The sequence below is a fragment of the Lampetra planeri genome, chromosome 27 (genome assembly GCF_965212315.1).
Source record: "Lampetra planeri chromosome 27, kcLamPlan1.2.h2, whole genome shotgun sequence".
In the NCBI taxonomy this organism is placed as follows: domain Eukaryota; kingdom Metazoa; phylum Chordata; class Hyperoartia; order Petromyzontiformes; family Petromyzontidae; genus Lampetra; species Lampetra planeri.
Genome location: NC_136133.1, coordinates 9,628,195 through 9,700,283, shown reverse-complemented (window position 1 = coordinate 9,700,283; position 72,089 = coordinate 9,628,195). Strand labels below are relative to the sequence as shown.

Below are 72,089 nucleotides of genomic sequence, written 5' to 3'. Positions count from 1 at the left end.
TGTATATACGTTGCTTTTACGGAATTCGTATTTATTCGGGGGGGGTGCGTCGGGTTATTTTCCCTTCGGGGTTTTCTGGTTCTTGTTGTTGTTCTCTTCGCGTTATGGTTGAAAAAATTGAGGCACACGCGGGGCTCAAGGGGTAAATAAACCTTTATTGGAATTGTTGCAGCCGGGACGGCTGCGAGCTGTGCAGGGGGGGGGTGATGTAGGGCTGTTGCGGAGGGGCTGTATGTGTAGGGCTGTATGCATAGGATCACACGGGAAACAAGCACAGTGGGCGGGGCTCCGTGAGTGCACGGGGAGGTGCACGCAACGACGTCCGCACCGGGCAGCCTGGGGGGGTTGCCCGGAGTTGTGATCCTCCGGGGGGTATAAATGGGGATGAGCCGGAGAGCTCGGGGCTCAGTATTAGCTAAGGAGGGAAGACCGAAGATCGTTTAGCTAGAGCCCTGGACTCCCCTGGGACGCCGTCCTTGTCAGGGCCGCGCAGGACCGAGCCAGCGGCGTGGTCCCGTGAACCAGAGATAGTACTCTGGGACTCCGGGTACCGTAGCCCGACTGACCAGTGTCGGGCCAGACAGCCTCCCCTAGCCCGTTAGTGGAGGACTAGGAGGTAGGTCAGGGGTAGCTAGCAGAGTATCCCCAGCTATCCGGGTGAGGGGGCCGATACCCCCTCTAGTATTGTATGTCCACAGTTGTGACTACTTGTACGGAATAAATACGTGTGCCTCACCAACGGTGTCCAAGAGTCATCAACGGTACTTCACCATTAATATAGATGTATAAAGTAACTCTAGCTATTTTATACATCATTCGAAGAAGCAGTAGTGCATTTATATGCAAAATAATACGCAATAATCATTGTGTAATGAATATCAATTATTTAAACTATTGTATAACACATATACACTTAGTGCTACTGACAGCAATGACTTATACAGTCGCTATCCATCTTTGAGGACTGGAGTTCAGTCTTACAGAAACCCCAAGAGATGTATTCCTCGCACTCACACTGATCTAGAATGCGGCTGTATAGAGAAATGTCTCTCATCATCGTCGTCATCATCAGCTTCATCATCATCAAGTATTTCGGCCATCATATTCATCTTTTCAATGAAAAACACTCTGAGAGGATCGGTCCTGGTTCATAATCTCCAAATTCAAAAGCACATTCCTGCTGATGCGAGCCTTGCGACGTTTTGCTCAGTGCTCTTTAATGAGTTCCTTGCTCACGTGTTCGAGAAGGAACACGAGTTCTCTGTGTGACTGCGCGGGTCCCAGTGAACCCAGAGAGAGGCTCGAGTGAAAATGGCATTCAGCTGCTTGCTGTGGAGAACAAAACCGATCCGTTGCGTCAGTTTGTCAAACACTTGCTCAAAGTCTGCAGCTGGTTTCTCTCAAAAGCCAGAATCGTCAGCTGGGCCAGGCTGTCAAACAGCCAAGCAGGTAGAGCTGTCAGCTGGTTGCTGTACAAACGCAAATCTTTCAGATTCACCGGGTGGTTAATCACCCCTTGGTTAAAGATGCCTTAGATGATGCGATAACTCAACGTAACCACGTTCGCTCGACGGTATCATTGTTTATGCTGTATGTGAGATCTGTGCTCTACTCTGCTTCTCCGCTCGTACAACCAAGAGCTGTAACGTGAGTTCGAACAAATACCATGGGGAGATGATTCAAGACTCATTTCAAAAGAGGCCCTGCCCTGACATGTTTGGATACATTTTCTAAGGATAGGTTTATGTTATTTGTGTCTGTTTTGTCTGTGTGCCCTCTCCGCGCCCCCATGAATTTGTGGAATTTAGTCCTGGAATATCCTACCAAATATAATTACACTGTGTGATTATTATTGTGCGTTATTATAATTATCCTCATGAGCCATGGTCTATCCACTGCTGAATTGAGGCTTCCCTACGCCAGCTTCACTTCTGGCCCTGCGTTGCCAAAGTCCATCTCGCTACGGCACACGAGCTCCTCTCTTCGCTCCATCTACACGGCGCTTCCTCTGCTTTGGCTGCAGAGTAAGCAGAAATAACAAATGTGGTTGAAAGATGGCGGAGTCAGCGCGCTGAACGTCTGATGCTGTAATTATATCTGTGCTGCTTGGACAAAAACAAGGAGTCCGGTTTTTAATTCAGCAGCAAAACCCCGCACGCTGCCTCGATCAGCAGCACTGCCTCGTGCGCGCCCTACACAGCGATTGTTGATCTGGTGATGACTGGTCACCGCGAGAGAGTTTGGCTCAGAGAGCTGGACAATCAGCAGCCACGCTCAAGGATTTTCCCTTCCACTCCCCAACGTGAGGACACTGAGCTAGAGCGCGACCCAATGGAGGAATGTCTCTCATCAGCACAATCAACAGCAGCGTCATCATCGTAAATAGGAGCAGCATCATGGTATTATGCATCAACACAATCAATATTTCGATTTAAAGCTTTCGTGACTGCAGGGATTCATCTTCTTGGTTCTTTCGGTAAAGTCACGTAGAAGGGAAGTAATAAAATAATAAAAATAAAACATAATAAAACAATTCTCACGACGTTTCGGCCACAACGCAAGCAGCCGTCCTCAGGCGAAGAATGAAACACCACCAAGCTTGGAGCGTATATTTAAGCTGGGTTAGAGGGGGGGAGGTGGGAAGAAGAGCGCCTAGACAAAATAATTTGCATATCAAGAGGAATTCAGCATATGGAAAATGCGTAGGAGGTGGGCTGGGGGGGTTCCAAATCAATACTATGCCCGTGCATTATGCAGGATTAGCAGCATCAAAGGGGGGGGGGGGAGGGGGGTAGCATTAACAAAGGAAAGGAATGTTAATAGTATGTAGCTGCAGTTACTAAACAACCACGTAAAAAACTAAAGTATAAACTGCATAACAAACTAAAGTATAAACTACATAGCATCATCAGTATACTTACTATATTCTACAATAAGCTGAGTTACTAACAGTAAGTAATACATACAAAATTCTACGTTGTAAAAAATTATATAATATGCTTCCATCTAAACTTTATTCTTTTACATCACACGCGTCTATACCGTACTATCTACTGCCATAGACAAACCCAACATTAAATTACATACTGTATTGCTATAAACTATGTATTATTCTACCCACCCTAATGTGTATCGAAATGGTTTATTACGTCCTTCCAGTGATTGCTAAGCCAGAATCCATCTTCTCGGTTAAAATTGTCTCTGTGTTTGTATATGTGGATCGCCTCATGAACGAATCTCTCATGATAGCCAGATGGCTTGCAGAGAACCTCTGTCTTGGAGAAGTCAATGTCATGTGAGCCCACTGAGTTGTAACAGTGATCTGCCACGGCTGAGGTGTATGTCCTACCGTGTTTCAGGTCAGCTTTATGTTCACGGATGCGGTCCGAGACATGTCGTTTGGTTTCCCCAATGTAACTGCTACCACAGAGGCAACTTAGTTTGTAGACACCAGGGTACTGTATGTCTGGAACCACATCTTTTACAGACGGTACCAGATCACGGATTTTATGTACTGTGTTGAATCGGACCTGGATCTTGTGTTTAATCAGGATTTTGGAGATCTTTTTTGTGACCCCAGCAATGTAGGGTAAGGTGATGGTCTTGAAAGGCTCCTCAACAGGATCCTTCTTGATGGTTGGAGTGATGGCTTTGCGGATTGTGTAGTCGGAGTAACCATTAGCCTTAAGAGCTTGGCGTACGTGTTTGAGTTCACTGGAAATGTGTTCATGGTCGGAGATGCATTGGGCTCTATGATATAGAGTCTTGATGAGGGAATTCTTCTGGGATGGATGGTGGTGGGAATCCGGTTTTAGATAAGCATCCGTATGGGTGGTTTTCCTGTAGACAGAGTGGCTCATTGAACCATCATGTCTCCTTTTGATTAGGACATCCAAAAAGGGTAGCTTGCCATCATTTTCGACTTCCATGGTGAATCTGATGGCTGGGTGGATGGAATTGATGTGGTCGAGAAATTGGTCTAGAGCAGGCCGGCCATGTGGCCAGATGACAAAAGTGTCGTCTACGTACCTCTTCCATAAGGTCGGGCGTAGAGTGGCAGTCTGGATGGCGCCCGTCTCAAATTTCTCCATGAAGATGTTGGCTACAACCGGAGATAGGGGGGAGCCCATTGGGGTGCCCTCAATTTGCTTGTAGAAGGTTCCATTCCAGGTGAAGTATGTATTGGTTAAGCAGTGTCTCACCAGGGGGGGTATCCCATCATTCAGTCCTTGATGAACCAAGTCTGCAATGATTGCGATGGTGTCAGGCACAGGCACCTTGGTGAACAAGGAAACCACATCAAAACTGACAAGCAGGTCGTCTGGGAACAGGGACTGAATGATGGGATACCCCCCCTGGTGAGACACTGCTTAACCAATACATACTTCACCTGGAATGGAACCTTCTACAAGCAAATTGAGGGCACCCCAATGGGCACCCCCCTATCTCCGGTTGTAGCCAACATCTTCATGGAGAAATTTGAGACGGACGCCATCCAGACTGCCACTCTACGCCCGACCTTATGGAAGAGGTACGTAGACGACACTTTTGTCATCTGGCCACATGGCCGGCCTGCTCTAGACCAATTTCTCGACCACATCAATTCCATCCACCCAGCCATCAGATTCACCATGGAAGTCGAAAATGATGGCAAGCTACCCTTTTTGGATGTCCTAATCAAAAGGAGACATGATGGTTCAATGAGCCACGCTGTCTACAGGAAAACCACCCATACGGATGCTTATCTAAAACCGGATTCCCACCACCATCCATCCCAGAAGAATTCCCTCATCAAGACTCTATATCATAGAGCCCAATGCATCTCCGACCATGAACACATTTCCAGTGAACTCAAACACGTACGCCAAGCTCTTAAGGCTAATGGTTACTCCGACTACACAATCCGCAAAGCCATCACTCCAACCATCAAGAAGGATCCTGTTGAGGAGCTTTTCAAGACCATCACCTTACCCTACATTTCTGGGGTCACAAAAAAGATCTCCAAAATCCTGATTAAACACAAGATCCAGGTCCGATTCAACACAGTACATAAAATCCTTGATCTGGTACCGTCTGTAAAAGATGTGGTTCCAGACATACAGTACCCTGGTGTCTACAAACTAAGTTGCCTCTGTGGTAGCAGTTACATTGGGGAAACCAAACGACATGTCTCGGACCGCATCCGTGAACATAAAGCTGACCTGAAACACGGTAGGACAAACACCTCAGCCGTGGCAGATCACTGTTACAACTCAGTGGGCTCACATGACATTGACTTCTCCAAGACAGAGGTTCTCTGCAAGCCATCTGGCTATCATGAGAGATTCGTTCATGAGGCGATCCACATATACAAACACAGAGACAATTTTAACCGAGAAGATGGATTCTGGCTTAGCAATCACTGGAAGGACGTAATAAACCATTTCGATACACATTAGGGTGGGTAGAATAATACATAGTGTTATATTAAAATGTATAAGGTATAGGGTGGTTTATAGCAATACAGTATGTAATTTAATGTTGGGTTTGTCTATGGCAGTATATAGTACGGTATAGACGCGTGTGATGTAAGAGAATAAAGTTTAGATGGAAGCATATTATATAATTTTTTACAACGTAGAATTTTGTATGTATTACTTACTGTTAGTAACTCAGCTTATTGTAGAATATAGTAAGTATACTGATGATGCTATGTAGTTTATACTTTAGTTTGTTATGCAGTTTATACTTTAGTTTTTTACGTGGTTGTTTAGTAACTGCAGCTACATACTATTAACATTCCTTTCCTTTGTTAATGCTACCCCCCTCCCCCCCCCCTTTGATGCTGCTAATCCTGCATAATGCACGGGCATAGTATTGATTTGGAACCCCCCCAGCCCACCTCCTACGCATTTTCCATATGCTGAATTCCTCTTGATATGCAAATTATTTTGTCTAGGCGCTCTTCTTCCCACCTCCCCCCCTCTAACCCAGCTTAAATATACGCTCAAAGCTTGGTGGTGTTTCATTCTTCGCCTGAGGACGGCTGCTTGCGTTGTGGCCGAAACGTCGTGAGAATTGTTTTATTATGTTTTATTTTTATTATTTTATTACTTCCCTCCTACGTGACTTTACCGAAAGAACCAAGAAGATGAATCCCTGCAGTCACGAAAGCTTTAAATCGAAATTTAACCGCCTCTACGGGGAGGGTTTCCACATAACTTTGAGATCCTTCAACAAGCTCCGTGATAAGAAGGCTCAGCTAATCGAGTCTCTCACCTTTCTGAAGAGATGCCGCGACTCTAAGGTAATACCAAACGCATTTACACTAACATCTGCTGCTGTAACTTCTTCTAATGCGAAACGAATTCTGTCTAGAACTAGCTTAGCTCTTATCTCAGAGAAAATCAGACTTACGCGCACCGAACTAGATCAGTTAGACAAGACACTCTACAAATTACACTTATCTTTGAGTGCAACAATGTCCACATCGGATTGGGAACATGTGGAAAAAATGACTGCCTCTTCAGCTGCCGCTATGTTGACTAAATGTAAGGACAACTTGATTTCCAAATTCAACCGCCTCTCAAACAAGAAACCGGACCCACACATGGAAAAGCTAGATGTTAACAAAGTCGTAATTAATCGCAGTATCAGTCCTATTTCTGAAGGTCTGAAATCCGTTTTAGCTAAAGGACTAAACTTTGCAGTCACACCTAGACACATACCAGTTAATGATATAATTGCTCGAGTAGATGTAGCTCTCAAGGGCTTGAGTCACATCGCTGCAGACGTAGCAAGATCTGAAATCTCTGCAACCCTCAAAAACGCTAAGATGCCAGCTAGCAACATCAGCAAAGATGAGCGTTTTGAATTAGCTCAATTAAAAAAGAGGGATGACATTGTCATCCTCTCAGCCGACAAAGGCAATGCCACTGTCATCATGGACAAAATAGAATACAACAACAAAATTCAAGAACTACTCAACGATGGCAGCTATACAAAAATAAAAAGAGACCCCACCAACAGCCTCGTCTCCAAAACCAACAACATCATTTTTGCTTCAACCGCATTAATTGATCAGACCAAACAGTTCTCGTTGAAACCTTCTGCAGCCAGGCCACCAAGATTGTACGGCTTGCCAAAGATACATAAAGAAGATACACCTCTTCGTCCCATTGTCTCTACTATCAACTCCCCCACTTACAAACTGGCTCGTTTTTTGTCCGAAATCCTACGGCCTTTCACTGGAAAAACCACCTCTGCAGTACTAAACTCTACTGACCTGGTAGCGACAATCAAGGGGATTGCCCTGTCCCCAGACGACCTGCTTGTCAGTTTTGATGTGGTTTCCTTGTTCACCAAGGTGCCTGTGCCTGACACCATCGCAATCATTGAAGACTTGGTTCATCAAGGACTGAATAATGGGATACCCCCCCTGGTGAGACACTGCTTAACCAATACATACTTCACCTGGAATGGAACCTTCTACAAGCAAATTGAGGGCACCCCAATGGGCTCCCCCCTATCTCCGGTTGTAGCCAACATCTTCATGGAGAAAGTTGAGACGGACGCCATCCAGACTGCCACTCTACGCCCGACCTTATGGAAGAGGTACGTAGACGACACTTTTGTCATCTGGCCACATGGCCGGCCTGCTCTAGACCAATTTCTCGACCACATCAATTCCATCCACCCAGCCATCAGATTCACCATGGAAGTCGAAAATGATGGCAAGCTACCCTTTTTGGATGTCCTAATCAAAAGGAGACCTGATGGTTCAATGAGCCACTCTGTCTACAGGAAAACCACCCATACGGATGCTTATCTAAAACCGGATTCCCACCACCATCCATCCCAGAAGAATTCCCTCATCAAGACTCTATATCATAGAGCCCAATGCATCTTCGACCATGAACACATTTCCAGTGAACTCAAACACGTACGCCAAGCTCTTAAGGCTAATGGTTACTCCGACTACACAATCCGCAAAGCCATCACTCCAACCATCAAGAAGGATCCTGTTGAGGAGCCTTTCAAGACCATCACCTTACCCTACATTGCTGGGGTCACAAAAAAGATCTCCAAAATCCTGATTAAACACAAGATCCAGGTCCGATTCAACACAGTACATAAAATCCGTGATCTGGTACCGTCTGTAAAAGATGTGGTTCCAGACATACAGTACCCTGGTGTCTACAAACTAAGTTGCCTCTGTGGTAGCAGTTACATTGGGGAAACCAAACGACATGTCTCGGACCGCATCCGTGAACATAAAGCTGACCTGAAACACGGTAGGACAAACACCTCAGCCGTGGCAGATCACTGTTACAACTCAGTGGGCTCACATGACATTGACTTCTCCAAGACAGAGGTTCTCTGCAAGCCATCTGGCTATCATGAGAGATTCGTTAATGAGGCGATCCACATATACAAACACAGAGACAATTTTAACCGAGAAGATGGATTCTGGCTTAGCAATCACTGGAAGGACGTAATAAACCATTTCGATACACATTAGGGTGGGTAGAATAATACATAGTGGTATATTAAAATGTATAAGGTATAGGGTGGTTTATAACAATACAGTATGTAATTTAATGTTGGGTTTGTCTATGGCAGTATATAGTACGGTATAGACGCGTGTGATGTAAGAGAATAAAGTTTAGATGGAAGCATATTATATAATTTTTTACAACGTAGAATTTTGTATGTATTACTTACTGTTAGTAACTCAGCTTATTGTAGAATATAGTAAGTATACTGATGATGCTATGTAGTTTATACTTTAGTTTGTTATGCAGTTTTTTACGTGGTTGTTTAGTAACTGCAGCTACATACTATTAACATTCCTTTCCTTTGTTAATGCTACCCTCTCCCCCCCCCCCCTTTGATGCTGCTAATCCTGCATAATGCACGGGCATAGTATTGATTTGGAACCCCCCCAGCCCACCTCCTACGCATTTTCCATATGCTGAATTCCTCATGATATGCAAATTATTTTGTCTAGGCGCTCTTCTTCCCACCTCCCCCCCTCTAACCCAGCTTAAATATATGCTCCAAGCTTGGTGGTGTTTCATTCTTCGCCTGAGGACGGCTGCTTGCGTTGTGGCCGAAACGTCGTGAGAATTGTTTTATTATGTTTTATTTTTATTATTTTATTACTTCCCTTCTACGTGACTTTACCGAAAGAACCAAGAAGACAATCAATATTGTGAATCACCAATCATCATTCCACCACTCATCATCCTCATAAACATCATCATCGCTGCATGAAGTTGCAAGCGGAGAAAAGCACACAAGCCTCACACAATGGCACTTCCCAGTGTACGTGGTTACGTTAAGTTAATTTCCCGGGTCACTTAACAAAACCTTCAAGCAGGAGGTGTTTTGACCGCCTGATGAATCTGAAGGAGATGCATTTGTACAGCAACCAGTTGACAGCTCTACCCGCTGGGCTGTTTGACAGCGTCACCCAGCTGACTCGTCTTGGATCTGGAAACGAACTAGATGGAGAGCATTCCCACGCGTTCTGCTCTCTGGTTTCATGTGACACGAGCACTGCGAGTGCGATGCAGAGACCACATACACGTGTGTAAAGGGGAGCCGACACGAGATTGCAGGGGTCTCGTCCTTTATTCCTTTTCTTCCATTCACACCTGTCCCCAGCCGTCCCAATCTCGTTCCCGCCAAAGGCCCCTTCTTCCCGCCCGTTCTCTCCTTATATCTCCTCGATCACCCCTCCCACTAACCCATCTATTGGTGGGAATCCTTCCCCTGACACCCCTACATCACCCCCCCCCCCCCCCGGAAAAAAAAAATAACCGTCCTCGGTTCTGCCTCCCCCATGGACCATTTAAGTCTCCCCATGCCTCCCACCACTGACAGTGACGACAGCCCTTACCCCCCCCACAACCATACAATGCAATATAACACAACGAATCAATTGCGCGGCCTGCCCAGGTCTCCAGCCAGCATCCCGTAACAGCCCGGACATCCACAGGCAGCAGATGACCGTGGCGGCCCCCTCCTTCGAAGGCCCTTTCGTCGCGGTCCCTGGTTCGGTGGTGCCGGTGTCGCCTTGCCTGGCGCCGCTGTCTCTCCGGCCCCCGCTCGTGCCGCCGCTCCGTCAGGCCTCACATGGGGTGCTGTAGGTGACAAGGGAACACAGGGCACCGAACCCCCTGCCGGTCGGCGCGTGGTGGTCGGCGACCTTGGCCTGGGTAGGGATGATGATGATGTTGGCAGTGATGTTGGTGGTGATGTTGGTGAAGATGACGGTGGAGAGATGTATGGCTTAAGGCGGGTGGGGTGTACAAACCATCGTCGCTTACCCAGTTGGACCTGGACGCACTGTGGTCGGAGTGCTTTAATGACCTCGACCGGCCCTTTCCAGGGTCGGTGCAGCTTTGGTGAGAGGCCAACCGGCACCTGAGGACAGTGTAGCCATGCCTGGTCCCCGACTTTAAAGGGCTTGGCTGTCACTGTCCTCTCCCGTATCCGTACATTACTCTCTTGGCTCGTGGCCGATGCGGCCTCGGCTGCTTGGCGGGCCTCTCTCAAATAAATGAGGGAGGTCTTTAGTGCCTTCGGCCATGCGTCGGCTCTTGCAGGAATGTCCGTCAGCTGCACCTCAATAGGCGGAACGGGATCCTGTCCGTACATCAGGAAAAACGGCGAGAACCCGTCGCCGCGTGTGGGGCCACCCTGTACGCCACTAAGACCGATGGAATGTGGAGGTCCCAGTCGGAATGGTTTTCGTCCACCACTTGGGACAGCATGGCCGCTATGGTGCGGTTAAGCCGCTCTACCATCCCATCGGTCTGGGGATGATATGGAGATGTTCGGACCTTTTTAGTGCCCAGGATAGAGCAGACGTCCTTCAATAGCTGTGAGGAGAAATTCCTGCCCTGATCCGTGAGCAACCGCTCCGGTGCCCCCTTATCAAGGACATAGCCTCCCACGAAGGCATCGGCGATGGTCTGTGCCGTTTGGTCCGGGAGGGCCCACGCCATCGGCCACCTCGTGCAGTACTCGACTCCGACCAACAGGTATTTATTTCCCCGTGGCGTGACCGGCAGCGGTCCCAGGATGTCCAACGCAACCAATTCGTTGACCCTGGTCACCGTGATGGGCTGTAGGGGCGCCCGGCTTACCCGGGGTGGTGGCTTTCGCCGCGCACATTCGACGCAGGTAGCGACCCATCGATGCACGTCAGCGGTCATACATGGCCAAAAGTACCGACCCTGTAATGTGTACAGTGTCTTCCGCCCCGCCAGGTGCAGCAGCTGGCGGCCGTGTACGTCCATAACCAATTGTTGACGCAGCGACTCCGGAACTACCAGGCATCGCCGGCGCCCTGTCGGGTCCCATCGCATGAGGAGATCCTCCCATACGATGTACTCCTCCCCCCCTGCCTCTGCTGAGGTGCGTAGTGTTCGCAGTGGGGCTTCCTCCAGCTGTAGCTGTCTCCAATCGTCCAAGGTCAGCCCCAGGTCGTGGTCGGTCAGCTGGACCTCACCCTGTGCGCCCTCCGCCGTGCGTACGGGAGCGATGACCGTCCCCTCCGGCCTCGCCTCCTTGCAGCGTGCCCCGCCTGTGGTGCATGCACAAGGGCCCTGGGGCGCCAGTCGGGACAATGCGTCTGCGTTGGCATGTCTGGTCCCTTTGCGATGCACTACTTGGTACCTGTACTCCTGCAGGCGCTCTATCCATCTGGCCAGCTGGCCCGAAGGCTGGTCGATGCGGAGCGAATACTGCAAGGCCGCGTGGTCAGTGCGGACCGTAAATTTGCGACCATACAGGTAGGGTCAGAATTGCTGCACAAAGTGAACGACTGCCAGGAGTTCCCTACGTGTGACACAGTAGCGCTGCTCCGCTGATGAAAGCACGCGACTACCATAGGCGATAACCACCTCCCGACCCTGCTGGACTTGCGACAAAACACTGCCGATGCCCACGTCGCTGGCGTCCGTGTCCAGGATAAAGGGGAGGCCAAAATCCGGAAAGGCCAATGGTGGTGCATCTGTCAGACGTGAGCGCAGCTGCTGGAATGCCTCTTCCTCCAGAGGGCCCCAATAAAACCTCTGGTTTTTCGCCGTCAACACGTGCAAGGGCTTGGCAATGGTTGCGAAGTTGGGCACAAACCGGCGGTAGTAAGAAACGAAACCCACAAACCGGCGTACCTCCGGAACCGTTGTGGGAACAGCCCAGGCCCTCACGCAGGCCGTCTTTTCCGGGTCTGTAGCCACTCCAGACTCACTGATGACGTGTCCCAAGTAGCGTACCGACGACTGCTTAAGGTGGCACTTCGACGGCTTGAGCTTCAAGTTCACATTCCGGAACCGCAGGAACACCTGACGTAATCGGTCAATGTGTTCCTGGAATGATCGGCTGAAAACAATGACGTCATCCAGGTAGATGAGGCACGTTTCCCATTGGAGGCCTGCTAAGGCCAACTCCATTATGCGTTGGAACGTTGCCGGCGCAGTCTGGAGGCCCATAGGCAGGCAGTTGAACTCGAACAGGCCCTGTGGTGTCCGGAACGCTGTTTTAGGCCGGGAGTCCGCGTCTAGTGGGACCTGCCAGAACCCGGACAATAAATCCAGCGTACTGAAAAATGTTGCTCCCGCCAGTGCATCCAATGAGTCGTCGATACGTGGTAGGGGATATGCGTCGGCCAGCGTGACGGCATTGAGGCGTCGGAAGTCCACACAGAATCTCAGTGACCCATCTGACTTCTTGACTAGGACCACCGGTGCCCCCCAGGGACTCGAGGATGGAGAAATTATGTCGGCCCGCAGCATCTCCTGCACCGCTTGTTGAATGTGCCCTTTTTCCATTGGGCTCATTCTATATGTGTTTTGGCGCAGGGGTGCGGCATCACCCGTGTTGATGTGGTGCTGTGACAGATTTGTGCGCCCTAGGTCGAACGGTCCCCGGCTGAACACGTTCGGAGAACTCCTGCAATAACGAGTGCAGCTGCTGTTTCTGGTCGGGCGGCAATCCCGGCTCAGGCCCCGCCAGCTGGTCCATCCTCGATTTGGCCCCCCTGTCCTCGGACTGGCTGATGCTGCCTACAAGCTCGGGCTCTGTCCCTGGGGCTCCTAGTGACAAGGGACTAACGTGGGCCAGAACTGTTCCCTCCTGCACCGTCGCTGTTCTATTGGAGGTGTTCAGCACCTGAATGAACAGATGCTGGTTCCTCTGTACAATAGTTTCGGCTCCCACCAGCGCATGGCGATCCATGGCCGCTGACGCCGGAGACACCAAGATGGGTGAGTCTGGTCGGGCTGTCACGAGGGGGGACCGATATTGCAGCGGAACCAGCATCTGGGCTGCCGGGGGAATGGAGACAGACTTACTGACCAGAGCCTGCACGTAGGGTACACCCCGGCTGGCCCCCTCCGCCTTTAGGAAATGGAGATGCGTTCCCTGGACTTCCACCCACCCATTGGCCAGATCGATTTTCATTGGCATCCACCTCAGAAAGTCCGTCCCCAACAGGCAGGGTACGGGCAACGTTGCGGAGACAAGGATGGGTCCTGCTACCGAAAGCTGCCCCATCTGTATCGGGGCTTCAACCTGGCCCAGGAAGCCCATGCTGCCTCCATTTGCTGCAATGAACGTTGTCTTGACGGGGACTAAAGGTCGGATTTTATCCGGCAGCATCTCATGCATGGTGCTCGAGATGATCGTGGCTGATGCCCCCGTATCCACCAAGATACGTGCCGACACTCCCGCGATTTCACCGACCAGGACCGAGGTTCCTGACGTGGCCGCTACCACCCGCCTTGCCAGCTTCCTCCATTGTGTGGCTGAGTCCGGCCACTGACCAGGCGGCGTCTCGTTATCCTGTGGTGCATGGTGAAATGATGGGGGATGGATGTGGATGGACTGAAGATGGGGTTCCTCCCTTTGGAGTGCGTCGCAGCAGGGTGAACGCGCCCTTGTTACATAGTGTGGGCTTACCCCTGGGTTGCGGACTGGGCTCTCTATGTGGTGAAAATTGCCCCCCCTTGGTGACGTAGGATGGGCCCCCCTTGTGGTGTGGGGGGGCCCCCCATTGTAGGGGGCGGTGGGGACTGGGGGGTGGGCCTTCCCGTGAGCCCCTCCCTTCTCCCCTCCCTTTCCTTTGTCACGGGGGCGTGGTCCCCCTGGTTCCGTCTCGCTCTGCCGCAAAGCGGTGGCGAGGCGGGCCATGGAACTGCTCCAGGGCGCAATGTCAATCGTGTGGGCTGCCCCCGCCCCCGGGCCGTTGCCCCTGGAAACTCGCCGGCGTCGCTGGTAACCGGTGACGTCACGCCCGCCGACGACGTCACGCCCGCCGGCGACGTCACGCCCGCCCGCGAACCCACGCCCGCCCGCGACGTCACGCCCGCCCTCGAAACCCCGCCCGCCCGCGACGTCACGCCCGCCCGCGAAACCCCGCCCGCCCGCGACATCACGCCCGCCCGCGACGCCACGCCCGGCATCGACGTGACTTCCGCCCGCGACGTCACCTCCGCCCGCGACGTCATGTCCGCCCGCGACGTCACTTCCGCCCGCGACGTCACCTCCGCCCGCGACGTCACCTCCTCCCGCGACGTCACCTCCGCCCGCGACGTCCCTCCCGGCCTCGGCGCGATCCCCGACTCGGTCCCCGGCCCCGGCGCGATTCCCGGCGCGGTCCACGGCCCCGGCGCAATTCCCGGCGCGATCCGCGACACCACTTTCGGCTGCGGCGTCACTTCCGGATGCAACGTCACGTCCGTTCGCGACGCCACTCCGGGTCGCGACGCCACTTCTGGTCGCGATGCAATCACAGGCCCCGGCGCTATCCCCTTCCCCCGACCAGGACAGTGGGGACCGGGAAACGACACCACCGGCGCCCACCCCGAGGAGACTCCAGGTGAGTTCGCGGCGTCGGAATTGTAATTACTCGGCCCGACCAAGAGGCCGGGTGGGACGGCGTCACTCGCCTGGATCCTGTCGGCGTTCGGCCCCGGCGGGTTCCAGGTGACGTTGGCGGCCTCCGGCTCCGTGCGGCACCCCCTCGCCACATGCCCCTCTCGACCACAACGGTGGCAGACCCACGGGGCGTTCCGTCGGGGGGGCTCGGCGCGATGTTGTAGAGGCGGCTGCCAGCGACGCGGCGGCTGGTCGCGTCCCTGGTCCCTCTGCTCCGCCAGTCCCCGGATCGCCGCATACACCTCCCGCAGCGATGGCTCCATCTCAGACGTCGGCGGTCCGTTCCCAGCTGCCCCACAGGCAGCCTGTGGCGACGGTGCAGGTTCGGCGGTTAGTGTCGCTGGACCCAGTAGCGCCGCGGCAACGGCTCGGCTGTTCCCCCCCGCCGCGCCAGCCACCGGGCCCACGGGTGGCGCCCGGCCCATGACCTGCTCGTGGGCTTGGATGGTCCGGGCAGCCCACAGCGAGGTGCGTTCCTCCGGCGTTACCACGGGCATTACAACGCCGGCGCGGCAAGCGTAGGCGATGAGGTGCTCGACCACGAGGTCCTCGAGCGCTTCTTCAGCCAGGCGAGGGAAAGCTCTCCTCGCCAACACGAGCAGCGCACCCCTGTAGGCTAAAGGGGATTCTTTAGCCCCTCGCTGGCGATCCTGGAACCGTTTAAAGGCTCCTTCTGCCGGGCAATAGATCTCCCCCAAAGCCTCGTAGGCCGCCTGTAGCATGGACTTGCTGTGCGAGGGAAGGGAGGTGTAAGAGGAGAGTGCTTCTTTGCCCAGAACGGATGGCAGCGCTCGTAGTGCCTCTTCGTCTGTCCACTCGAGAGCGTGGAAGGCAGCCTCGAATCGGCGGACAAACCCCTCCCAATCTTCTTCCTCAGCCACAAATTTGTCGACGGGCCCCAGCCGACGCGGCCGTCCGGCCACCTGCTCTCCGTGTTGGGTGTTTAGCCCTGGGGGTTTTGGCGGGAGCGGCGGCGGCTGGCGTGACGAGGTTGGTTGCGGCTCCTGCCCGGCCGGCTGGTCGGCCTCCGGGTCCCGTGGCCTCTCCTCCTGTAGTACGCGTGGGGGTGGGGGTCCAGGTGCCGGCGGGCCCCCCATAGGGAGCCTTTGCAATAGCTCCTGGAGCGCCCTCTCCACGCGGGCCATGCGGTCCTCCATGCGATCCTCCAGGCGATCCGGGCCCCCTTCTGCTGCTTCTGACAGCAGGCCCCCTTGTTGCCCAGGATGGGAAGGATCCCCGGCCCCTGCTTCCTCCTCCCTCGGCTCCCTCCCGCGAGGATTCTTCTTTGTAGCCATTAAGATCCCACCGCTGCCACCAAATGTAAAGGGGAGCCGACACGAGATTGCAGGGGTCTCGTCCTTTATTCCTTTTCTTCCATTCACACCTGTCCCCAGCCGTCCCAATCTCGTTCCCGCCAAAGGCCCCTTCTTCCCGCCCGTTCTCTCCTTATATCTCCTCGATCACCCCTCCCACTAACCCATCTATTGGTGGGAATCCTTCCCCTGACACCCCTACACGTGCATGCACGCTTGCACGGCCATCTTGTTTATCTACTTTGGGTGTGGTACACCTTCATCAGAGAACAAACAATGACAAAAATGAAAAATTAATAGAATGAAGATTCCATCATCAAAATGCTGCTTAATGTGACTATTAAATGAAAATGCGTTTGTCTGTCTGTTAGTCAGCGTGAGTCAGTCTACAAGTCGGTCTGTGAGTCAGGCTGTGATTGAGAAAGTCTAATCTTCAGCAAGGTGCCAGAGCATGCATATCAACCCCTACTGACTTATTGAAAGATGTTTGCCTTTCCACATCAGCAGGAACCACCACTACAACCACACACACCACAGTAGCAACAACCACCAATACTATAACAACCCCCACATACGCAACATCATCAACTACCACCACTACGACAACAGCAACACACGCCATTACCGTGTGAAGAGCGACCCTCTTGTAGAGGTGCTGATCTGCGATTCGTGCTCAGTGATGAACTCACAGCCCTCCCCGCTGGGATGTTTGACAGTCTGACGCAACTAACTGCACTGGTCCTCAGTTCCAACCAGCTGACGGCTCTACCTGACGGGGTGTTTGACCGCCTGGTGAATATGCAGTGGTTGGCTGTACAGCAATCAGCTGGCGGTGGAGCTGTAGCCACGCGCGTGAGAGTCGTGTCGGTGGTGATAATGCACTCAATATAAACATTGGCAAATATCTCAGCGTAGAAAGACGAACAACACAAATACACAATCGTAAACAACAAACACCAACTTCTCATTAATAACACGATATGTGCAATGATGGAAGTTTCTTCAAACGTTAAACACGTTCCAATAATAACAGTCTCAAGAATAAAATGTCCAGGTTAATGTATTTCTGCAGTCACGAAAGCTTCAAATCAAGATTAATGTATTTCCTTTAATGCAAGTCCTTAAATAACAATGGTGCTGCTTACAAAACGGATATTAGCAATGATGTCAGTAAATACTGCGTTTTCACTGCTTCACAGACATTCTGCACAAGACATCGACTGACGTGTCAATAAATCAGCTATCGTGTCCAGCAGTGGATTCATTTCAACGCTAGTAATGATTAATCTATATCTACATTTATAAACAGAGACCCATATCTATAGTTAGCCAGGCGAGGGACTCTTGAAATCCACTCTTTTAAGTGGAGACCTTGGAAACAAAAACATGTAAATTAACGATCACAACCAATCACAAAAATCAAAATATAGAAACAAAAACACAACACTACCACAACTCCACATCAACAATTTTCGAATTCACACAAATACATATATATACACTTAAACACTAAGCATTCGAAAAAATTGTTCAGAAAAAACATTAAGGAGAGCTTCAGGAAAAGGTAACTCGTGTGAATGTTGCCCCACTTTAAGATGTTATCTTGTTCATGTTTTTGTTTTTTGTTTGTTGCGGTTGCACCCGATTCAAGAGCCGAATGGCTCACAGGGCTATACCTAATAAATGAACTTGAACCTGAACCACACGCGACGCCGCTCGCGTGCAAGGGGAGACCGTTGTGAGCCGCCTCGAAACCGTCGCTTGTCCCTCGCAGTGTTCGTGCCAAGGGACAGATGTTCACTGTCATGAGAGACGCCTCGCGTCTGTGCCTGCGGGAATCCCGACCACCACGCAGATCCTGCGGTTGTACATCAATCAGATCACGAAGCTCGAGCCCGGGGTATTTGACGGTCTGACGGCACTGGTGGAGACACGAGACCCTGAGGCTCCTGCTATTGCCATTACGATAGTGAATCAGGATTTATTGTTTTATTACTCACACACACCGGCATAATGACATACAACATAAATTAACATTGCTCTAACAGACTTCGTTTCAGGACATAGTGGTGGCTTCATAACGTATTTCTATAATTTTTTACTAGCCTTTTGCCCGTCCTATGACGGAAGCTGTAATATTTACGAAAACATTGAGCAGAGTATAATTGTATCTTGTGCAAATTTAATGGCAGTGAATCTTGCACAAAATAATGTCCTCAAACACTACACTGAATTTAACTGTAGTACTGTATCAATGGCAGTAAATCTTGCACAAAACGATGTCCTCAAACACTTAACTGAATTTCACTGTAGTACTGTATTAATGACAGTGATGCTTGTGTAGGGGTGTCAGGGGAAGGATTCCCACCAATAGGAGGGTTAGTGGGAGGGGTGATCGAGTAGATATACGGGGAGAACGGGCGGGAAGAGGGGGCCTTTGGCGGGAACGAGATTGGGACGGCTGGGGCAGGTGTGGATGGGAGAAAAGGATTAAAAGACGAAACCCCTGCAATCTTGTGTCGGCTCTCCTTTACACTTGCACAAACTATCTCATAAAACACGTCACTTCATATCATATCACTGTAGCATTGTATTTAACTGACCTTCAATTAGCCTTTTGCCCATCCTAGGACGGAAGCTGTATTATTAAAGATGTACATTTACGTTTTCTTGTGTAATTGTGTAATGCTCGGCTCTGGGCCAATCATACGGCCCAGGGTATTGGGAGGCGGGGCTCAGAATGGGGGCGTATGTGAAGGTCCGCCACTCACATCGGGTCCAATCGGATGCGAGATGAGCAGGGGCGGAACCTAAAGGCGGAGCCAGCAAGGCGCTATGCGGAGGTAGGATCTGGAAGGTTCGGTGAAAGGCGTGGTGAGAGGGAAGAAACAGGATCACGTGGTGAAGGGAATATAGGGGGGATCCCGGAAGGGCTCCGGGTCAGTTGGTAGGGTCACGAAGCTGGACCACGTTGGGTGGCCGCAGGGGATCCGCGCCATCAGCCACGTGGCTGGAAGAGCTTCGAGCACACCGTCGGCCAGCGGTGTGCGGGAGCAGGGGAGCGGAGTGACTGACAGGAGAGCGCGTGCGGGGCACGCGCGAGGAGCAGCTGGTCCGCTGTCGGGACCAGTGGAGTTCGAGCATCAACGGGAATAAAGAGTGACGGAGACCAAGCAGTGTGTCAGCGAAGTCCTTAATTACAATTGTAAATGTTTTTAGGAATTGTTGCACGTAAATCAAATTTTCTTAACTAAAAAAATGAAACCTCGGTATACGATATTTTGCATGAATGTCTTGTACTGTATTAATGGCAGTGATTCTTGCACAAAACTACGTCATAAAACACCTCACTTCATTTGAGTCTAGCACTGCATTTAACTCACCTTCAATTAGCTTGAAATCACTGTTCGGATACTTTATTTTCTTCTGCTTTCGCTCGCTGGGGTTGTAATCAATTTTAATTCGATACAATGTCTGGAAAATCACAGAGAAATGAAGATATCTATATATATAAGGGAAATTTGTGAATGTGTGTCTGTTCAAAATGTTTAGCGTACTTCCCGACATGTGGGTACTTTCCCGATTGTACACCATGCAAAATAAAAAAAATAGACTTTTGTAACTAGTTTTTTTTTTGGGGGGGGGGGGGCGCAATAATGGATATATTTTGCTTGCAAGTGAGCGGTGACGTCACATCCTGTTATGTCACCCGCATGCGGCTGCGTGACGCAGTGTTCCTGCTGACGTCGCGCATCCCCCCCCAACCCTCCGCGTAGGCCGTGTATCCCGCACAAATGCGCGGCTGGGGGAGGGGAAATACAGTAGGTAAAAAACTTTAAATTTGCCATGTGGCTAGTTCCCATACTGCACACAATGTTAAACGTATCAAAATTTACTTTTGTATTTTTGGGGGGGGGGGGGGGGGTGAAATGACCATGAAGTGTGTGGCGAGAATCGATATCTGGTGAGCGTTTGTGGTATCGATTAAACGGGAATAGGCCGATTCTAAAGAAATCTACAAGCTTCGATTCCTTTGCACGATCTAAAGAATCGAATTTTGGCGCGCGAGCGTAAGTTTTTTTTCCACCGCGCGTTGGGTTTTATTTAAATTTTTTATTAATGAGGTAATGATCAAAGTTTTTTTTTCATTTGTATATGTTATGTTTTTAAGTTTTCAGAAGTTTTTAATACATTTTTCCCCCGGGCAACGCCGGGTGCTTCCCGCTATTTTTATAATAATTTAGAAGCTAAAATTTGACTTACCTTTTGTTTCAAGTACTGAAGAAATAAATAAAGACACCAAATACACTTTGTTGCTGCGTATAATTATTTATCTGATTAACTTTCAATAAAGAAACGTCAAATTAAAAGCGAATTTGCATAAAAAAAAGTATTTCCGCTCGACCTGTGTGAGTGTAAAAATCCACCAGCTCATAATTATTTAATTATTAATGACGGACGGGGGGGGGGCATGTGGAGTGCGTCACGCTCGTTGCACACATTTCTGGAATATTATAGTAGTAATTAGGGACGAATAGAGGTCGCTTTAACAAAATATATATGATTCTGAATTAAGGTCACCTAAACTAGCAGTTATCAATGAATGTGAATGTGCCTAGCTTCATGTAAAATTTATTTAAGAAAGTGAATAGAATTGAGTTCGTGTTAACTAACAGATGACAGTCGAAGAAGTGATATTTATGTCAGGCATGTGAAAGCGAACGGATTTTCTTTAACGATATACTTGTCTATGAAAGCGATTGAGGGCAGTTTTAACTGTGATGTGAATAGCTAACCAGTTCTTGAACTTATCAACATTAAAGTGATTAGTGGTCGCTTTGAGCTCTAATACATCTTAATGATATTGAACGCATGTCACTGTGCGTAATTGATGTCATGGTAATGAACAGAAGTCACTTTAAATAAGAGATCTCTAGCATAAGCATAAGCCACGAGTACCCTCTCCGATTATTCACGTTCTGACCGAGCTGACTGTTTTTGGATCTTCGTGGTAACCAGCTGCAGGCTCTTCCCGAGGGGGTGTTTGACCGCCTGGTGAATCTGCAGCGGCTGTGGTTGAACAACAACCAGCTGACCTCTCTCCCCACTGGGGTGTTTGACAAACTCACACAGCTCACTCACATAGTTCTGAGCACCAACCAGCTCAGGAACGTTCCCCAGCGCGACTGTTGGAGGAGCTGAAGCCAGATTGAATTTTCAATTAGCTGAAAATTAAAGGTGACGTTTAAAATGCCCATTGCGTTGGGCATATTACACACACACAGTTTGCTCTAATAATTGTATACTTAACCTTGTTTTCGTGCCTTTAGTTGGTTTAGAGATTTTGTAAATCACTTTTCAGCTTGCGTTATGCATTATTTGCTTGTACCCCAGGTCTCCCTTTCGCATTAACCTATTACTACTCGATGGATAGATTTACAACTGACGCAGGGCATTGAGCGCCGACAGCGCTGTACGCGTTTCCCGAGTTCGACTCCAGCCACCGGCCGAGATGTAAGGCGATGTGCGGAGACACGAGTGAGTTGAGTTGGTCGTAGTGAAGACAAGACGACAGACAAGATAAGTCCAAGGCCCCGCTCTCCACACTTCGCTCTCTCCAGCGGTGATGGCTAAACCCCCACTGGAGGCAAGGGCGAGGTTGGAGAAACAAGGGTAGAACAGGCTAGCAGTAGAGAAGCTAACGGACTCCTAAGTGTGAGCGTACGAAGCTAGCAGTACAGACGCTAGCGGAATCCTAAGTGTGAGCGTGCGAAGCTAGCAGAGTATATAGCGGAGGGCTAGCAGTGGAGAAACTAGCAGAGTATATAGCGGAAGACTAGCGGTAGAGGAGTTAGCAGTTGGATAGCAGTAGAGAAGCTAGCAGAAGATATAGTGAGAAGCTAGCAGTAGAGAAGCTAGCAGAATATATAGTGAGAGGCTAGCATTGGAGAAGCTATCAGAGTATATAGTAATAGGCTAGCAGTGGAGAGAGCGAAGCGAGCGGCGCATGGGAGGCAGGCTAGCAGTGGGGAGGCTAGGAGAGTTAGAGAGAACAGGCTAGCAGTGGAGAGGCTAGGAGAGTGAGAGAGAGAACAGGCTAGCAGTGGGGAGGCTAGGAGAGTGAGAGAGGGAACAGGCTAGCAGTGGAGAGGCTAGGAGAGTGAGAGAGGGAACAGGCTAGCAGTGGAGAGGCTATGAGAGTGAGCGAACAGGCTAGCAGTGGAGAGGCTACGAGAGTGAGAGAGAGAACAGGCTAGCAGTGGAGAGGCTAGGAGAGTGAGAGAGAGCGAGAGAGAGAGCGACATGGAGTAGGAAGAGAGGGGGTACAGAGAGAGGGGGGGGGGGCAGAGAAGGAAAGGGTAAGGAGAGCAGAGCGAAAAATATTTTGTTAAATCTTTCATTTAAAAAAAGGGGGGGGGGGGGGGTACGTAAAGCAGAGCATTAAAAAAAAAACCCGAAATGATGAACGAAGCAAAGTGCCGAATACACCGAGCATCTTCTTGTTTCCTCTGATCGTAAAGAGAGAGAGGGGACAGGCTAGCGGTGCTCTTTGGTTCTTTCGATAAAGTCACGTAGGTATAAAATAACATAAATCACGCCGTTTCGGGTGCAACACAAGCGCCCGTCATCAGGTGGGACAACCACAGCAAGAAACAATTGCTGAAATGGGCAAAAGCGCTGCTTTAACAAGAGGCTATATAGGAAAGAGAGGGGGGGAGGAGGGGGGGAGGAGCCAGGGAGGAGAGACAGAGAGGGGTGGGGTAGGGGGAGTGGAGCGCTGCCGAGTGAAGAGCAGCTAGAAGGGAGTAAAGGGCGATCAGAGACAAATGTCGGGGGGTGGGGAGGGGAAGAGAGCGGGGCAGGGAGTGGGGAGCTGAAGCAACAGGAGATGCGGATATGAAGGCAACACCATAAAGCATGTAAGGTTTTACCTGGTTAATAACATCCTTCCAAATGATTGGTCAATTTGTATCCATCATCTCGGATGAAGTTATGTCTATGTTTATATATCTGGATAGTTTCATGAACAAACCTTTGACAAGAACCCGAAGGTTTGCAGAGCACCTTGGTCTCGGAAAAAACAATACCATGAGAGCCCACAACGTTATAGCAATGGTCAGCCACGGCAGAGGTATTAGTCCTGCCCTGCTTCAGATCTGCCTTGTGCTCGCTTGTGTTGCGCCCGAAACGTCGTGATTTAATATCTTTTATTTTATACCTACGTGAATTCTAGATTTAAAGCTTTCGTGACTGCAAGGATTCATATTCTTAGGTTTTTTCGGTAAAGTCACGTAGGTAAAACATCAAAATTAATGAAAATAAAATAAAAATAAAAAATCACGACGTTTCGGAGGCAACACAAGTCTCCGTCATCAGGTGGGACCGTCACAGCCGGATTAGCTGCATCAAGTGAGGCAATGATTCAAGATGTAATCCCTTAAAAGCAAGTTGAGGGGGGAGGAGAGGGGGGGGGGCTCATCAGAATGTGGTAGCCAATGAATGGAACGTATCGGGAGGGAGGGGGGCGGGGCTCAAAGACGGCACGGAGTGCCACGTACAACGCATCGGGAGGGAGAGGGGGGCGGGGCCAAAAGGATGGACGACGGCTTGGACGCGGTTGCTGCTGCACACGCCAACGCATTGGACAGAGAGGGGGAGGGGAGGCCTGATACACATGATAGAAAAAGAACGAAAATGCCCATGTTTATACCAATGCTGGCTGAACAATGTTTAACAGTACTCTCTTCATTGTTCAGCCAGCATTGGTATAAACATGGGCATTTTCGTTCTTTTTCTATTATGTGTATCAGGCCTCCCCTCCCCCTCTCTGTCCAATACGTTGGCGTGTGCAGCAGCAACCGTGTCCAAGCCGTCGTCCATCCTTTTGGCCCCGCCCCCCTCCCCCTCCCGATGCGTTGTACGTGGCACTCCGTGCCGTCTTTGAGCCCCGCCCCCATCCCTCCCGATACGTTCCATTCATTGGCTACCACATTCTGATGAGCTCCCTCCCTCTCCTCCCCCCTCAACTTGCTTTTAAGGGATTACATCTTGAATCATTGCCTCACTTGATGCAGCTAATCCGGCTGTGACGGTCCCACCTGATGACGGAGACTTGTGTTGCCTCCGAAACGTCGTGATTTTTATTTGATTTTATTTCATTAATTTTGATGTTTTACCTACGTGACTTTACCGAAAAAACCTACAAATATGAATACCTACGTGACTTTACCGAAAGAACCAAAGAGTATGGATCCCTGCAGTCACGAAAACTTCAAATCTAGATTAGGCTAGCAGTGGAGAGGCTAGGAGAGTGAGAGAGAGAACAGGCTAGCAGTGGAGAGGCTAGGAGAGTGAGATAGAGAATAGGCTAGCAGTGGAGAGGCTAGGAGAGTGAGAGAGGGAACAGGCTAGCATTGGAGAGGCTAGGAGAGTGAGAGAATGCAAGCAGTGGAGAGGCTGAGAGAGAGAGGGGGAGCGAATCAGGCGAGCAGCGCAAGCGGGGAAATCACCACGGAGTTACGGGGTGTAGAACGCGAGGAGTTCTGTTCAATAAAAAAAGTGACAGGAGAAAAATAAGTTATCCGTGTGAAATAGAAACACTACACATGTGACAGGAATCAATAATAAACGTTACAGAAGCCTTGCATATGCATGTTTTTTTAATACATTTTCTTTTTATTTTGCACAGTACCCGCTAATTGGTAATAACCACATCGCACAAGGCGTGGTGCGTTTATTACACAGATAGCCTCTCCAACTTAGCGAGTCAATCAGGAGCTGTGAGAGGAGCGCTCTCCACGTGGTTGTTGTACCGATGCAACTCCTATAGACTCACCAGCCGCTCAAACGTGCCCGCAGGAACGGATTTCAGTTGGTTGTGACGCAGATTTAGAACAGTGAGCTGGGTGAGTTTATCAAACACCAATCCAGGGAGAGCCGATAGCTGGTTGTATTGCAGGTGTGAGTTCGCCAGGTGCTTGAGACTGTCAAACACCCCTGCGGGCAGAGCCGATATCTGCCCACACGCGCCTCTGCAGGATATCTGCGTGAATCTGCCGCTGCGCTTGTTGACTTTGTGCGAGAGTCTTGTAACGGTCACGGCCATTCGCTCCTCTGCGCTCACTGCACTCGCTGCGGCACTGCTGATACGGGTCTCTGTGTGAAGACTTTCAAGACATCCATTCCTGGGGAGACACCGCGTGTGTGAGAGGGAGAAGGAATTTGTTTTAATCGAGAAGGATTCCGTGACACTCCTTGTCTACATCATCACTACCATGAACCATCACTGATTTGACCGATCTAAAGCCGCCCTGATGTTGGTCGTGTCTACTTCCTCACCTGTTTGATTTCACGCTCTGCTCAGTGAACGCAGATGCCATCACACGTGAAGCTGTGCACGCGTCACTTGCCTTGCGGTGTTAACAGAACGCAGTGCAAAGCAATCGCGCTTCAACGCGGATCAGCTGAAGAGCATTCCCAGGGGCGCATTTGACAACCTCAAGAGCCTCACTCACATCTGGCTGTTCGACAACCCCTGGGACTGTGAGCTGCGTGGGGCTCTCAGCCTTCTCGCGTCTCTCCCCCTCCTCATTATGATGAATAATAAAGTAGCCTTCGCAGTAGTTGGCTACGTGCGGTGCGGACGAAGTTCAACATACATACGTACAACTATGAACATATGTAGAAGGTTGTTTTGTATTGTTTACGTTAGAGAGAACGCAAGGAGTGGTGACCCCAGTGATTAGCGGACTGCGCTATAAACACGGTGACATGGATTGATCGTCAGCCACGGCGAACATCAGTAGCGAGTGATCATCATCGCCACTTCAGCAAAGTGAAGTTTCGTAAAACGCGTACAATCGACACAATGCTTGTGCCAGGATAGGTGCACACACCTCTATATGTATATAATACACAATAGAAAGAGCAAACTTATCCCTGCAATGCTCTTAAGCTGGTTTAGGTCCAGACCTAAGTCAGTCATTTGAGTCTAAGTCGACCTAGGGGAGGCAGACGACTGGTTCTGATAATCGTCACTGGTATTGGCCTCGGAATCGGCTAACCGCTACACTCCCGATCCCCATTAAGTAATTATAATAATTATACTTCAGCTATGCTGTCCACGTCATGTGACTGACCCGTAATATTTGACGTTGAAACTTGTTAAATGAACAGTGCACCACTGTGTGCCAGAGAACGGTCCTGTAAGAACTTTGTCAATTAATGACTAGAAGCCTCTTTTTCGATTTAAAGCTTTCGTGACTGCAGGGAGTCATATACATAAAATCCGTGATCTGGTCCCGTCTGTAAAACATGTGATTCCAGACATACAGTATCCTGGCGTCTACAAACTAAGTTGTCTCTGTGGTAGCAGTTACATTTGAGAAACCAAACGACATGTCTCGGACCGCATCCGTGAACACAAAGCAGACCTAAAACACGGTAGGACCAACACCTCAGCTGTGGCAGACTACTGTTATAATTCAGTGGGCTCACATGACATTGACTTCTCCAAGACAGAGGTTCTCTGCAAGCCATCTGGCTACCATGAGAGATTCGTTCATGAGACAATTTCAACCGAGAATATGGATTCTGGCTTAGCAATCATTTGAAGGATTTGATAAACCATTTCGGGTCTTAATTGATTGTGTTCACGCTTACGGTGATTTTCAGACCGCATTCCATTCTCCTTTTCTCCCCCCTCCTCCGTTCCGAGCATAGATGGACTCGTCCGTCAGAACAACCGCCAGTTGCTGTCCGTGGTGCGAACGTTAAGAAAAAAACGCCACTTTTTTTCAAATTTTCTTGCTGTAGTTTTCACACCTGATGATAATTGCTTGTGTTGCAATAGAAACGTCGTGAGAATTTTATTGTAAAAATTGTATTATTTCATTATTTCCCTTCTACGTGACTTTACCAAAAGAACCAAGAATATAGAATCATCTTATTCTCACTCAGCGGCACACATTCCCACACACTCTGCCAAGTGGGTTTCTCGCATGCAAATCAAAGCACAGATGCAGTTTTCCTAGCTGGAATCAAGTGAAATCTCAAGTGTAACAGAATTATATTGGATTAGGTTTTACTAGATTGATTACGTGTGCACTCATTGGTTGCTGCGCTGAGTCCATCAGCTCAATACTTCTCCTGAGGTCTGTTGTATGTGTTTGGTCACGATATTCTGGTTAACACGAAGTGATTCATTCCATCATCCATGCAAAACACTGTCTGTGAGAGATCCCGGACGACGCCACCCATTATGTTGTATGTGTTGGGTTATGAATTTTTGATGAAAATAATAAAAATTAATAATTTTTACGAAAAATGCGCAAATCGCATTAATTATACTATGAGATCTCTTTTACCAGTGGCCAAATATAATGGTAGGTTTTTACCCTTCTAACTGGTACAAAACTGACACCTTTATTCAAGGTATCATGTTTGCAATGACCACAACACAAGTAGTCAATAAAGCAAACAAAAAGAAGCAACTCTGATAAGGATAATAATATGCACTGTCCTTGAAGTTGGGTGTGGGCCAATCAACTTCAAGGACAGTGCATATTATTATCCTTATCAGAGTTGCTTCTTTTTGTTTGCTTTATTGACTACTTGTGTTGTGGTCATTGCAAACATGATACCTTGAATAAAGGTGTCAGTTTTGTACCAGTTAAAAGGGAAAAAACCTACCATCACATTAATTATGTTAATGTGTGTATTAACATGCATACATTATGATAATGTGTGTAATTATATGCATAAATTATGATAATCGCGGAGATAATCGTAGTAATTTATGCGGATGCTTGCGATGATGTTAATGTGAGCAGTTGTGATAATTCGGCTCAGCTTCGTTTATCCAGAGTTATGTCAATCAGGATAACACGATGATCATTGATTAAACGTTTACCGATTATCCTAGTGTGTGTTATGATATGTAGGTCTCCATTTTCATATCTCATCACAGGATACAGTTATCAAGAATAAGATAGTTTTGCATGGACTTGGAAAGAAGCACTCGAACAGTTGGTGTTAAGCAATTTTATTCTAACAAGCATGTGACATTCTATTATGCAGGTCAAACATGCGTCAATAATTCATGAATAACCAAACTCTTATGCATTTGCGATACTATGCATTCGATTAATATGAATAACTAAAATCCTTATGCAATTACGAGACTATGCATTTGACTAAAATGAATGAATAAACACTCATGCATTTGCGAGAACAACTCAAAACTCTTATGCATTTAACGAACTGAATGACTAAAACCCTCCTAACAACCAGGCATCTCATTAGTTCGTTTTTGTATCGATCACAATCGGCGACAGGCCGAGTTTGAAAACAAGCATGACACACTTCATTTTGCGGTAATAAAAACTTATTGTATCCCAGAGGCGAAAGTATATGTCAATAGATTCATCGGCAAGTATAAATCCTTTAAAACGGAATGTTTGATATAGTGGTGGGTGAGGGCGTGTTCGTGTGGGAGAGCGAATCTGGCTCTGTTTTAATTAATTCTTCGGCGAGACTCTATGACAAAGGAAACTGGTTTGACAAGATTTCCTCTGTGTTTCCTTGAGTCTGTATGTGGGGAGCGATACGACCTCTCTCGGCTGTCGGTGCGAGCTGTAGCCGAGACTTTCTCCGCTGTGAGGTGAGCGGCGGCGCTCGTACGGAAGGCTTTGACTCTCTTTCTCCACGGCGGGATGACGAGTCGGTTTTGGGTTGACGCTGGTCGATCTGGGCGTCGCTCGGTGTCGCTCGTTGTCGCTCGTAGGCGCGCGGTGGCGCACGGTGGCGCACGGTGGCGCTCGGTGGCGCAGCTCTGCTGGCGCTGGGTGGCGCTCGGTGGCGCTCGCTTGGCGATCTCCGCCTTTCCTGCGGGTTGTTCGCTGGTCGTCACTCTGACGAGGAGCGATGCTTCGTTCGTGGCAGGGTGGACGTTGGCGTCTTTGTTGGCTTCGCTCGCAGCTCGGCGACTCAGGGTAGCGATTCTTCTCAGTTGGTGCAGACCTCGGCATGTAGCGGCACGTCGCTAACCCGCGAACCTCGTCATTCTGGATGACGAAAACTTCTTGACGATCTGTGGTGGAGTCGAAGCCCTGGCGACGAGATGGGGCTCAGAGCCCTGGCGATCTGTGGTGGGGCCCGTGGCCCGGATGATCTGTGTTGGAGCCGGAGCCTTTGACGAGGTGGCTCAGAGCCCCTGGCGATATATGGTGGGGCCCGTGGCCCGGATGATCTGTGATGGGGCCAGAGGCCCTGACGATCTCTTTGGTGGGGCCCGTGGCCCGGACGAAGTGGTTTGTATGGATTTTCCTTCGGTATATATTGAGAAAATCCACTCAGTTTCCCGAGTTGTTCAAAGTCTGTCATAAAACCTTCCTGTGGGTGGGACCATCTGCATCCGTGTGTGTGTGTGTCGTGTGCGTGTCCGTCCGTGTGTTTCGCTTTGAAGACACAGCTGTGTGTCGTTCTGGAAGGGGGGGGGGGGGGCCTCGTGACGGCGCCACCGAAGTTATCCATTAGCCAGACCGATGATTCGCGTCGAGTTATATATATATATAAAAGAAATATTGGAATCCATGTTTTTGTTACTGAATAATATTTGTCGCGAAAACCTACGCGTTAAGCGAGCTTAATTATTCCCTCCCTTGCTCGGGATCATATCTTTTGTCTCACACAGCTTAAGTTGTTTTGGTGTGGAAGTTGAAATGCGACTTATTTCCATTATGCCCCAGTTATGCCGAAACCGTGTTCCCGATGTTTCATCGTGACCCGATCTCTCATGGAAATGTTATTTCCTTGCGTGTGCAATTTTTGCTGTCCGTGTTGTGGGAAGACAAAGACGGTTGTTTCCACGGTGGAAGCACCCGGCGCATGCGCTTATTTATTTATTTCCGAGAGCGTGTTAATTTCCTCGCTTTTGTGCCTGCGTGTGGAGATCCTCTCGGAAAGACAAAGACGGTCGTGTTGCTCGCTTCCCATGGGTGTTGTGTTTGGTTAATTTTGAGAGCCTTATCCGCCCTTGATTCCTCTTCTTCTTTAATTCCGTACTTATTATTTGACTTCTTGTGATTATTTAATCTGCTATCCCGGCTAGGAATTTTGTTTTGGACCCCCAAGTCATAATTATTCTTTGGTGCTTCGGCCCGGCCGCGTAGGAATTATTTAAGGTAAATAATGTCCGTATTTAATTAACAATTGATGAATCGCGACTCTGGTTTTCAATTGGAGTGAGGATGGATACTGTTTGCTTAATATTCATGGCTAAGTTGGTACTTGTGCATCTAACATGGTTCAAAGACCCGTATGTGCTTTTTTATCGTCAATGTTGTTTCCTTTGTTAAGAATATAATTATATATTCCTCCGTGGTGCCCGGCCCTGCACGGCTTTTTTCGAGAGGGTGTCATTCCAACCCCCCGCCTGCCATTCCCCCCTCCCTTGTTCCTCCTGTGTGAAATTCGGGGAGTTTTTATGATCTTGATTACCCTTCTTTCATGCCCTCTTTCCTTTGAAATGAGGTGTGCGCACATCTGTGGGAGTGTGGGGGCGTGTCCGTTCTCACGTTGCCCCGTGTCTATTAAAAAAAAACCGATATTTTATATGTTGGCAGAATAATTCTAAAAAAAACAAAACAAATAATATTAAAAAAAGGGGGCGTATACACAACAGTTCTCCTCATTTCTCCTAATCTCTTAAGATTATCTACGTATGTGTCGCGTTCTCTTGCTATTTGTGCTCTTGTACCACTCCAAATGCGGCATCACCAAACAATGGGCGAGCATTGATGTCAATTGACAACGAGCTGCAGACCTTTTCCGAACACGCGGTGTTCATCTGGAGGTTGAATTCAATTTCACAACCACAGCGTGGTCGTTACAAAAGCAAAGAGCCTCACAGATGATCGTCCTGGCCGTGACGTTAAATTCCCCCAATGATGTGGCCACCTGAAAACAGGGAAGCCACCTCCCCTCCTCCTGGCAATGGCTCAATAACTAGATGTGGAGTGCGGTGTTGCGATGTGAAAAAGGGGCGTGCGGGATACAATGGGATGGATCGAGCTGGAACCATGGATCTGCGTTTCGGGAGAAGACTCAAGCTTGGGACGAGATTACAGGGGTGTTAACGGTGGCCCAGAGTCTCGCGTCTCTCGCGTCAGACTGTCAATCACCCCGAGCTTGAGCTCTGTAATGCAATTGCTCTACAGATACAGAATCTGCGTGTTGGGGGGATTCATGGATTTATGCAGATGATGCCCTAAGCAAGCGAGTGATTAATTAAAACTCTATGGCAGCTGATGATTCCTTCTGTCCATCCGACCCATTGGGTCTTTGGTTGTTTGATGGAGACAATATGCACTCCATAGCCGTCGCGTTGTTCTCGCGAGTGTGTCTCTAAGTCCACCGCCAGTCGCGCCCCTGAGAACTCTCTTCAGATGATCATTATCATTCGGATATAGGCGCTGCATACTCACCAACATTACCTCGAGAAGGGCCTGCAGCTGGTTTCCACTCAGAACCAGACGAGTCACCCGGTTACTATTGCAGATGTATGGATGTTGAATTTCTATCGCACCGCACATAGCCATCTGTGCTAATGGGAGGTACGGAAAATAGATCTACAAATATGTGAATGAAAGCCACATCATTCAAAGAGAAACTAGTTAAAGCCACCTTCATTGACTTTCATAGATACATTTGTTGTTTAAGTGACTTCAATTTAGTATTTGTATCAATCTCCATCCGCAGTTAATAGCGACATGCGTTCACTTCCATATATATCTTATCTGAAGCGACTTCATTTCACTATCGCTTTTTTAAAACCAAAATCTAAGTGCATTGAGTTTTATATAGACGTGTTCGTTCAATCTACCTTCAGTTACAGTCTTTGAAATATGTTAGGTTCCAGTTGGCATGCATTGTGTTCTTGATATATTTCACGTTTTGATAGAATAAAAAAATAGCTCTTCTTGTTAATTTAATTGCTGACCCGTGTTAGGTGAAGCGATCTCCATTCTTAATGAGACACGTCAGCTAAAGCGACCTCAGTTCACCCTCAACAGAAATTGACGTAAAAAGCCACCACTATTTAGTTAAACGAAGTCCCTTCAAACAATTTCATTTTATAATTTATGTTATTATGCAGGTGTGTGTAATTATACATCATGATTCACTATTACAGTGGATGTAGTAGGTAGCTCATTGTCTCGTGACTCCACCAGTGCCGTCAGACTGTCAAACACCCCGAGCTCGAGCTTCGTGATCTGATTTCTGTACAAATGTAGACGGAGCGCGGTGGTGGGGATTCCCGCAGGCACAGACCCTAGGCTTCTCTCATGACAGTGAACATCTGTCCCTGGGCATGAACACTGCGAGGGACATGCGACGATTTAGAGGCGGCTCACAACGGTCTCCCCTTACACGTGGTTAGCGTCGCGAGTGGTTCAACATTCACACGAGATGCCTCTTCCTGAAACTTTCTGTAAAAATGTTTTTGCCGAATACTTTTAAGCGTGCTTTGTTTAAAAATATATACACTGTTAACATTGATCGCTTTGTATTTGTGTTTGAATTTATTTTGTGTCCGTGTATAATTCAATTATTCGTAAATATATTAGATTACAAATTTTGATTCTAAGCTTTCGTGACTGCAGGGATTCATCTTCTTGGTTCTTTCGGTGAAGTCACGTAGAAGGAAAGTAATAAAATAATAAAAATAAAACATAATTAAACAATTCTCACGACGTTTCGGCCACAACGCAAGTAGCCGTCCTCAGGTGAAAACCAGGTCTGTCGAGGCGACAGCGTCTGAATGAAACAGCACACGTGCTTGGAACATGTATATAAGCTGGGTTGGAAGGGGGGAAAAAAGGGGGCGCCTTGACAAAAAAATATGCATATCAATAGGAATTTAGCATATTTATGGGAAATGCAGGTATATGATTATTACTACTTATGCCCGTGCATTATGCAGGATTAGCAGCATCAAAGGGAGGGGATATGGGAAATGCAGGTATGTGATTAGTACTACTTATGCCCATGCATTATGCAGGATTAGCATCATCAAAGGGAGAGGATATGGGAAATGTAGGTATGTGAATAGTAATACTCATGCCCGTGCATTATGCAGGATTAGCAGCATCAAAGGGAGGGGATAGAGGTAGCAATAATAAAGGGAAGGAGTGTTAATAGTATGTAGCTGCAGTAACTAAAACCATCACGTAAACAACTAAAGTATAAACTACATATTATCATCAGTATACTAAATATACTCTACAATAAGCTGAGTTACTAACAGTAAGTAATACATTACAATTCTACGTCGTAAAAAAAAATATATAATATGCTTCCATCTAAACTTTATTCTCTTACATCTGTATTGCGAGCAAGGATTGAGCGTGGGGAGAGGGAGGAGTTAGGGTCACGTGGGAGAGAGGATTTAGGGGGAGAACCGGAAGGGGAAGGGGGAGTTGAGACGGAGTGAAACAGGAGCAGGCCACGCTGGGCAGGACGGAGAGAGTGGCGAGGTCGCCACGCGGTGGGAGACGTCGACACCGTCAGCCATCGGTGTCAGACGCAGAGAGCTAGCGGCTGTGGGAGGCTAGCTGTATACGGGGCAGCAGTGAAGCTAGAGAGCGGAGCAGCGGTGTGGCTGCAAGGCAGAGCAGGAGGGAGACTGCATATCGGAGCAGCAGGGAGACTGCATATCGGAGCAGCAGAGTGGCTGTGGAGAGATCGACGGGAGAGACGCGGGCCTGAGCGAGGACGCCGTGGTAACGAGATTCTACGAACCCAATAAAGGACAACGGAGATCGACATCTGAGAGAGAGTCATTTATTACACATCACACGAGTCTACACCGTAATATACACTGCCATAAACAAACCCAACATTAAATTATATACTGTATTGCTATAAACCCCCCTATACCTTATACATTGTAATATTACACTGTATTATTCTACCCACCCTAATGTATATCACACTGCTGTATATTCACTATACAATTACGATACTATATATTACTTTGTACATTGTATTAAGCATATAAATGTTATAATATTTGTTATTATACACTGTACCATTGACCGTCGTGTGAAAGATACTAAGAGGAAGCAACGAAATATGTCAATGGGAGAGTAGTGATAGGAAACTGGTAGCGGAGCAAAGAATCCATTGCCTGCGGAGAATACAATGCCGGTGAGTGGAACGTGGTCTGAAAGGCACCGTAAAAGTGAACACAATCAGTTAAGATCCGAAATGGTTTATTACTTCCTTCCAATGATTGCTAAGCCGGAATCCATCTTTTCGGTTGAAATTGTCTCTGTGTTTGTATATGTGGATCGCCTCATGAACGAATCTCTCATGGTACCCAGATGGCTTGCAGAGAATCTCTGTCTTGGAGAAGTCAATATCATGTGAACCCACTGAATTGTAACAGTGATCTGCCACGGCTGGGGTGTTTGTCCTACCATGTTTCAAGTCTGCTTAATGTTCACGGATGCGGTCCGAGACATGTCGTTTGGTTTCTCCAATGTTACTGCTACCACAGAGGCAACTTAGTTTGTAGACGCTAGGGTACTGTATGTCTGGAACCACATCTTTTACAGACGAGATCACGGATTTTATGTACTGTGTTGAATCGGACCTGAATCTTGTGTTTTATCAGGATTTTGGAGATCTTTTTTGTGACCCCAGCAATGTAGGGTAAGGTGATGGTCTTGAAAGGCTCCTCAACAGAATCCTGCTTGACGGTTGGAGTGATGGCTTTGTGTAGTCGGAGTAACCATTAGCCTTAAGAACTTGGCGTACGTGTTTGAGTTCACTGGCAATGTGTTCCTGGTCGGATATGCATTGGGCTCTATGGTATAGAGTCTTGATGAGGGAATTCTTCTGGGATGGATGGTGGTGGGAATCCGGTTTTAGGTAAGCATCCGTATGGGTGGCTTTCCTGTAGACAGAGTGGCTCATTGAATCAGTATATAATTAAATGTTGGGTTTGTTTATGGCAGTATATAGTACGGTGTAGACTCGTGTGATGTAAGATAATAAAGTTTAGATGGAAGCATATTATATATTTTTTTTTACGACGTAGAATTGTAATGTATTACTTACTGTTAGTAACTCAGCTTATTGTAGAGTATATTTAGTATACTGATGATAATATGTAGTTTATTCTTTAGTTGTTTACGTGGTGGTTTTAATTACTGCAGCTACATACTATTAACACTCCTTCCCTTTATTAATGCTACCCCTATCCCATTCCTTTGATGCTGCTAATCCTACATAATGCACGGGCATAAGTAGTACTATTGACATACCTGCATTTCCCATATCCCCGCCCTTTGATGCTGCTAATCCTGTATAATGCACGGGCATAAGTAGTACTAATCACATACCTGCATTTCCCATATCCCCTCCCTTTGATGCTGCTAATCCTGCATAATGCACGGGCATAAGTAGTACTAATCACATACCTGCATTTCCCATAAATATGCTAAATTCCTCTTGATATGCATATTCTTTTGTCAAGGCGCCCCCTTTTTTCCCCCCTTCCAACCCAGCTTATATACATGTTCCATGCACGTGTGCTGTTTCATTCAGACGCTGTCGCCTCGACAGACCTGGTTTTCACCTGAGGACGGCTACTTGCGTTGTGACCGAAACGTCGTGAGAATTGTTTTATTATGTTTTATTTGTATTATTTTATTACTTCCCTTCTGCGTGACTTTACCGAAAGAACCAAGAAGATAGATTACAAATGTTTGTATTTATTAGTAATCCCTTGAGCAAATAGATTTACATTTCAATAGCTATTAACCTAATTCATATAAAATGTTTATATACCTGTAGCAATACGTAGATATGTAATCATTTAGACTAATAATCAATCCACAATACTCCAGCAAATAACACATTGTTACGAGTTAAATTATACAATGGATAGACTCAAGAATGTATTTGTAAACTGCATCATATGTAATTCAATTATTCATAATCAAGCAATATTTTTTTATATATGCGCACATATAGTAAACAAAACACAAAAGTGCTGTACAACAAGCGTGATAACAAAATATGATAATTGATGTAGGGACGTAACTTGAAAACGCATCAGAATATCTTACTTAGGGCTATTATGGAGATCAAATCGCGAACAAAATGGTAACATGTGCAGGTGAAGTCTATCAATTTGGAGTGCGTTGGAAAATAATATTTTGACACCTACGGTTTTCTCAGCGTTCCATTTTTCCCCGACTATAAAAAGTCACTGCACATGAAAACCTTATATTGGTTAAATACTTATCAAACTAGAATCCAAGCTTTCGTGACTGCAGGAAATACTCTTTGGTTCTTTCGGTAAAGTCACGTAGAAAATCAAATCAAATAATAATAGAAATCGACGTTTTGATTGCAACACAAGCAACCGTCATCAGATAAGAATTAATGATAAGGAAAATAACATAGTAAACTTAGAAACACAATGCAACGCAACACAAAGAGCCGGACAACACAACAGCAACACCCCACCTGGCTGACCACGCTCCTCCAAAGCCTCGACACAGTGGCGCTGTCTTTCTTTTTGTCATTCTTTGGGGGAGCGTACGGGGATGATACTCTTATGCGGCGATGGAAGCTCATGCTAATCTCTCTCCCTAATACCTCTCTCCCTAATCTGCCCCATTAACACAACTGACGTGCTTGCGTCCGGGGATAGAATTCCTTTCCAGCTCAGACCCCGCTTGCTTGCCCATCACCACATAAATAGCCTCTTGTTGTAATAGCTCTCTCGCTGGTTCAGCAGTTCCACTGCTGGATTATTTTTTCCGCCTGAGAACGACCGCTTGTGTTGCGATAGAAACGTCGTGATATATAATTTTTTGTTTTATTTTATTTTTCTACCTACGTGACTTTACCGAAAGAACCAAAGAGTATTAACATAAAATATCACGTTATATTAACACCAATATCTGTGTATATTATTCGGTATATTTATAAATGCATTTAAAACAATGTTTCATGTACAATAATCATGGTAATTTTATTTAAATACATTTATTGTCAATCCATTGCAGGATAAATTATCTCCGTGTCCGTCGTGGGGTTGTTTAACTACATTGGTGAGTCGAGGCGGAGATGGCGTCTAATTTAAAACCGATTGTGCAAAACCCTGCGCCACCGCTATTCCCCACAGGGTATTCTATTTACCGGCAACAAATCACTCTGCAACCTTATCCGCTGTAGATATATATTAGAGCAATAGCCGTATTACAGAGGCTTAACCACAACTGTCATCTCTACCAGCCAGGGTGTTTGACAGTCTGGTGCATCTGCAGGAGCTGCCATTATACAGCAACAAGCTGAGCGCTATTCGTACTGCAGTGTTTGACAAACTAAACCAACTCACAGAACTGAGCTTAGGAAACAACCAACTGACATCCATTCCTGCGGGCGCGTTCGATCAGCTGATGAAATTACAGAAGCTGTGGCTGTACAACAACATACTGACGGCTCTACCCGCCGGGGTGTTTGGCAAACTCTCCCAACTTGGTTTTGCGTCAAAACAAACTGGTTACTCTTTCTGCTGGGGTTTTCGACAAACTCACCCAGCCCCTCTTTTTGTTGCTGCTGAACGAACGCAAGCGAATCACGTGATGCACGTGTATACACACGAGTACACACACATGCATTGACATATGTGTGCAACACGTGTTCTACATATGTCTGTACATTACATGTCTTCTACATGACGCAGACACTGTTAGCATGTCACGTGGGACGTGCTTAACAAACATCAAGCACGTACAGCGTGTAAGGACTTCATTTTCATGTTAATGTAGTTTAACTGGTAAACACAGAAGACGTAGCATGGTGGGTCTCGAGGAATGAAGTTTGGGACACCTTGCTTATAATTTATGGATCGACCTAACGGAGCAGAGCAAATGAGAGACGGAAACGAAATATATTGTCAGACAGTGCAAACGATTCAAACAGTAAACACGAGGCAGTTTATTTACATGCACGACACGTTGTGTGGACGACAATCTGAGAGTTGATGCATTATATACAGTGAGTTTAAGAAGCAATTTTAACAGAGTCCTCAATGCAATATGCAATACGCTCCTATAGCAATAAAAAGAATAAAACATCTTCATATTAATGTACAATATTAAACGAGCACCTTCATCATCATCATCATCATCATTTGTCAAGGCAAAATATCTGTATGTACAACATCAATAGAGTTTTCTTGCACAACTATATCACCAGTTAACATGTACCATTAAGCAAATGCCATTAGCAAAAAAAAAAATCCTTTATTTAACCGCACCACGCGAAACAACGATCGAGTTCTCAATGAACCGAGGGGATAAGTCCCCACTGGGTCAAACACCCCCTCGATTGCTGTACAAATCCAGGAACTGAATGTTGTCAAGAATCCCGGCGGGAACTGAACTTAGTCCTCTGTTGTCGCAGTTTGCCTTTCGGAGTCCAGATCACACGTCACACGAACACTGCAAGGGAAACGCGTCTTCGTGTGCTCCAAGCTCTGAGCGAGACCCAGATACTCCAGCACAGACCTCGCCTCCTCCAGTACTCAATCATCAAGGAACTAAATAATTTTGATAAAACAGTTATTATTGCGTGAATTGTGATTGTTTCTTGGTTATTATTTTAACACCTGCATTGTTATCATTTTCGATGTATAAATGTATACATAGGTATTTCAAATTATTTTATTCATATTCAGGTGCCACACAATATTTCGAAATTTCGGGTAATGTTTATTCTGTTTCTGTGTCTATTTAGTTTTAAGCACTACATTCTTCAATTGGCAAGTTATTTTAATCCAGTAATAACTATTCTACAACAAAAAAAACTGTCTTTTGGGTTTTGTTGAGTGGAGGGGAAGGGTTGGAAGGTTTGGAATCGGAATGAAAAGAAGCATCATTGCCATCGAATCCTAAGACAAGAACCGATTCTGCGATCCATGGCATCTGTCATCCCGCAGAGTAGTAATCCTAAAACACTGCACACCGTCAACTTTACAGTTGACGCTCTGTGTCGGCTGGTGCCATTCAAAGCGAGTAGGTGATTGTGTGCCAGGGTCATGATCCACATTTACCATATTCAAAATATCCCCTGCAATTTACTCAATTGGAATAACACAGAGCAGCATCACCCACTATTCCAAGACAAATGCCCGCTTGCAAGCCAGGTGTGCTGCACAGGGGCAACTGCCACTGGTGGTGCCCTTCGAATATTTGAGATCAGATGAGAGGTTAGGCACTTTTAGTTGCTGAGGCATTGAAGATGGTGCCATGTGCATGCTAAACATTACTATTTTTGTAATAAATAGAGATGAGATTGATGCATAAGATGAATCACCCTGTTGGAATTATCAGCCCCGGCGCTCCGATTATGCTTTTTTGTAATTTTATCCAAATGTCAATGTTATGGTTGTAAAATAATATTTTCAGAGCTCAGTGGAACCATTTGTGTTGGAGAACGGCACACGCAAGCGGATACCACAGAGCTACTTTTAAGATCCATTCAAGTTCCCTCTGGTCTATACACAGTAGAGGGCAGCACTTCCCCATTCACTCTGGTTATGCGAGTAATGTCTTTCGCTTGACAGTCTCCGAGCTGGTATTTAGACGAATACAATTTGGTTAAAGCGCACAACCACCTACACTCTCCACTGAGCCACATTTCTGAGTTTTAGCCGCCTTGAAGAACGGGAGCCACATCTTACAGATGGCAATTCGATAGGAAGTTTACAGATCAGCTCCACAGTAGGTCCTGGAGTCAAACACATGGACGCACATTCGCTGTGCCGTCACTTTGTAGTCCAGCAGATGGTCTTGATTGGAGTCAGTGTGTACTCATGTGTGAATGCGCCACAAAGATTGTCACGCACAGGAACACAGCCAAATAGCTATCGGATGATGAGACGAACCTCGAACTTTTGCTTTAAAATACTGGTGAAATAGTGCGTATCATAATTTGCCATTCGAAATTTCGTGCCATGCCATAATACGTCATGCAGAGGTCTGGAATAGAACATGACAGGTGAGTAATGTGAGTGCAGCCGAGTGGGAGCAGAATCTTGCTTACACGAAGAGAGCTCAAACCATGTGACTCGCAGTGTCAAGGAAACGCACGACGAGTGCTTGAGAGGGTGTGGGCACTGAGTGTGCTTCAGATAACTCGACAAAATCTACAAACCCACGTTGTGTTACAGTTCTGTTGAACTCCTAACGAATCTTTGAAACTGCAAGAGCGACTCGGGGAGATTGTGAGAGTTGTGGGGTCACCACCAGATTGACTCAAAACTATCTGGGCCGACGATACAAATGCACAAATGTGGCCGCAGTTGGAATCGTGTTGTCATCTTGGGTGGAGCACCCAATTCCTACCTCGGTGCACCTGATATAATTTAGAGTAGAACAGTAGAGTGATTGATTATCCCCCAAACACTGATTCACTCCAGTCACTCGTTTGCATCACTCTTCTATCAAAGCTATTATGGTGATTGAATGACTGATAGATTATCTTCATTGGTCATATGCAATCATCCTCACGATGGTTACTGTTCCCGTGAGCTTCCCTCCACCCATGTTAAGGAATCGGTCTACCAGACTTATGTGTCATCTACACTGCTTTCAACTGCCACAACTGCTGGTCAATAAAACACACCCAAAGGCTCACCCAACCACCCCCTCATCCACTCACTCGCTATAATCATAGCAGGTACCACCACAGTCAGTATGCACTGCTGTAGTGAAAGCAGGTACCACCACAGTATGTACTGCTGTAATCATATCAGGTAACCACCACAGCCAGTATGCACTGCTGTAGTGATAGCAGGCACCACCACAGTCGGTATGCACTGCTGTAGTGAAAGCAGGTAAAACCACCGTATGCACTGCTGTAGTGAAAGCAGATGCCACCACAGTCAGTATGCACTGCTGTAATCATAGCAGGTACCACCACAGTCAGTATGCACTGCTGTTATCATAGCAGGTGCCACCACAGACAGTATGCACTGCTGTAGTGATAGCAGGTGCCATCACAGCAGGTACCACCAAAGGTACCATCACAGCAGGTACCACCACAGTATGCACTGCTGTAGTGAAAGCAGGTACCACCACAATATGCACTGCTGTAATCATAGCAGGTACCGCCACAGTCAGGATGTACTGCTGTAGTGAAAGCAGGTAACACCACAGTATGCACTGCTGTAATCATAGCAGGTACCACCAAAGTCGGAAATGCACTGATGTAGTGAAAGCAGGTACCACCACAGTCGGTATGCACTGCTGTAGTGAAAGCAGGTTCCACCACAGTATGCACTGCTATAATCATAGCAAGTACCACCATAGTGAGTATGCACTGCTGTCATCATAGCAAGTACCACCACAGTGAGTATGCACTGCTGTTATCATAGCAGGTACAAGCACAGTGAGTATGCACTGCCGTTATCATATCAGGTACAACCACAGTCAGTATATACTGCCGTAATCATAGCAGGTGCCACCACTGTCAGTATGCACTGCTGTAGTGATAGCAGGTACCACCATAGTATGCACTGCTGTAATAATAGCAGGGTACCACCACAGTCAGTATGCACTGCTGTAGTGATAGCAGGCACCACCACAGTATGCACTGCTGTCATTATAGCAGGTCCCACCACAGTCAGTTTGCACTGCTGTAATTATAGCAGGTACCACCACGGTATGCACTGCTGTAATCATAACAGATACCACCACAGTATGCACTGCTGTAATCATAGCAGGTACCACCACAGTTGGTATCAACTGCTGTAATCATAGCAGGTACCACCACAGTTGGTATCAACTGCTGTAATCATAGCAGGTACCACCACAGTCAGTATGCACTGCTGTAATTATAGCAGGTGCCACCACAGTCAGTATGCACTGCTGTTGTGAAAGCAGGTACCACCATAGTATGCACTGCTGTTATCATAGCAGATACCACAGTCTGTATGCACTGCTGTAATCATAATAGATACCACCACAGTATGCACTGCTGTAATCAGAGCAGGTGCCAACACAGTCACAATGCAATGCTGTAATCACAGCAGGAACCACCACAGTCGGTATGAACTGCTGTTGTGATAGCAGGTACCACCACAGTATGCACTGCTGTAATCATAGCAGGTACCACCACAGTCAGTATGCACTGCTGTAGTGAAAGCAGGTACTACCACAGTCAGTATGCACTGCTGTAGAGAAAGCAGGTACCACCACAGTATGCACTGCTGTAATCATAGCAGGTACCACCAAAGTCAGTATGCACTGCTGTAGTGAAAGCAAATTCCACCACAGTATGCATTGCTGAAGTGAAAGCAGGTGCCACCACAATATGCACTGCTGTAATCAGAGCAGGTATCACTGTAGTCAGTATGCACTGCTGTCATCATAACAGATATCACCACAGTATGCACTGCTGTAATCATAGCAGGTACCACCACAGTTGGTATGCACTGCTGTAATCATAGCAGGTACCACCACAGTCGGTATGCACTGCTGTAGTGAAAGCAGGTACCACCACAGTTTGCCTTGCTGTAATCATAGCAGGTGCCACCACAGTCAGTATGCACTGCTGTATTGAAAGTAGGTACCACCACAGTATGCACTGCTGTAATCATAGCAGGTAACCACCACAGCCAGTATGCACTGCTGTAGTGATAGCAGGCACCACCACAGTCGGTATGCACTGCTGTAGTGAAAGCAGGTAAAACCACCGTATGCACTGCTGTAGTGAAAGCAGGTGCCACCACAGTCAGTATGCACTGCTGTAATCATAGCAGGTACCACCACAGTCAGTATGCACTGCTGTTATCATAGCAGGTGCCACCACAGACAGTATGCACTGCTGTAGTGATAGCAGGTGCCATCACAGCAGGTACCACCACAGGTGCCATCACAGCAGGTACCACCACATTATGCACTGCTGTAGTGAAAGCAGGTACCACCACAGTATGCACTGCTGTAATCATAGCAGGTACCGCCACAGTCGGAAATGTACTGATGTAGTGAAACAGGTTCGACCACAGTCGGTATGCACTGCTGTAGTGAAAGCAGGTACCACCACAGTCGGTATGCACTGCTGATGTGAAAGCAGGTCCCACCACAGTCTGCACTGCTGTAATCATAACAGATACCACCACAGTATGCACTGCTGTAATCAGAGCAGGTGCCAACACAGTCACAATGCAATGCTGTAATCACAGCAGGAACCACCACAGTCGGTATGCACTGCTGTTGTGATAGCATGTACCACCACAGAATGCACTGCTGTAATCATAGCAGGTACCACAACAGTATGCATTGCTGTAGTGAAAGCAGGTACCACCACAGTATGCACTGCTGTAATCATAGCAGGTAACACCACAGTCAGTATGCACTGCTGTAGTGAAATTAGGTACCACTACAGTATGCACTGCTGTAATCAAAGGAGGTACAACCACAGTCGGTATGCACTGCTGTTATCATAGCAGATGCCACCACCACAGTATGCACTGCTGTCATCATAGCAGGACCCACCACAGTCAGTTTGCACTGCTGTAATTATAGCAGGTACCACCACGGTATGCACTGCTGTAATCATAACAGATACCACCACAGTATGCACTGCTGTAATCATAGCAGGTACCACCACAGTTGGTATCAACTGCTGTAATCATAGCAGATACCACCACAGTCAGTATGCACTGCTGTAATTATAGCAGGTGCCACCACAGTCAGTATGCACTGCTGTAGTGAAAGCATGTAAAACCACCGTTTGCACTGCTGTAGTGAAAGCAGGTGCTACCACAGTCAGTATGCACTGCTGTAATCATAGCAGGTACCACCACCGTCAGTATGCACTGTTGTTATCATAGCATGTGCCACCACAGAGAGTATGCACTGCTGTAGTGATAGCAGGTGCCATCACAGCAGGTACCACCACAGGTGCGATAACAGCAGGTACCACCACAGTATGCACTGCTGTAGTGAAAGCCGGTACCACCACAGTATGCACTGCTGTAATCATAGCAGGTACCGTCACAGTCCGAAATGCACTGATGTAGTGAAACAGGTTCGACCACAGTCGGTATGCACTGCTGTAGTGAAAGCAGGTACCACCACAGTCGGTATGCACTGCTGATGTGAAAGCAGGTACCACCACAGTCTGCACTGCTGTTATCATAGCAGATACCACAGTCTGTATGCACTGCTGTAATCATAACAGATACCACCACAGTATGCACTGCTGTAATCAGAGCAGGTGCCAACACAGTCACAATGCAATGCTGTAATCACAGCAGGAACCACCACAGTCGGTATGCACTGCTGTTGTGATAGCATGTACCACCACAGTATGCACTGCTGTAGTGAAATCAGGTACCACCACAGTATGCACTGCTGTAATCATAGGAGGTACAACCACAGTCGGTATGCACTGCTGTTATCATAGCAGATGCCACCACAGACAGTATGCACTGCTGTAGTGATAGCAGCTGCCATCACAGCAGGTACCACCACAGGTGCCATCACAGCAGGTACCACCACAATATGCACTGCTGTAATCATAGCAGGTACCGCCACAGTCAGGATGTACTGCTGTAGTGAAAGCAGATACCACCACAGTCGGTATGCACTGCTGATGTGAAAGCAGGTCCCACCACAGTCTGCACTGCTGTAATCATAACAGATACCACCACAGTATGCACTGCTGTAATCAGAGCAGGTGCCAACACAGTCACAATGCAATGCTGTAATCACAGCAGGAACCACCACAGTCGGTATGCACTGCTGTTGTGATAGCATGTACCACCACAGAATGCACTGCTGTAATCATAGCAGGTACCACAACAGTATGCATTGCTGTAGTGAAAGCAGGTACCACCACAGTATGCACTGCTATAATCATAGCAGGTAACACCACAGTCAGTATGCACTGCTGTAGTGAAATTAGGTACCACTACAGTATGCACTGCTGTAATCATAGCAGGTAACACCACAGTCAGTATGCACTGCTGTAGTGAAATCAGGTACCACCACAGTATGCACTGCTCTAATCATAGGAGGTACAACCACAGTCGGTATGCACTGCTGTTATCATAGCAGATGCCACCACAGACAGTATGCACTGCTGTAGTGATAGCAGCTGCCATCACAGCAGGTACCACCACAGGTGCCATCACAGCAGGTACCACCACAATATGCACTGCTGTAATCATAGCAGGTACCGCCACAGTCAGGATGTACTGCTGTAGTGAAAGCAGGTACCACCACAGTCGGTATGCACTCCTGATGTGAAAGCAGGTCCCACCACAGTCTGCACTGCTGTAATCATAACAGATGCCACCACAGTATGCACTGCTGTAATCAGAGCAGGTGCCAACACAGTCACAATGCAATGCTGTAATCACAGCAGGAACCACCACAGTCGGTATGCACTGCTGTTGTGATAGCATGTACCACCACAGAATGCACTGCTGTAATCATAGCAGGTACCACAACAGTATGCATTGCTGTAGTGAAAGCAGGTACCACCACAGTATGCACTGCTGTAATCATAGCAGGTAACACCACAGTCAGTATGCACTGCTGTAGTGAAATTAGGTACCACTACAGTATGCACTGCTGTAATCAAAGGAGGTACAACCACAGTCGGTATGCACTGCTGTTATCATAGCAGATGCCACCACCACAGTATGCACTGCTGTCATCATAGCAGGACCCACCACAGTCAGTTTGCACTGCTGTAATTATAGCAGGTACCACCACGGTATGCACTGCTGTAATCATAACAGATACCACCACAGTATGCACTGCTGTAATCATAGCAGGTACCACCACAGTTGGTATCAACTGCTGTAATCATAGCAGATACCACCACAGTCAGTATGCACTGCTGTAATTATAGCAGGTGCCACCACAGTCAGTATGCACTGCTGTAGTGAAAGCATGTAAAACCACCGTTTGCACTGCTGTAGTGAAAGCAGGTGCTACCACAGTCAGTATGCACTGCTGTAATCATAGCAGGTACCACCACCGTCAGTATGCACTGCTGTTATCATAGCCTGTGCCACCACAGAGAGTATGCACTGCTGTAGTGATAGCAGGTGCCATCACAGCAGGTACCACCACAGGTGCCATAACAGCAGGTACCACCACAGTATGCACTGCTGTAGTGAAAGCACTTACTACCACAGTATGCACTGCTGTAATCATAGCAGGTACCGTCATAGTCGGAAATGCACTGATGTAGTGAAACAGGTTCGACCACAGTCGGTATGCACTGCTGTAGTGAAAGCAGGTACCACCACAGTCGTTATGCACTGCTGATGTGAAAGCAGGTACCACCACAGTCTGCACTGCTGTTATCATAGCAGATACCACAGTTTGTATGCACTGCTGTAATCATAACAGATACCACCACAGTATGCACTGCTGTCATCATAGCAGGACCCACCACAGTCAGTTTGCACTGTTGTAATTATAGCAGGTACCACCACGGTATGCACTGCTGTAATCATAACAGATACCACCACAGTATGCACTGCTGTAATCATAGCAGGTACCACCACAGTTGGTATCAACTGCTGTAATCATAGCAGATACCACCATAGTCAGTATGCACTGCTGTAATTATAGCAGGTGCCACCGCAGTCAGTATGCACTGCTGTAGTGAAAGCATGTAAAACCACCGTTTGCACTGCTGTAGTGAAAGCAGGTGCTACCACAGTCAGTATGCACTGCTGTAATCATAGCAGGTACCACCACCGTCAGTATGCACTGCTGTTATCATAGCATGTGCCACCACAGACAGTATGCACTGCTGTAGTGATAGCAGGTGCCATCACAGCAGGTACCACCACAGGTGCCATAACAGCAGGTACCACCACAGTATGTACTGCTGTAGTGAAAGCAGGTACCACCACAGTATGCACTGCTGTAATCATAGCAGGTACCGTCACAGTCGGAAATGCACTGATGTAGTGAAACAGGTTCGACCACAGTCGGTATGCACTGCTGTAGTGAAAGCAGGTACCACCACAGTCGGTATGCACTGCTGATGTGAAAGCAGGTACCACCACAGTCTGCACTGCTGTTATCATAGCAGATACCACAGTCTGTATGCACTGCTGTAATCATAACAGATACCACCACAGTATGCACTGCTGTAATCAGAGCAGGTGCCAACACAGTCACAATGCAATGCTGTAATCACAGCAGGAACCACCACAGTCGGTATGCACTGCTGTTGTGATAGCATGTACCACCACAGAATGCACTGCTGTAATCATAGCAGGTACCACAACAGTATGCATTGCTGTAGTGAAAGCAGGTAACACCACAGTATGCACTGCTGTAATCATAGCAGGTAACACCACAGTCAGTATGCACTGCTGTAGTGAAATCAGGTACCACCACAGTATGCACTGCTGTAATCATAGGAGGTACAACCACAGTCGGTATGCACTGCTGTTATCATAGCAGATGCCACCACAGACAGTATGCACTGCTGTAGTGATAGCAGCTGCCATCACAGCAGGTACCACCACAGGTGCCATCACAGCAGGTACCACCACAATATGCACTGCTGTAATCATAGCAGGTACCGCCACAGTCAGGATGTACTGCTGTAGTGAAAGCAGGTAACACCACAGTATGCACTGCTGTAATCATAGCAGGTACCACCAAAGTCGGAAATGCACTGATGTAGTGAAACAGGTTCGACCACAGTCGGTATGCACTGCTTAAGTGAAAGCAGGTACCACCACAGTCGTTATGCACTGCTGTTGTGAAAGCAGGTACCACCACAGTCTGCACTGCTGTTATCATAGCAGATACCACAGTCTGTATGCACTGATGTAATCATAACAGATACCACCACAGTATGCACTGCTGTAATCAGAGCAGGTGCCAACACAGTCACAATGCAATGCTGTAATCACAGCAGGAACCACCACAGTCGGTATGCACTGCTGTTGTGATAGCATGTACCACCACAGAATGCACTGCTGTAATCATAGCAGGTACCACCACAGTTGGTATGCACTGCTGTCGTGAAAGCATGTACCACCACAGTCGGTATGCACTGCTGTAGTGAAATCAGGTACCACCACAGTATGCACTGCCGTAATCGTAGGAGGTACCACCACAGTCAGTATGCACTGCTGTAGTGAAAGCAGGTACTACCACAGTCAGTATGCACTGCTGTAGAGAAAGCAGGTATCACCACAGTATGCACTGCTGTAATCATAGCAGGTACCACCACAGTCAGTATGCACTGCTGTAGTGAAAGCAGGTTCCACCACAGTATGCACTGCTGAAGTGAAAGCAGGTGCCACCACAGTATGCACTGCTGTAATCATAGCAGGTATCACCGTAGGCAGTAAGCACTGCTGTCATCATAACAGATATCACCACAGTATGCACTGTTGTAATCATAGCAGGTACCACCACAGTTGTTATGCACTGCTGTAATCATAGCAAGAATCACCACAGTCGGTATGCACTGCTGTAGTGAAAGCAGGTACCACCACAGTCGGTATGCACTGCTGTAATCATAGCAGGTAACCACCACAGTCAGTATGCACTGCTGTAGTGATAGCAGGCACCACCACAGTCGGTATGCACTGCTGTAGTGAAAGCAGGTACTACCACAGTCAGTATGCACTGCTGTAGAGAAAGCAGGTACCACCACAGTATGCACTGCTGTAATCATAGCAGGTACCACCACAGTCAGTATGCACTGCTGTAGTGAAAGCAGGTACTACCACAGTCAGTATGCACTGCTGTAGAGAAAGTAGGTATCACCACAGTATGCACTGCTGTAATCATAGCAGGTACCACCACAGTCAGTATGCACTGCTGTAGTGAAAGCAGGTTCCACCACAGTATGCACTGCTGAAGTGAAAGCAGGTGCCACCACAGTATGCACTGCTGTAATCATAGCAGGTATCACCGTAGTCAGTATGCACTGCTGTCATCATTACAGATATCACCACAGTATGCACTGTTGTAATCATAGCAGGTACCACCACAGTTGTTATGCACTGCTGTAATCATAGCAGGTACCACCACAGTCGGTATGCACTGCTGTAGTGAAAGCAGGTACCACCACAGTCGGTATGCACTGCTGTAATCATAGCAGGTAACCACCACAGTCAGTATGCACTGCTGTAGTGATAGCAGGCACCACCACAGTCGGTATGCACTGCTGTAGTGAAAGCAGGTACCACCACAGTATGCACTGCTGTAATAATAGCAGGTAACCACCATAGTCAGTATGCACTGCTGTAATCATAGCTGGTACCACCACAGTTAGTATGCACTGTTGTTATTATAGCAGGTACCACCACAGTCAGTATGCACTGCTGCAGTGCAAGCAGGTACCACCACAGTTGGTATGCACTGCTGTCGTGAAAGCAGGTACCACCACAGTCGGTATGCACTGTTGTTGTGAAAACAGGTACCACCACTGTATGCACTGCTGTCATCATAGCAGGTACTACCACAGTCAGTTTGCACTTGCTGTAATTATAGCAGGTACCACCAAAGTATGCATTGCTGTAATCACAACAGATATCACCACAGTATGCACTGCTGTAATCATAGCAGGTACCACCACAGTTGGTAGGCACTGCTGTAATCATAGCAGGTACCACCACAGTCAGTATGCACTGCTGCAGTGCAAGCAGGTACCACCACAGTTGGTATGCACTGCTGTCGTGAAAGCAGGTACCACCACAGTCGGTATGCACTGTTGTTGTGAAAACAGGTACCACCACTGTATGCACTGCTGTCATCATAGCAGGTACTACCACAGTCAGTTTGCACTTGCTGTAATTATAGCAGGTACCACCAAAGTATGCATTGCTGTAATCACAACAGATATCACCACAGTATGCACTGCTGTAATCATAGCAGGTACCACCACAGTTGGTAGGCACTGCTGTAATCATAGCAGGTACCACCACAGTCAGTATGCACTGCTGTTGTGAAAGCAGGTACCATCACAGTATGCATTGATGTAATTCCAGCAGGTACCACCACAGTCAGTATGCACTGCTGTAATTATAGCAGGTACCACCACAGTGAGTATGCACTGCTCTTGTGAAATCAGGTACCACCATAGTATACATTGCTGTAATCAGAGCAGGTACCATCACAGTCATCATGCACTGTTGTAGTCATAGCAGATACCACCACAGTCGGTATGCACTGCTGTAGTGATAGCAGGTACAATCACAGTCGGTATGCACTGTGTAGTGATAGCACGTATCCACCACAGTCGGTATGCATTCTAGATTTGAAGCTTTCGTGACTGCAAGGATTCATATTCTTAGGTTTTTTTCGCTAAAGTCACGTAGGAAAAAAATTTAAATTAGTAAAAGTAAAATAAAACAAAATAAAAATCACGACTTCCGAAATGTCGTGATTTTTTTTATTAATTTAATTTTTTTACCTACGTGACTTTACCGAAAAAACCTAAGAATATAATAGTCGGTATGCACTGCTGTGGTCATAACAAGTACCAACACAGTCGGTATGCAATGCTATAGTGAAAGTTGGTACCACCACAGTCAGAATGCACTGCTGTCATCATATCAGGTACCACCACAGTCGGTATGCACTGCTGTAGTGAGAGCAGGTACAACCACAGTCGGTATGCACTGTGTAGTGATAGCACGTATCCACCACAGTCGGTATGCACTGTTGTAATGAAAGCATGCATCTCCACAGTCGGTATGCACTTCTGTAGTGATAGCAGGTACCACCACAGTCAGTATGCACTGCTGTAGTGATAGCAGGAACTTCCACAGTCGGTATGCAATGCTGTAGTTAACGCAGGTACCACCAAAGTCAGTATGCACTTCTGTGGTCATAGCAGGTACCAACACAGTCGGTATGCACTGCTGTAGTAAAAGCAGGTACCACCACAGTCAGTATGCACTGCTGTCATCATCGCAGGTACCACCACAGTCAGTTTGCACTGCTGTAGTGAAAGCAGGTACTACCACAGTCAGTATGCACTGCTGTAGAGAAAGTAGGTATCACCACAGTATTCACTGCTGTAATCATAGCAGGTACCACCACAGTCAGTATGCACTGCTGTAGTGAAAGCAGGTTCCACCACAGTATGCACTGCTGAAGTGAAAGCAGGTTCCACCACAGTATGCACTGCTGTAATCATAGCAGGTATCACCGTAGTCAGTATGCACTGCTGTCATCATAACAGATATCACCACAGTATGCACTGTTGTAATCATAGCAGGTACCACCACAGTTGTTATGCACTGCTGTAATCATAGCAGGTACCACCACAGTCGGTATGCACTGCTGTAGTGAAAGCAGGTACCACCACTGTCGGTATGCACTGCTGTAATCATAGCAGGTAACCACCACAGTCAGTATGCACTGCTGTAGTGATAGCAGGCACCACCACAGTCGGTATGCACTGCTGTAGTGAAAGCAGGTACCACCACAGTATGCACTGCTGTAATAATAGCAGGTAACCACCATAGTCAGTATGCACTGCTGTAATCATAGCTGGTACCACCACAGTTAGTATGCACTGTTGTTATTATAGCAGGTACCACCACAGTCAGTATGCACTGCTGCAGTGCAAGCAGGTACCACCACAGTTGGTATGCACTGCTGTCGTGAAAGCAGGTACCACCACAGTCGGTATGCACTGTTGTTGTGAAAACATGTACCACCACTGTATGCACTGCTGTCATCATAGCAGGTACTACCACAGTCAGTTTGCACTTGCTGTAATTATAGCAGGTACCACCAAAGTATGCATTGCTGTAATCACAACAGATATCACCACAGTATGCACTGCTGTAATCATAGCAGGTACCACCACAGTTGGTAGGCACTGCTGTAATCATAGCAGGTACCACCACAGTCAGTATGCACTGCTGATGTGAAAGCAGGTACCATCACAGTATGCATTGATGTAATTCCAGCAGGTACCACCACAGTCAGTATGCACTGCTGTAATTATAGCAGGTACCACCACAGTCAGTATGCACTGCTGTTGTGAAATCAGGTACCACCATAGTATGCACTGCTGTAATCAGAGCAGGTACCACCACAGTCAGCATGCACTGTTGTAGTCATAGCAGATACCACCACAGTCGGTATGCACTGTTGTAGTGATAGCAGGTACAATCACAGTCGGTTTGCACTGTGTAGTGATAGCACGTATCCACCACAGTCGGTATGCATTCTAGATTTGAAGCTTTCGTGACTGCAAGGATTCATATTCTTAGGTTTTTTTTCGCTAAAGTCACGTAGGTAAAAAAAATAAATTAATAAAAGTAAAATAAAACAAAATACAAATCACGACTTCCGAAATGTCGTGATTTTTATTTTGTTTTATTTTTATTTTTATTAATTTAATTTTTTTACCTACGTGACTTTACCGAAAAAACCTAAGAATATAATAGTCGGTATGCACTGCTGTGGTCATAGCAAGTACCAACACAGTCGGTATGCACTGCTATAGTGAAAGTTGGTACCACCACAGTCAGAATGCACTGCTGTCATCATAGCAGGTACCACCACAGTCGGTATGCACTGCTGTAGTGAGAGCAGGTACAACCACAGTCGGTATGCACTGTGTAGTGATAGCACGTATCCACCACAGTCGGTATGCACTGTTGTAATGAAAGCATGCACCTCCACAGTCGGTATGCACTTCTGTAGTGATAGCAGGTACCACCACAGTCAGTATGCACTGCTGTAGTGATAGCAGAAATTTCCACAGTCGGTATGCAATGCTGTAGTTAACGCAGGTACCACCAAAGTCAGTATGCACTGCTGTGGTCATAGCAGGTACCAACACAGTCGGTATGCACTGCTGTAGTGAAAGCAGGTACCACCACAGTCAGTATGCACTGCTGTCATCATAGCAGGTACCACCACAGTCAGTTTGCACTGCTGTAATTATAGCAGGTACCACCACAGTCAGTATACACTGCTGTACTCATAGCAGGTACCACCACAGTCAGTATGCACTACTGTAATTAAGCAGGTACCATCACAGTATGCACTGCTGTAATCATAGTAGGTACCACCACAGTCATGATGCACTGCTGTCATAATAGCAGGTACCACCACGGTCACTGTGCACTGTTGTAATTATAGCAGGTACCACTACAGTCGTTATGCACTGCTGTAGATACTGCTATCGAGTTGGTAGATACTAAAACAGTCAGTACCACTACAGTGAGTAAATTCTGCTTCAATCAGTAAATGCTACACTACACTCAGTAGATACTACTACGTTGAGTAGCTACTAGAGTCAGTAGATACTACTATAGAGTCAGCAGATACCACTATACAGTTAGTCGTTACTAAAATACAGTCGGTAGATACTACAGTAGGGCCAGTAAATACTACTAAGGTCAGTTTTTACTGCTACAGTCAGTAAATACTACTAAACAGTCAGTAGCTACTACTGGCTCAGTATATACTACTGTACAGTCAGTAGATACTACTACAGTCAATAGATACTACTTACTCTATTGTAGGTCAGGCATGTAGGTTTATATACCTATGGGGGTTAAATATTTTTTTTGACGGGGGGGGTAACCTTTATGATCAACTATTTATCCCCCACTTTCTACTTTCTATAACTTTTTGAACTTCTGCAAGCCTCTTAAAATTTTGTTGGTGGAGAAATTGATTAACGGCCCACTGGGCTTTCACAATACCTTAGTATCTGTAAGGTAGTATCTGTAAGGTTTTTTAGAGAAGTTTTGAAGTAAAATTTTCGCCCGGGCAACTCCGGGTACTTACCGCTAGTCTTCTTATTATTTATCCTCATGTTTAAAAGTCTCCGTGCGCGCTTGCGAGGGATTTGGCTCTCGAACGGTGGGGTTTACGCCGAAATTAATTTGACGGGCAGCACGCCCTAAGCCCCGCGGTGGAAATAGGCTATGCCTTTTTCACGTCCGTCACCTTTAAATTAGTTAAATTAGCGATTTAATGGGATTTCGAGATATTTATTTAGTTATTGCGCAACATCGACCGTACCAACTCACGCCAATTGCGTGGGGGGGGGGGGGGCTGCCAAGTAATGCGCGTTCGGTCGAGCTCACGGGGAACATTTTCTTTTACGCGTTTCACATGCAATAAATATACACATAACGCTGTGGCTATTTCTTGACAGTGTGATGTCCTCTTAGCCCCTCTCCGAACACGATGCTTGCAGTTACTGCTATAACGTCCGTACATATTAATATTATTACAGCTCTTAGATAGCATTCTTGTAGTATTATTGTTGACTATTATTAAACAAATACGTTGGCAGATATTACAATAATTATGTTTTTGTGCACAAAACTAATTTTTCATTCTTAGGTTGCTAAATATTACCTTTTTTTGCTGTGCTTTTATGACGCTACGACGGTCTACTGCCAGTCTGTGATGTGGCCTGCTGCCTACTGCCTTTCATGTCGACTGTATTCTGCTTTATTGCGACTGTAGCAATGCTTATGTCATTGAGTCGGCGTACCGGCAGTCTGTAATCTAGACTGTAGCCTGCTTCTCAACTTACCAGTGCGTACTGCTGCTCTTTAATTTACACTTATTTCTGCTTATTTCTTCAATGAATTTCTATTGTTTCGATTGCTCACGTCACGCTATTTACTCATACGTAGTACTGCGATACTGATAGCTGCGCCATCATCGGGGATTGCTGTGCACGTCGATGCATGTGTGTGAGTCGATGTGTGTGAGTTTGAGTCCATATGTGTGTGCGTGTAGGTCCATGCGTGTAGTCCATGAGTGTGTCTGTCTTTTTAGAACGGACAATGCCCGATGTGTGTGTGTACCTCGATGTGTTTGTTTGTGTGTGTCAGTCCAAGTGTGCTTGTCAGTCCATTTGTGTGCGTATCAGTCGCTGTGTGTGTGTTCGTCCATGTCTGTGTGTTAGTCGATGTGTGTGCATGGCTCCATCTGAGTGTGTAAGTCAATGTGCGTTTGTGTGTCTATGTGTGTCAGTCGATGTGTGTGTGTACGTCGATGTGTACGTGTGTCAGTCCATGTGTGTGTGTCACTCGATGTGTGTGTGTGTAAGTCAATGCGTGTGTGTGAGTCGATATGTGTGCATTAATCCATGTGTGTGTATCTAAAGTAGATGTCTGTGTGTCACAGTCCATATGTGTATGTGTGTGTAGGGAAATGTGTGTGTCAGTCTATGAATGTGTGTGTACGTCCATGTGTGTGTGTCTTAGTCGATATGTGTGTGTGTGTAAGTGCATATGTGTGTTTACGTCAATGTGTGTGTGAGTCACGTATGTATGTGTGTGAGTCGATGTGTGTGTGAGTCGCTGTATGTGTGTACGTCGATATATGTGTGTGTAACTCCATGTGTGTATCTAAAGTGGATGTCTATGCGTGTGTGAGTCCATATGTGTGTGTGTAAGTTCATGTGTTTGTGTGTGTGAGTCGATATGTCTGTGTGTCAGTCCATGGGCGTGTGTGTTAGTCGCTTTGTGTGCGTGGCACCATGTGAGTCAGTGTAAGTCCATTTCTTTGCATGTCTGTAGGTCCATGTGTGTGTGTGAGTGAATGTATGTGCTTTATTGACCTGGTCAAGGCCTATGATACCATCAGTAGGCCTGGCCTTTGGGTTGTTTTTCGTGCTTTCGGAGTCCCTCACCCTTTGATCACGATTCTTAAGGACCTTCATGATGGTGAGCGGCCCCGCGTCAAACTACGTGGCCGTCAGTCAGAGCCATTCCCTCTACACCTTGAGATGTGACAAGGATGTCCTCTGGCTCCCACATTATTTAACATATCTTTTGAAAACGTAGTTCGTGAAGCCTTCAATGGCTGTACCGGAGGAATTACCATATGGTACAGATACAATGGGAGGCTGATCGATGCCCGGGTGCAGTCAAGGGATGGCTCCCTATTGCTCAACCATGTTATGTATGCCGATGCTCTGGTGATTGCTGCTCACTCAGAGGAGTTGGAGGCACTGCTGCTGAACCTGGAGCTAGCCACTAAGAGGTGGGACCTGACCATCAGCCCCACCAAAACTAAGCACCTGCCTGGGTATTTTGTACCATCGGACAATCCACCCCCACAACTCACAATTGGTGATGGGGTAGGTGGAGAGATTGGAGAGATTCCCATACCTGGCCAGTGTGCTCATGACCGCCTCCAGTTTAACAGCAGAGGTCTCACTACAAATCAGTCGAGCGCCATTATCTTTTCATCGGCTGCGTTACGCTGTGTGAAAGCTACCTGGTCTCTCACTCCGGATGCAGCTCCAGGTCTTCTCGGCCACGGTAATTCCCTCCCTTCTCTACGCTTGCGAAGCGTACACCCCCCTAATGGAACATCTTCGCCGGTTAGAAACATTTAGGCTGGCCTGCTAACGATCCATCCTGGGTTTAACCATGTGTGTGTGTGTGTCTAAGTCAATGTGTTTCTATGTGTGTGGGTCGATGTCTGTGTGTAAGTCGATGTGTGTGTCTGTCCTTTTCGCCCGGGCAACGCCGGGTACTTACCGCTAGTTAGTATATATTTTCAGAATGAGCATGATGTCGAGGTTATGACGTGGGTTCTATTCTCGACCACGGCTGTCTCATCAGCTGAGAGTGAACTGTGGTCTACAACTACAAGTCAGTTGAACTGTTTAGCCGCTGTTTCTGCATTGAATAAGGGTAATTGCCAAAAACGTTGGCCTGTTTCTAATATTAATTTTCTCGAATAAGGCGGGGAGTTAATAGACCGTTGGGTATACTTTAAGTGATAGGCAGAGTTGAAGCAAGAGTAGCAGTTTAATTACTGAATCCAAATCGCTGTAGCAGAAGTTGTGGTAGTAATACATGTTCAATGAAAAACTTGAAGCATAGTAGACACACTGGGATGGTTACTGTGTTCATCATACAAATTAAAACTGTATGTTTATGCAGCGTATATAATTGATCCTAAATCACTGATTTGACCGAAATTCCTGTCATAAACTGTGAATCGCGAGACGCAATCACGTACTGTACATCCATCTGTACAGTAACCCCTGGAACTGCGCCGGTTCAGACATCTTATATTTCAACCAGCCGCTCAACCAAAACTTAACACAACACACACACACTGCCCTAACGGGTAAACATATAATGGGTGACGTTTCAGGCGATGGCCCTTTTTCATAGCCCGAAAATGTACGTGCCCGCAACGGCGCCTATTATATGTTTCCTTAATATAATTATTTGTGGAATTTTAGTCCAGTTCCAGCTCTATTTAATTTCGTCATTTCCTTCGTATTTTCATCTAGATTTAAATAATTCGTCTTCCACCAGCCAGCGTTGTGAAATAAGGTCACTTCAATCAGCAGCGAATAGACAAATGAATTTGCATGATTAATTTTGATATTTTTTAACAATACCAATCCGCTCCCAATCTTGATGGGTCAATAAAATATAACCAATGCTCTTAATAGTCGTTTTTACATTCACTGTGCCAGAGTCTTCATATAACAGAGGAGCGCGAGTGTCTAAGCATTGAGGAACTCGCGTATCTCCCCGTCGGGGTGTTTGACCGTCTGGCTCAGCTGACACAACTGGGTCTAAGCCACAACCAGCTCACAGCTCTCCCCGCTCGGGTGTTTGCCCTCCTGGTGAATCTGCAGCTGTTGCATTTAAACAACAACAACCATCTGAAAAGTGTTCCCAGAGACACGTTTGACAAACGGAGTCGGTACTACCAGCAACGGTCTCTGCTTTGTCGCTAGGCACTGAGTTAGAGATGACACTCGGCACGAGTAGCGTTCAGTTTATAAAGCTACCGCGTTATTGATATCCACAGTCATCATCACCATTGTCATGGTGTAATCTGCAGTGTCACTGAGCATTAATGAATATTAAATGGTGAATCGTGTGAATAATCATAGCTGATATTGCCCAGCGACAAAGCAGAGCCCGTTTCTGGCAGTGCTAGCTCCGTTTGTCAAACGCGCCCCTGGGAACGCTCGTCAACTGGTTGTTATACAAATACAGATGCTGCAGATTCACCAAGCGGCCAATCACCGCAGTGAGGGGAGAGGCGAGTTCCTCACTGCGCAGGAACCTCAGACACTCGCTATCTGCTGGTCTACGAAGACTCTAGCAAAGTCAATGTAAATATGACCACAAAGAGCACTGGTTACATTTTATTCACCGATCCAGATTGTCAGTGGATTGGCATTGTTAAAAAAGATATAAAATTAATTAACCTCTTGTCTATCCATATTTCACGACACTATTGAACAACTAAGAATGGTCTAACTTAAGTCAAATAGACGAAGGTAATGACGAAATGAAGTACACACAGCTCAAACTGGATTTCACTCCCACAAAAAACTCTAGACAATCGTTAATAGCACTGCCTTAGAGTGAAAATATATGAAAGGCGACGTTGCGGGCACCTACATTTACGTGCTATGACGAAGGGTCGTCGCCCGAAACGTCACCTGTTATATAGTTTTTCTTTATGGTGGTGTGTGTTTTGTTGAGTTTATTTGGCTATCTGTGCTTGTACACCACTGCCTGCCAGGGCGGTATTAAGTAATCTGTAAAGTTCTACAAGGTTCCATCGACTCGACTTAGGCTGTGACCTCAGGAACACTTTCAGACGGAATGAATACCGCCCCTGGCCTGGTTGGTGAGTCTACACGACCTTAACCTGGGTGAGTCCAAATTAACGGAGCTGCCCGTAGGAGCAGAAAAGTTTTCTACACTGACTCACTTACGTGTGGACCTAAACCAGTTGAAAAGCATTAATGGGATAACAGTGAGCTCTTTCAATTGTGGATTGTATACATATATCGTCAGCTACATAATGCACGATTGTTGCCTTCTTATTCATAATCATTGTCTCCACTCTTTGCTTGCGGAACATAGAGCCCCCTTATAGGAATGTGTGCCGGTTTGAAACTTTAACGATGGCCTGTAATTATTACAATGATACAATTACTACTTCAGTATCTGGGGTGCTGCTGTAAGGTAGTGGTCCACACACTGGATTTGCAATCCCGAGGTCGCCGGTGCGGAAATCAAAACCATGGTGCACATTTCTTAAATCATCTCTGCAACCCCCCCCCCCCCAGCCTCCCCCTCCCCCCGTATCCACCCAGCAGTATCTAAAAAAACAAAAGTCAAAAGTTGTGTGTAGGTTTGTGGTGGGGTTTGTTTGTGGTGGGATTTGTGTGTGGTCGTGCGCTTGGCTCTCCAACGGTGGGGTTTATGTGAAAAAAAAAGACAGGTACCACGCCGTAAGCCCCGCCGTGAGCAAGCGCTATAACTTTTTCACATCTGTCAACTTTAAATTAGTTTAATTAGCGATTTAGTGTAATTTTTGTGCGCTTTCTTCCTATTTATTTCTTTACGACGCGTGCACGACCATACAAACTCACGCGCCTTTGGTGGGGAGGACGGTCTGTGCCAAGTCGCACGCTTTCAGTGGGAGTGAGGGGGACATTTTCTTTCGCGTTAAAAATCCTATAAAAATATACTAAACGCTCAGGTTAATTCTTCACTGTATCATGTCCCCCCACCCCGATGTGTGCAGTTATTACTACTATACAGTCGGTAAATGCTACCACTATAAGCCGTAGATATTGCTGCAGAGCGGCCGGGGACATCGTGCCTGGGGGGGAGGGGGAGTCAGGGGTAGCAGTCCAGCCCAAGCCTACCAAGGTGCTACCTCGGCCGGCTGGACAATCTGGGCGAGGACGGAGGCTCTGCACGGGACTAGGCCTCACCATGCCACTCTGTCAGGTGTGTACTTTGTGCTGTAGAGTCGATAAATACTGCTATAGAGTCTGCATGTACTACTGTAGTGATAGCAGGTACCACCACAGTCGGTATGCACTGCTGTAATCATAACAGGTACCACCGCAATCAGTATGCACTGCTGTAATCATAGCAGGTACCACCATAGTATGCACTGCTGTAATCATAGCAGGTACCACCGCAGTCAGTACACACTGCTGTTACATTTTAAAGAGTAGGTTCTAAATTAGGCGCCATCTCTGTCTTGACTCGACAGTGTGGTTAAACAACCCCAAGACAGACACGGAGATAATTTATCCTGCAATAGATTGACAATAAATGTAAATTAAATAAAATTACAATTATTATTGTACATGAAACGTTGTTTTTTATTACATTGACAAATATATCGAGTAATATACACAGATATTGGGTTTAATTTAACGTAATGTTTAATGTGAACTTTATTAGATGCCAAAATAACAAATCCTCATGTAGGTACCATATCGGTTTGCTATGTTTAAGGCTTAGTAACTCGTCTAGTGACTTAATGATGACATTAGACGACGATGTAGCAAATACTTTACACTCTGAGTGATTCGTTTGGCGAATTTACACGTTAAGCGGTTGGCAACACTGGAGAGAATACGGGGAGCTGATGATAAGTTCTGGAGCTGGTAGCAAGTTCATGTGACTCCTGTACTTAGCAGAGTGTGTTTAGTAAAGAGTCTGTGTGTGGGGACACTTACGGGTTTAGACGAAAGTTTGGTTTGACCAATGGACCCATGATCCACAATAACCTGACCCGGATCTGTAAATTTACCACGTCGCTTTCCCTACACAATGACGTCTCAGTCCCCTGTAAGCGTGCATCTTGCACACGGATTGCACGAGCTCATGGGAAAAACTTGGACCTGTGGAAGGGTCTCCAGCTGTTATAGTGCAGCTCCACTTGCATCAGTTGGTTCAGTTTGAGACAGACGCCAGTGGAAAGTGCTGTCAACTCGTTGGTATACAACTTTAGTTCCCTTAGACTGACCAGGAGATCGAATCCGCTATGGGGTATAGTCTTTAAATGGTCGTGACCCAGACTCAGGTCAGTCAGGCCCATGAGACTGTCAATCACCTCCTTCCCCAGGCAGAGCCGACTTCTGGTTGTATTGCAGGTATAAGTTCACCAAGTGCGTGAGACTGTCAAACACCACCTGCGGCCAGAGCTGACATCTGCCCCCGCGCCTCTGCAGGACCTCAGCGTAAATCTGCCGTTGCACTTCTTGTTGACTCTGTACGATAGGCTGATGACGACCACGGCCACTTGCACCTCTGTGCTCACTGCACTCTCTGCTGTGCTGCTGATGCCGGTCTCTGTGTGAAAACTATGAGGCAGGTAATTAATTATGTCACAGGAATGCATTGTCTTCACATGCGGCACACAGTGTCTAAATACGCATTTATAGTCACATTCAGGCTAGAACAGAGCGGTTTTAATTTCAGTTGGCGTCTGTAACAGTGGCGGCTCCTGCAAAATCTCTCAGGGGGGGCAAATGTCTGGATGATTGATAAGGATAAGGTCCACCCATGCAATGGATAAATTAACAGCTTAAGCATGTAAAGGCAACTTCACTTCTTTAATATTAATGAAAAATAAAGTGACTCTTACAATACATCTTGTTTGTTTCTATACTCACTATTAAAACAAACCACTCAAGTTTATTTTATTAAAGATTCCACTAGGTGGCGACAAATTATATTGTTGGATGAAACGTGCTTACGTATGATGACGTAAGCACGTATGATGACGTAAGCACGTTAGGGCGAGCCCTCCCGGAAGCCATAGAGAATGCATTGCAGCGCCCCCGTTCGAAAAAAAAACATCTTTGAATGTAAGTCTATGGGAACACTCGGGGCGATTCTCAGCTGGAGGGAAATCGCCCAAAAAGAGGCGGTACTCCACAGAACGTAGCATGACGCTGATTGGACTATATCCAGAGGCACAGTGACGGCTAGCGTGACTCTGTGGTTGAATGACATTGGTGGTGCGTCGCCCAATCGCCCTAATGAAGAAACCGCCCCTGGTCTGTAAGACATGAAAAAAATCCGAATTGCTATGCCGGGACCCAGTACTTTCAAGATCGATTCCTCACCGTGGTTATTATCCGTCTCGAATATTTGAACGTTGCATAGGCCTACCCTTCGTCGATTCAGCCTGAACTGAGTACCTGGCAAAGTGAATAAGCACCAACACTGGGGAGACAACACATGCTGTGAGAGGGAGAAGGAATTTGTTTAAAGGAAAACGATTCTGTGACAGTCCTTGTCTGCATCATCACTGCTATGAACCATCACTGATTTGATCAATCCTAAGCCGCATCGATGATCATCCTGTCTACTCCTCACCTGTTTGATTGCACGCTCTACTTAGTGAACGCAGATGCCATCACACCTGAAGCCGTGCACGCGTGGCTTGCATTGCGGTGTTAATAGTACGCAGTGCAACGCAATCGCGCATCAACGTGGAGCAGCTGAAGAGCATTCCCAGGGGCGCCTTTGACAACCTCAAGAGCCTCACTCACATCTGGCTGTCCAGCAACCCCTGGGACTGTGAGCTGCGCAGAGCTCTCAGCCTCATCGCCTCTCAGCTTTCTCGCCTCTCTCAGCATCCTCGCCTCGCGCAGACTCATCGTGATAATGAATGATAAGGTCGTCTGCACAGTAGTTTAACAACAAACATATGTTGAGCCTTTTAGTTTTTATTCATAACTAGCCTTTTGCCCGTCCAAGGACGGGTGTATTGCAGTAAATCTGAAACGTGCAAGCGAAAAGCAGACCACGACGTGATATTCATTGCATCCATTTGTGTGCAATTTGTAAGGCCGCGGTGACACAGACTTATTTCATTTAAAGGTTATAATCCCTTGTTCATCATGACGTCCTTTTTACTTATATGTCTCAATAGCGTTACGGAGATCGCGTAACGTGAGGGTTCTGTCTTAGTAGTGAGGATTATAAGTGGATGCTGAGGGGAGGAGGCGCCTCGCCCCCCCATGTAGAGTGACGTCACCCACTAATTATTATTAATGGAGGGGTTTGTGTCCATTTGGAGGACGTCACCTGTTCATGATTATTAATGAGGGGGGCTGTTCGATATGGAGTGACGTCACCTGCTCATGATTATTAATAAGGGGGGGTTCTCCATGCGAAGTGACGTCACCTGCTCATGATTATAAATGAGGGGCGGGTCAATGTGGAGGACGACATGTCTCGGACCATGTGCGTGAACATAAGGCAGATCTGAAACACGGTAGGACCAATACATCGGCCGTGGCTGATCATTGTATTAATGAGGTGGGCTCACACGAAATTGATTTCTCCAAGACAAAGGAACTTTGCAAACCCACTGGATGTCAACAAAGATTCGTTCATGAAGCCATCCATATTTTTTTGATTATTTCGGTAAAGTCACATAGAAAAAATATAACTAATAAATCCCGACGTTTCGATAGCAACACAAGCCATCTTCTTCAGGTGAAACAATATGGCAGGCAGACTGCTGAGGAGGAAATGTAGCGAGAGAGCTACTGCAACCAAAGGTTATATAAGTTTGTGGTGGGTACAACCCAAGGGTAAGTGGGCGAGACGAGGGATGGAATTTGCAAGTGAATGTAATCGCTGTTGTGTTGGCCGACTCTCTGAGTTGCATTACGTTTCTAAGTTTGCAAAATTTTGATATATTTTTTCCCTCTATCACCTGTTTCCCTCTGACTTTACCGAAAGACCCAAAAAATATGAAAAGAACGTAACCTGTTTGTGACTCTTAATGAGGGCGGCTGGTCACGTGGAGTGACGTCACGCGTATTAATGAGGGGGGCTGGTCTACGTGGAGTGACGTCACGTGCGTTACACACTGACATTTTTCGGTAAATATAGTAGTAAATGGGAGAAATTATGGGGGGAGTGGTGGGCCCAGTGATTGACATGCTGCGATATGAACACGTGACCTGGATTTGATCCTCAGCCACGGTGAACATCAGAAGCGAGGGATCAACATCACCATCTCAGCAGAGTGAAGTTTCGCCAAGCCCCTACAACCGACGATTTGTGCAATGGCCCTTCTTCAGAGGAGAGATAGGGCAGACAGTTTAACTATGTATGGTTGAAGCCGGGTTCCCGTAATGAGGCGCCTTGCAACCCCTGAAGAATCTAAAGTTGCCGCGTGAACCAAGTCTCCCATTGGATAGCAAACAAACTCCACCGAGTAGTGAGATATCGATAGATAAACATACAATGTTCGAGAAGGACTAAGTACGGGGAGGGCTGTGAGTTCTTCACTGAACACGAAACCCAGAGCAGCACCCTCCGCGTCTTGCTGTAGAGCAGCCTCTACAAGAGAGCGTCGCTCTTCACAAGGCAGTGGAGGATGCTGCTACAATAGGATGTTTTGCCAATTCCTGTTTTGTGTTGTTGTGTAGTTTTTATTATTTTTATTGTTGCTGTTGTTTTGTGGCGGTTGCTTTTGTTGTTTAAGTTGTGTTGTTGCGTCGTTATCTTTGCGTCGTTATCTTTTTGCATGGTTGATTTGTTATGTTGTTAATGTTGTGTTATTCTGAAGGTTGTGTTCTTATTGCTTTGTTGAATTTCTGCTGTTGTGTCGTTATGTTGTTGTGCTGTTGAATGGTAGTTGCTGTGTTCTTGTTGTTGCTGCAGGAATGTACGCGAGTTTCTGTAAACGCTCAATATCAGATATCATTATTTACACGATCACTCATTTAATATTATTCACCGATGCTCGATGGCAGACGCTCACCTCACCGCTCAGTGACACTGCAACTTGTAGCACAAGAGGACACCATGACGACGATGATGGTGACGATGACTGTGGATGTCAATAACGCGGTAGCTTTATAAACTGATCGCTACTCGTGCCGAGCGTCATCTCTACCCCGGTACCCAGTGGTAAAGCACATAATCTCCAGATTCCCCAGGTGGTCAAACGCTCCCTTTTACATTTCCTACAGCTGGTTGTGAGTAAGATACTGTATTGCAGACGCAGGTAATATATGTACGTGTTCGAAATCCATATTGTGTCACGTTAAATTAGTGTTCTCTCATACTCTGAACAAGATATCAGTACTACCAGCTATTAGCAGTGTTAGACGGCCACCTGTATTCCGGTAACCGTTTTATAATCGGTTACCGGTTTCCAACCGTCTACAAACTGTATGGCGGCCTAAGTCACCGCATAGCACAATTGGTCCTCGTCTCTCAGTTAAGAGGTAACGTTGCTGGCTTGCTCACGCCACTGCTGGTTGTGGAGCGTTAGGCCTAATTTTTGAAGAAAGCGGAGACTTTTCACCCCACAATCCGATGAGGGGTGCCATTCAGCACCACCTGGAATGATCTCTACGTAACCTATGTTCGACTGTGATATCACGAACGCATTGCATGTCAACTAGAACATGTCCATGTGAATAGTATCACTATTTAATTATCCACAGTACTGCACGATGGTGTCAATGTAAAGGCTGTCAGGGACGCTCTTCAAATTATGTTTCTACAGACTCAGTGTCATGAGCTGGCTGAGTTTGTCAAGGCATCCCAGCAGGGAGAGACGTCAGCTGGTTTTTATACAAATACATCTCCTTCAAATTTACGATGCGGTCAAACACCTCGGCGGGTAGAGCCTGAAGTTGGTTGGTGTGCAAACTCAAGATAGTAAGTTTGGTCAGTTTGTCAAAGATCCCGGCTGGTAGAGCCTGCAGCTGATTCACACTCAAATAGAGCTTCTGCAGATTCACCAGGCGGTCAAACACACCCTTGGGAACGACCATCAACTAGTTTCCAGACCAATACAAGATGCGGAAATTCACCAACATGTGCCTGGATTATAGTTCGCCACAGCCAGACCGCCAGTCTATTATTCTACAATCAGCAATTAATTAATTATATAATCGGGACATTTTTACAAAGTTAAGAAAATGTGCAATATAAAGATTATATATATTTGGGGTTTTCCTCCGAGTTTATTCTAAATGTCATATCAAATGTTAGGTCAAGATGTGATGGTTCAATTCGAAATTCTCTCAGAGCCCTGCATCACCCAGGCTGCCAGGCATCCGGTAAACATCTGTGTACATCTGGTAACACCACCAGTGTTTGCTTGGCACACATGACAGCTGACGAGCCCCAAAAAACGCGAACCTGGTCCAGCGTTTTCATGTTTAAGCAAAGTATCGAAGGCCAATACGCCGATAGACTGGAATATATGTATGTTGTTGTGGCGATATAGAAAGGAAGATGATTTAATTTGTGTCCCAGAATGATCCACTACCGTTAATCAGAGAATGTCTCTGGAAGAGAGTTTTACAGGAATTCCATAAGATGCAGCCATAGCGAAATGGTGAGCACACTGGACATGGAATCCGATGTATGGCGCATTGACCTGATGCTCTGCAAATTAAATAATGGGCACGTTTCTTATGTCCCTTGACTTTGTCCACCTCGTAGTGTAAACGGGTTCACCACAGTTAGTCGATCCGTAGGTCACGTGTGGTGAAGTGTGGGCACTCCCAACTCTTTTTAAGACGTCAGGCAAGCATGGGAGAGTAGGCCAAATACCCTGTAGAAAGAGGCCGTTTAGAACTCCCTCCACATGGCGGCCCTTCTGCCAGCAGTGGAGTGAACAAGTAATTGCAGGACTGTCCCTTTAACTTATACTCCGTCATGTTCCCCTGGCACTGTACCTGCGTGGATATTCTATATGTTAGCACGTGGATCATCCAGAATGCGAATTAAGTCCATAGAGTGTGTGAATACGCTACAGACAGTGATGTGTGCCAATAGCACATAGCAATGGTCAGCAGTCCCATCGAATCATGCAACCCTGCTCAGCTTTATTGACTGACTGGTGCAGTTATTAACGTAACCTTTATTTTCCATAATAATGATGAAACCGTTCACATGACCACAGTCACATACGGGGAAATGAAATTCGCTGAGAGATTCTGAGTGAGGCAGAATAGCGTATTCTTTTGTATTGATGACAGATTGGACACTGACGGAGATGGCCTTTTAAAACTGCACTTTACAATGCATAATACAGCGGACAAAAGTGTAGATGTGTATGTGTCGCTGTCAACACGGGAATGTTGTTACTTCTCCGCCACGAGTCCAGATTGTTTGTGTCTTACGCTGCCGACAACAACATCCTGACCCTTTCTGTTCTCGTGTTCGGCATCCAGGCGATCATGGACAATGCCTCGGTAGCTGCAACGCCGTCATCAGTCGGGGTTATTTCCACCTCGTTACGGATTGGACAGTCGTCGTCACCACTGCAGATATTAAAATAAACAGCAACATTATCACTAAATATGTCTATCCTCTGAGTGTGAATATTTACATTGATTTAGGTTATTACCACAGGGAGCTAAATAACCATGTCCGTTTTCAATCTAACAATAACTTTACATCTATGTGTATCTCTGTGATCTTAATTCCGCATAAAATTCCGAGCAGAATCATTAACTCCTGCCGTCCTGTTCACACGGAGAGTCCTCAACAGCGCTGGCTTCTCTCCATGGCAATGTTCAATTATATTTTCTGAGCCGACGTTCATAGCGGTAAGATAATCACCTCAATAACCTCCCCTCTCTGCTTACGATTGACCCTGGTGTGACGCCACGCCCGCATTAGCTTTTCTGGCATCAAAGCAGTAACCAATATAACCCCACACAACATATGAACTTGCATTGATCCAATTATGATACAGTGAGTGTTAAAGCACCATACCGTTACAATCTCCATCATAACGATTATTGAGTAGCGTGTGATGGAGTAAAGACTGGATAACTTCACGTTTTCCAAAGCGTCTGGGCAGCGTGAAATCGCAGGCCATAGTCCCCTTTAAAGGGCCTGTCGCGAGCTCTTCCTCTACGGCTGCACCTCTACCCAGTTGGATATTATATTGGATTCAAACTCAGCTGATTGAGTTTGTCAAACACTCCAGGGGGGAGAGACGCCAGCTGGTTCCCCCACAGATGCAGCTCCCTCAAATTCGCCAGACTGTCAAACACCCCAGTGGATAGAGCCGTCAGTTTGTTGTTATGCAGCCACAGCTTTTGTGAATTCACCAGCTGATCTAAAGTGCCCACATGAATGGATAGCAGTTGGTTATGGCGTAGATTAAGCTTTTTCAGAATCACCAGGCGATCAAACACCCCAGTAGGCAGAGATGCCAGCATTAATATTTCATGTCAAATAGTGATCAGATATCACGACCATCGCCATCTATAAGTGGTATTGAACGAGGAGGAAATGCCCCATGTCCATGTTGGCTGCGGTTATAGAGGGGGGGGGGGGGGGCGACTCGCTCAGACTAGACGGGGGTTTGGCCCCAATGGAGGCGACATTGCCCGAGTTCGACTCGTGCCACTCACCGGCTGAGACGCAGGTCGGGTGAATGGGCACAGTCCCAGGGGTTGTTGAACAGATATATGGCTGGGGTCAGCTCGCGCCAATCACAGAAGTCACGCAACAGTGACTGATAATGAACCCCATGCATGCATCATAGAAACATATCACACTGAGATAACTTTATTCTTGCGTATGCCACTTGCATTCAAGAAACAACACCATTCATCACTCTCTAACCGTCAAAGTACGATTTTGTGATTCTTCGGGTCTTCCATCACGTGTTTCCAACAAACACACCAAGTAAATGTTACTTTAGCGAGGTCTATACACCTAATAATCTTATCTTTCTTCTTTATTATTATTATTATGATTATTATCTTATGTATAAAAGTTTCCACGCCCGCTTGCGAGGGATTTGGCTCTCGGACGGTGGGGTTTTACGTAGATCAACATTTGCCGGGCGACACGCCTTAAGCCCCGCGGTGGGAATAGGCTATTCCTTTTTCACGTCCGTCACCTTTAAATTAGCTAAATTAACGATTTTGTGAGATTTCGATATATTTGTTTATTTATTGCGCGGCATCGACCGTACCAACTCACGCCAATTGGGTGGGGGGGGCGGTTCGGTTGAGCTCACAGGCGACATTTTCTTTTACGCGTTTCACATGCTATAAATATACATACAACGCTGCGGCTATTTATTCACAGTGTGATGCAGTTACTGCTATAAAGTCCGTAGATATTAATATTATTACAGCGCCTAGATAGCATTTTTGTAGTTTACTATTATTAAACAAATACGTTGGCAGATATTACAATAATACTGCTGTGTGCACAAAACTAATTTTTCATTATTAGGTTGCTAAATATTCCCTTTTTAGCTGTGCTTTTATGACGCTGCGACGGTGTACTGCCAGTCTGTGATGTGGCCTGCTGATTCATTAACGTCAGTGCACTGCCACTCTATTATCTACACTGTTAATTTTGCTTTTGCCCATTATGAGTGTATGGCAGTCTATAATATCTTGCCTGCTTCTTTACCTCACTAAGTGTACTGCCAGCCTTTCATGTCGACTGTATCCTGCTTTTTCAGCTGCTGCCTGTATTTCCCGATTTTATGTCCACTGTAGCAATGCTTATGTCATTGAGTCGGCGCACTGCCAGTCTATAATCTAGATTCTAGACTATTGCCTGCTTCTCAACTTACCTGTGCGTACTGCTGCTATTTAATGTACACTTTTTTTTAGCTTCTTTCATCTATGCATTGCTAATGTTTCTATTGCTCACATCCCGATATTTACTGATACGTAGTACTGCTATGCTGATAGCTGTGCCATCATCGGGGGTTGCTGTGCACGTCCGTGTGTGTGTTTGAGCCCATATGTGTGTGCGTGTAGGTCCATGCGTCTGTGTGTAAGTCCTTGTGTGTGTCTGTCTTTTTAGAACGGACAACGCCCGATGTGTGTGTGTACGTCCATGTGTTTGTGTGTGTGTCAGTGCAAGTCTGCGTGTCACTGTGTGTGTGTGTTAGTCGAAGTGTGTGTGTTAGTCGATGTGTGTGCATGCCTCTATGTCAGTGTGTAAGTCTACGTGCATTTGTGCGTCTATGTGTGTCAGTCAATGTGTGTGTGTACGTCCACGTGTACATGGGTGTCAGTCCATACATGTGTGCGTGTCACTCAATGTGTGTGTGTCAGTCAATGCGTGTGTCTGAGTTCATATGTGTGTGTTAATCCATGTGTGTGTATCTAAAGTATATGTCTTTGTGTGAGAGTTCATATGTGTGTGTACGGCAATGTGTGTGTCACTCTATGTGTGTGTATGTGTAAGTCGATGTGTTTGTGTGTGCGAGTCGATATGTGTGTGTTAATCCATGTGTGTGTATCTAAAGTACATGTCTGTGTCTGAGAGTCCATATGTGTATGTGTGTGTAGGGCAATGTGTGTGTGTTAGTCTATGTGTGTGTGTAAGTCGATGTGTGTGCGTGGGTCCATGTGTGTGTGTATGTCCATGTGTGTGTGTCTTAGTCGATATATGTGTAAGTACATATGTGTGTTTACGTCAATGTGTGTGTGAGTCCACGTATGTCTGTGTGTGAGTCGATGTGTCTGTGTGTGTGTGTCGCTGTATGTGTGTACGTCGATATGTGTGTGTAACTCCATGTGTGTGTATCTAAAGTGGATGTCTCTGTGTGTGTGAGTCCATATGTGTGTGTGTGTATGTCCATGTGTTTGTGTGTGTGAGTCGATATGTCCGTGTGTGTCAGTCCAGGGGCGTGTGTGTTAGTCGCTTTGTGTGCGTGGCTCCATGTGAGTCAGTGTAAGTCCATTTCTTTGCGTGTCTGTAGGTTCATGTGTGCATGTGAGTGAATGTATGTGCTTTATTCACCTGGTCAAGGCCTATGATACCATCAGTAGGCCTGACCTCTGGGTTGTTCTTCATGCTTTCGGAGTCCCTCACCCTTTGCTCACGATCCTTAAGTACCTTCATGATGGTGAGCGGCCCCTTGTCAAACTACGTGGCCGTCAGTCAGAGCCATTCCCTCTACACCTTGGGGTGTGACAGGATGTCCTCTGGCTCCCACATTATTTAACATATATTTTGACCACGTAGTTCGTGAAGCCTTCAATGGCTGTACCGGAGGAATTACCATATGCTACAGATACATTGGGAGGCTGATCGATCCCCGGGTGCGGTCAAGGGATGGCTCCCAATTGCTCAACCACGTTATGTATGCTGATGCTCTGGGTTTTGCTGCTCACTCAGAGGAGGAGTTGGAGGCGCTGCTGCTGAACCTGGAGCTTGCCACTAAGAGGTCGGGCCTTACCATCAGCCCCACCAAAACTAAGCACCTGCCTGGGTATTTTGTACCATCTGACAATCCACCCCCACAACTCACAATTAGTGATGGGGTAGTTGTGGAGAGAGTGGAGAGTTTCCCATACCTGCCCAGTGTGCTCATGACCGTTTCCGGTTTAACAGCAGAGGTCTCACTCCAAATCAGTCGAGCGCCATTATCTTTTCATCGGCTGCGTTACGCTGTGTGGAAGCTACCTGTTCTCTCGCTCCGCATGAAGCTCCAGGTTTTCTCGGCCACGGTATTTTCCTCCCTTCTCTACGTTTGTGAAACGTGCACCCCCTAATAGAACATCTTCGCCGGTTAAAAATATTTAGGCTGGCCTGCCTGCGATCCATCCTGGGTTTAACCAGGCTGGATTTTGTGATGAGTCACAAATCCTTGAAAGATCTGGACAAAGTCCCATTGGTGACCTCCTACGGCAGGCAAGGCTGCGTTGACTGGGCCATGTATAGCCCGCATGCCCAGCCACCGCATGCCTAAACAGCTTTTATTCGGCCGGATCGAGGGGGCTAGAGAAGAGATGGAGTGATGTGGTACACAAGGACGTGGAGCTGAGTGGACTTGCCGATGACTGGTACTATCCGTGTCAAGATCGGCCTCTGTGGAGGAGGCTCCTGAAGGACGCTGCTGGCCAGTTGGAGGCAGTCGCCCTCCAACAACAACGGAGGGTGGAGCAGCGACGCTCGCAACAACGAGCGGAGCGCCGGGTGGCTAAAGCACAGCAAGTTGCCACAGTAGGGGGCACAGGTGGTGCATCAGCCAGTCG

General features: G+C 46.9%; 1 protein-coding gene across 1 annotated transcript; it reads left to right on the top strand.

Annotated features, from left to right (window-relative positions):
• Positions 1-16,921: 16,921 nt before the first annotated feature.
• Positions 16,922-38,806, top strand: LOC144727929 (uncharacterized). The gene is made up of 6 exons (XM_078607057.1): positions 16,922-17,093; positions 18,016-18,141; positions 21,252-21,423; positions 25,668-25,784; positions 37,557-37,784; positions 38,730-38,806. Exons 1-6 carry the CDS (start codon positions 16,947-16,949, stop codon positions 38,804-38,806), a joined length of 867 nt encoding a protein of 288 aa, XP_078463183.1. The 5' UTR covers positions 16,922-16,946.
• The last annotated feature ends 33,283 nt before the right edge of the window (positions 38,807-72,089 follow it).

Excerpts from the sequence above, each read along its gene's own strand:
- LOC144727929 (XM_078607057.1), top strand. The coding sequence starts at position 16,947 with ATGTTTGACAGTCTGACGCAACTAACTGCACTGGTCCTCAGTTCCAAC. Across the intron at positions 21,424-25,667 it reads GCTCAGGAACGTTCCCCAGC|AACGCAGTGCAAAGCAATCG; the intron begins GCGACTGTTGGA and ends CGGTGTTAACAG. Across the intron at positions 37,785-38,729 it reads TCTACCCGCCGGGGTGTTTG|TTTGCCTTTCGGAGTCCAGA; the intron begins GCAAACTCTCCC and ends CTGTTGTCGCAG.